The 63,796-nt window shown below is 32.1% G+C and overlaps 10 protein-coding genes and 1 non-coding gene across 17 annotated transcripts; 5 read left to right on the forward strand and 6 right to left on the reverse strand.

The window, feature by feature from the left end:
* Positions 1-639: 639 nt before the first annotated feature.
* On the forward strand, positions 640-4,106 carry LOC127239682 (UDP-glucuronic acid decarboxylase 1-like). Its single transcript, XM_051257941.1, has 7 exons — positions 640-1,473; positions 1,950-2,092; positions 2,171-2,250; positions 2,471-2,554; positions 2,638-2,712; positions 3,406-3,498; positions 3,581-4,106. The coding sequence occupies exons 1-7, from the start codon at positions 827-829 to the stop codon at positions 3,788-3,790; spliced, it is 1,332 nt and encodes a 443-aa protein (XP_051113898.1). The 5' UTR covers positions 640-826; the 3' UTR covers positions 3,791-4,106.
* An 860-nt stretch (positions 4,107-4,966) lies between these two features.
* LOC127239683 (protein SODIUM POTASSIUM ROOT DEFECTIVE 2-like) lies at positions 4,967-6,226 on the forward strand. Its single transcript, XM_051257942.1, has 3 exons — positions 4,967-5,671; positions 5,782-5,857; positions 5,929-6,226. Exons 1-3 carry the CDS (start codon positions 5,099-5,101, stop codon positions 6,132-6,134), a joined length of 855 nt encoding a protein of 284 aa, XP_051113899.1. The 5' UTR covers positions 4,967-5,098; the 3' UTR covers positions 6,135-6,226.
* Positions 6,227-6,698: 472 nt separating this feature from the next.
* On the reverse strand, positions 6,699-6,785 carry TRNAY-GUA (transfer RNA tyrosine (anticodon GUA)). The gene is given in 2 exon segments: positions 6,699-6,734; positions 6,749-6,785. It is a non-coding gene; the product is annotated as a tRNA-Tyr (tRNA).
* Positions 6,786-7,441: 656 nt separating this feature from the next.
* On the reverse strand, positions 7,442-16,382 carry LOC127239536 (uncharacterized). 2 transcript variants are annotated; one of them, XM_051257734.1, is made up of 7 exons: positions 16,269-16,382; positions 15,779-16,048; positions 14,460-14,545; positions 13,843-14,350; positions 12,789-13,765; positions 8,430-8,604; positions 7,442-8,206 (listed from the first exon to the last, which is right to left on the reverse strand). In XM_051257734.1, the coding sequence occupies exons 2-7, from the start codon at positions 15,825-15,827 to the stop codon at positions 7,578-7,580; spliced, it is 2,424 nt and encodes an 807-aa protein (XP_051113691.1). In that variant the 5' UTR covers positions 15,828-16,048; positions 16,269-16,382; the 3' UTR covers positions 7,442-7,577. The 2 variants fall into 2 exon arrangements, with proteins under 2 accessions (XP_051113691.1, XP_051113692.1); XM_051257735.1 differs by lacking the exons at positions 15,779-16,048; positions 16,269-16,382 and adding an exon at positions 15,015-15,199 and having other exon boundaries at positions 7,443-8,206.
* An 8,601-nt stretch (positions 16,383-24,983) lies between these two features.
* On the reverse strand, positions 24,984-26,561 carry LOC127239852 (uncharacterized). The gene is made up of 3 exons (XM_051258194.1): positions 26,243-26,561; positions 25,863-25,968; positions 24,984-25,415 (listed from the first exon to the last, which is right to left on the reverse strand). The coding sequence occupies exons 1-3, from the start codon at positions 26,303-26,305 to the stop codon at positions 25,312-25,314; spliced, it is 273 nt and encodes a 90-aa protein (XP_051114151.1). The 5' UTR covers positions 26,306-26,561; the 3' UTR covers positions 24,984-25,311.
* Positions 26,562-27,067: 506 nt separating this feature from the next.
* Positions 27,068-29,323, forward strand: LOC127239532 (60S ribosomal protein L23a). 2 transcript variants are annotated; one of them, XM_051257727.1, is made up of 4 exons: positions 27,068-27,144; positions 27,279-27,334; positions 28,266-28,632; positions 29,062-29,323. In XM_051257727.1, the coding sequence occupies exons 2-4, from the start codon at positions 27,319-27,321 to the stop codon at positions 29,144-29,146; spliced, it is 468 nt and encodes a 155-aa protein (XP_051113684.1). In that variant the 5' UTR covers positions 27,068-27,144; positions 27,279-27,318; the 3' UTR covers positions 29,147-29,323. The 2 variants fall into 2 exon arrangements, with proteins under 2 accessions (XP_051113684.1, XP_051113683.1); XM_051257726.1 differs by having other exon boundaries at positions 27,098-27,160.
* A 4,105-nt stretch (positions 29,324-33,428) lies between these two features.
* Positions 33,429-37,455, forward strand: LOC127239632 (type IV inositol polyphosphate 5-phosphatase 6-like). 2 transcript variants are annotated; one of them, XM_051257870.1, is made up of 10 exons: positions 33,430-33,689; positions 33,826-33,863; positions 33,965-34,067; positions 34,173-34,215; positions 35,344-35,457; positions 35,618-36,038; positions 36,135-36,310; positions 36,430-36,538; positions 36,740-36,900; positions 37,054-37,455. In XM_051257870.1, the coding sequence occupies exons 1-10, from the start codon at positions 33,677-33,679 to the stop codon at positions 37,193-37,195; spliced, it is 1,320 nt and encodes a 439-aa protein (XP_051113827.1). In that variant the 5' UTR covers positions 33,430-33,676; the 3' UTR covers positions 37,196-37,455. The 2 variants fall into 2 exon arrangements, with proteins under 2 accessions (XP_051113828.1, XP_051113827.1); XM_051257871.1 differs by lacking the exon at positions 34,173-34,215 and having other exon boundaries at positions 33,429-33,689.
* A 249-nt stretch (positions 37,456-37,704) lies between these two features.
* On the reverse strand, positions 37,705-40,805 carry LOC127239633 (ras-related protein RABE1c-like). The gene is made up of 9 exons (XM_051257873.1): positions 40,671-40,805; positions 40,436-40,556; positions 39,646-39,718; positions 39,449-39,549; positions 38,817-38,882; positions 38,540-38,637; positions 38,389-38,451; positions 38,172-38,264; positions 37,705-38,091 (listed from the first exon to the last, which is right to left on the reverse strand). Exons 2-9 carry the CDS (start codon positions 40,506-40,508, stop codon positions 38,014-38,016), a joined length of 645 nt encoding a protein of 214 aa, XP_051113830.1. The 5' UTR covers positions 40,509-40,556; positions 40,671-40,805; the 3' UTR covers positions 37,705-38,013.
* Positions 40,806-41,794: 989 nt separating this feature from the next.
* On the reverse strand, positions 41,795-47,084 carry LOC127239631 (uncharacterized). Of its 3 annotated transcripts, none has more exons than XM_051257869.1 (16): positions 46,558-47,084; positions 45,236-46,469; positions 45,089-45,157; positions 44,919-45,000; positions 44,776-44,835; positions 44,605-44,657; positions 44,357-44,523; positions 44,038-44,206; positions 43,902-43,959; positions 43,738-43,794; positions 43,405-43,659; positions 43,252-43,313; positions 43,100-43,156; positions 42,906-42,999; positions 42,423-42,484; positions 41,795-42,177 (listed from the first exon to the last, which is right to left on the reverse strand). In XM_051257869.1, exons 2-16 carry the CDS (start codon positions 46,291-46,293, stop codon positions 42,150-42,152), a joined length of 2,331 nt encoding a protein of 776 aa, XP_051113826.1. In that variant the 5' UTR covers positions 46,294-46,469; positions 46,558-47,084; the 3' UTR covers positions 41,795-42,149. The 3 variants fall into 3 exon arrangements, with proteins under 3 accessions (XP_051113826.1, XP_051113825.1, XP_051113824.1); XM_051257868.1 differs by having other exon boundaries at positions 42,423-42,563; positions 45,236-46,463; positions 46,558-47,082; XM_051257867.1 differs by having other exon boundaries at positions 42,423-42,563; positions 46,558-47,082.
* A 7,167-nt stretch (positions 47,085-54,251) lies between these two features.
* Positions 54,252-55,870, forward strand: LOC127239971 (actin-depolymerizing factor 1). The gene is made up of 3 exons (XM_051258374.1): positions 54,252-54,415; positions 55,238-55,503; positions 55,584-55,870. Exons 1-3 carry the CDS (start codon positions 54,413-54,415, stop codon positions 55,732-55,734), a joined length of 420 nt encoding a protein of 139 aa, XP_051114331.1. The 5' UTR covers positions 54,252-54,412; the 3' UTR covers positions 55,735-55,870.
* A 1,176-nt stretch (positions 55,871-57,046) lies between these two features.
* On the reverse strand, positions 57,047-60,497 carry LOC127239788 (transcription factor bHLH143-like). 2 transcript variants are annotated; one of them, XM_051258107.1, is made up of 5 exons: positions 60,213-60,497; positions 59,066-59,604; positions 58,842-58,976; positions 57,728-58,748; positions 57,047-57,569 (listed from the first exon to the last, which is right to left on the reverse strand). In XM_051258107.1, exon 4 carries the CDS (start codon positions 58,723-58,725, stop codon positions 57,739-57,741), a length of 987 nt encoding a protein of 328 aa, XP_051114064.1. In that variant the 5' UTR covers positions 58,726-58,748; positions 58,842-58,976; positions 59,066-59,604; positions 60,213-60,497; the 3' UTR covers positions 57,047-57,569; positions 57,728-57,738. The 2 variants fall into 2 exon arrangements, with proteins under 2 accessions (XP_051114064.1, XP_051114063.1); XM_051258106.1 differs by having other exon boundaries at positions 57,047-58,748; positions 60,213-60,496.
* Positions 60,498-63,796: the final 3,299 nt, after the last annotated feature.

Genomic DNA, 63,796 nt, shown 5'->3' on the forward strand with positions numbered 1-63,796 from the left:
ATATATATTAGTGATTAGTGATAATTATATAATAAGAATTTTGAAAAAAAAAATCAAAGTAAATAGATTCATGAAGTTTATTCTATTTTAAATTTAATTTCACTATAATATTCTATTTAAAAATTATTTATTTTATTGAAAATCCTAATAGATACATATTTTAAAAAATAATAATAAAACTATAAAAAAATAGACCCATAATATTTTGAATAAAAGATATATCTTGAATAAGATGGTTTACATTTAAAAAACAATAATAAATGCATTTAATACAATTTTAAAAATATATACTTTATAAAAACTTTATAAAATAATAATAAGTAAATAAATAAAAGAAGAAGAAGAAGTTGGTTTTATCCTTCTGTTATCTAAACCCTTACATGAATTGGGCCAATATTTGGGCTTATAGACAATAGGCCCACCAATTATTCTCAATATTACCCATAAGGCCCAAGATCTTTTTATGGGCCTGAATTGTGGCGATGTGGCCCAACTATTTTTATTGGGCCATATTGGGTGGAAGTCGGGCCCAATAATACATATTGGGCCGACCCAGTTATTACAATGGCTTCCCCCGTCGTTGACGGGAATAATTTGGACACCAAATCAAAGAAGTCCCTTTTATACGTAAGATTGAAGCGTCTTCTCCCATTCGACTTGGATCCAACCGAAGTGCAGGTAGCATTTGCATTTGCAGGTGTGTATATAAATTCGTAGCCAGTGATGGAAATGGAAGCAATCTGCTCAACTATGGCGATCTAGCGTACCGTCTGCGCCTGCAACAATAATTATCGACAGTTACAGTTCCATTGCCACAATTCCAGCCATGAAGCAATTGCACAAGCAGTCCTCCAGTCTGCCCTTCTCCCAATCGTCCAATTACTCTCCGAAATCCGGTAAGCCTCCGCGATCGCTCCCTAGATCCATCAATTACATCCTCCGCGAGCAGCGCCTCCTCTTCATCCTCGTCGGAATTCTCATCGGATCCGCGTTTTTCGTCATCCATCCATCGCTTTCGATTGTGTCGTCCTCCTCCGATCCGCCGCCCCGCGCTTGGGCGGGGAACCGCGAGGAATTAATGGAGTATCGCGATAGCCATCGCGACGATTTGCTGCGGGATTCCGAGAATTTTATCAACGATAAAGTGTACAATAGGTATTCGCATGGGGTTGGGCGGGTGCCTGTGGGGATTTCGAGTAAGAGGAAGAGAATTGTGGTTACAGGCGGTGCTGGATTCGTCGGGAGTCATTTGGTGGATAAATTGATCGACAGAGGGGATGATGTGATCGTGATTGATAATTTCTTTACGGGGAGGAAGGAGAATGTAGTGCATTTGTTTGGGAATCATAGGTTTGAGCTGATCAGGCACGATGTCGTGGAGCCGATTTTGTTGGAGGTAGATCAGATCTACCATTTGGCTTGCCCTGCATCGCCTGTGCATTATAAGTACAATCCTGTCAAGACTATCATATCCTTGTTTGCTTATGTTGTTTATGTCCGCATTTGAAGCCTAATCTTTGCTTAGAACATTCTGTGTTATCTGCTATATGCTTCCTTGTTTTGGTGTGTTGATGTAGACTATTATAGTTGGAGCTTTGTGTTCTTTCGAAAGAAGTTTCTGCTTGTCTTTTTGGTAGTCTTTCAGTGATTTGATGTTTAGGGGATGAAAATTAGGTGCGGAATAATATGATTCGAATAGAAAATAGGTTTTAGTCGATGCAATGTGTGTTTCAAATAGAATGAACATCTATAACTGGTTTTTAAACTTCTTGGTGTTTATATAAACAAACTTATTAATTGGCGGAGTTTAGAAGCAGTGATTTTATTTAAAATGTCGGTGCTTGTGTGGCTATGATTCTTGAAATTATGCGAACGTGTTGTTAATGAAGGGTGAATTTTAATCTATTGATTTGGGATAAGCTGTGGTCCTTGACGTGTGATTAAAAGACAAATGTGATGGGAACACTTAACATGTTGGGGCTTGCGAAAAGAATTGGCGCGAGATTCCTTATTACCAGTACGAGTGAGGTTTATGGTGATCCTCTTGAGCATCCACAAAAGGAGACGTACTGGGGACATGTGAATCCAATTGGTTAGTGGCATTGTTTATTCGCTACATTGATTGTAGTGTCTTGATTGGATGTTACTGATGAGGTAGTTAGTTGATCAGGTGTTCGTAGCTGCTATGACGAAGGGAAAAGAACGGCTGAAACTTTAAGTATGGATTATCATCGTGGTGCTGGTGTTGAGGTAAAATGTTCGCTGAATTGATGCTTCATGAATTTCATGGCTTTGTTCATAGTGCAGAAATTAACATTCGAGATTTTTTTGTCGGATATTTATAGAGAGAAGCATAAAAAAGTTGCTAGGGTTATTTAGATGTGCTGAAAACCATACTTTGTCGAGTCTCATTCAAGATTTAGTTTAGTGGTGACTATATCTATTTAATTATACTTAATTTGTTGCATAGGTGCGCATTGCACGTATCTTTAATACGTATGGACCTCGGATGTGTCTTGATGATGGGCGTGTTGTCAGCAACTTCGTTTCGCAGGTTTGTTTGTCTGTAACTATGTATTTAAATGTCTCGATTTGCAACAAGAATCTTTATTGATTGCATATAAATGTGTTGCGTAGGCCATTCGAAAACAACCAATGACAGTCTATGGGGACGGAAAACAAACTCGAAGCTTCCAATATGTGTCCGACTTGGTATGTGGAAATGAAACGGGCTTTGTTTTTACATATCTATATTGAAAACCATGCTTACGTTATCCTAAAAGATTCTTAGGTCAAATTCAATCCTAATTAAAGTTGATAATGAGTCGATTTGTGTCGAGTTGAATACTTTAAATTGGTCAAATCACTCAACCTAATCCGATTCATTTATTATCGTGTTGAGCTCGTGTTGACCCGTATATTATCGTGTCGGGTTCGTATTGACTCTTATATATAATTATGTCGAAATTCTTAATTCAAATTCAATTATTGTTTGTCGTATTGCTGTGTTAAGTTAATTTATTAGTTTTAGTTTAATGTGTACAATGAATTATGTTAATTATTTAAAATTGAACTTAATTTAAATTAATATAGACTAATTATTAAATTAAAAAATATTTTACATATATAATAAATATATTAATTAATATTAATATATTATAATTGGATTGTCGTGTCGGGTTTGAGTTGAGAGCTTCAACCATAATCCGATACGTTTATTATTGTGTGGGATTGTCGTGTCAGTTTTTGCCAACTCTAATCCTAATGCATGCTATAAAAGCAACATTGGTAGAAATCGTGAAATGTTTCATACATTTGATCTCTGTAGTGTTAAAAACCCGCACTTTGAATCAAATATTTTCTACCCTCACTGCCATAGTAGTTACAAATGCTTCTATACATCAGGTCGACGGTTTAGTGGCTTTGATGGAAGGCGAGCATGTGGGCCCATTCAACTTGGGTAATCCCGGAGAATTCACCATGTTAGAGCTAGCTGAGGTTTGTCCTAGTTAATATTCTTTCCTCGATTTGTTTGTCTATTTGTTGGTTGTTTTCTTATAAATTCTTTGTTAAATTATAGGTTGTTAAAGAAACAATCGATCCGAGTGCAACAATTGAATTCCGACCAAACACAGCTGATGATCCTCACAAGAGAAAACCAGATATCAGCAAAGCAAAAGAACTTCTCAACTGGGAGCCGAAAGTTTCCCTACGGGAGGGACTTCCACGAATGGTGAATGATTTCCGAAACCGCATCTTGAACACGGACGAAGGAAAGGGAAACAAATAAGAGGAGCATAGAGAAGACAGAATGTATAGAGTGGAATTACGGTGCGTATGCTTTACCTCTTCTTCCACGCGTTATACTTCAACATCTTTAAATTAGTTATAGGTCAATCATGATAAGTTTCCTATATCTTTCGATGTTCTGATTTTTTATTAGTTCATTTTTTGTTATGCCGGCTGGGATTTTGCTCGAATCCAATATAGTACCCGGATAGATATGCGGCGTGAATCACTTTGATGTTGTTGAATTTCTGTGATCCCAACTGGATGTTGGTTTTAAGTTTTTACCTTATTAATCTCCTAAGGCGAATCTTTCGATTATTGAACCCTCGTCTATCTTCTTTAGTCGATCGAGCTTACATTCAATGAATTTGCTGTGAACTGTGCTTTTATACACTTCCTATGGATTACTTTAAACTTCATGGACTATGCATCTTCAGAAAAAGCTTTATTCTAGCCATAGTTAGTTTTAGCAAAAGGCTAAAGGTGAAGGAATTTAGGAAAGATGAAGAAAGATGAAATTGGCATCAGATTCTTATATTTTTGGAAAGAGGAATATGAATATGATTCTATTTAACTTTTCTTTTCTACAATTCATAAATTAGTAGAATTTGGTTTGGTTTGGTTTGGTTTGATTTGATTTGATTCTACTAATGAATGAATGTTCTACAAATATGGAGTTGGAATTGGAGTGTGCAAAAATTGTTTTATTCTAATGTCTATGTCTCCTTCATGTATAAATTTAATAATTAAGCTATACATATATAGTACAGTAGTACAGCTAATAAGTTAAATTTGTGTTTATATGAATAGTATAAGTTAATTGTTTCTATTATGTTTTTGTGTTAAAATATTCCAAAATTTGTATGTACTATATGTTAAATTTGAAATAGAAAAATGGGAGTGGACCAGTTTTGTGGCAGATGTTGCTATTGCATTTAACTATTTGTCAGATCAGTATTCAGTCTTTCATTAATTCACTGTCTCCAACATCATTTTTATTATTTTTTTTATTATCTATTGTGTGTTTTTTTTAAATCCAAAAGGGATCTTCTTCTCCTCCTCAAATCAATTAAACCTCACATAGTCAGTCACATTTCTTTCTTTCTGTCTGTTATCTTGAAAACCTTTGGTTGGGTTGGGTTTCTGATTCTCATATTCTGATTCTGATTCTTGACAGCTAAAAACCACTTTCTTGAAACCACCCACCATTGTTATTGTTATTGTTGTTGCTATGGTCTTCACCAATCAATCCATTTCTTCTTCTTCTTCTTCTTCTTCTTCATTGTGACCATAACAATTAGTTGCTGCCATGGAAGTAGAACTCAAAGCAGCTTCATCATCATCATCTTCTTCTTCTTCTTCTTCTTCATTATCATTGGGCTTGTCTCCTCCTCCATGTATAGGTAGTAGTAGTAATAGTGTTAGTAAGATTGATATTGCTCCAAGCAGCAGTCCTGCCATAGACAGATACAATCCCATCATCAGAGACTCTTCAAGAACTACTAATAGAGTTGCCATTGCCATTCCCATTCCCAAAGCACCAGTCATCATCAACACTCCCAAGCTGCCATTGTCATCATCTGATAGATCATCAAAATCCAAATCAAAATTGAAGAACAAGAACAACAGGTCAAGAAACCCTTCTTCCAAGGTTGATGTTGATGAATCCATGATCAATATCCACACACACAAGAACTGCTCCAGCACTGCAGGATCTACCAGGTATTTGTTGAATCAGGATGAAGATCAAGATCAAGACCAAGACCAAGATGCCTTTGCAGAGCCATATTTGCTACCTCAAGACCCTTTCCCTTACCCTTACCCTTACCATTCCTCCATTGATAATAATAGTAACAATAAGGAGGATGCGGAAGAACACCAGGTTCATCAATCAATTCCATCTCTCTCTCTATCTCTCTCTCTCTCTCTCTCTGAAATCTGAAAGTATGTATGTATGTATGTATGCATGTATGTGATTGTGTGTGTGGGCAGGTGGTGGTTCTGAGAGTTTCTTTGCACTGCAGAGGATGTGAGAGGAAAATGAGAAAACATCTCTCCAAAATGGAAGGTAGGTTTAGGTATCATATCATATATCCATTATCATTATTTAAATCGAATTGAACTGAATTGTTGGTGTAGGAGTTCGATCGTTCAACATAGATTTCGCAGCAAAGAAGGTGACAGTGAGTGGGAATGTGACGCCATTGGCTGTCCTCTCAAGCATTTCAAAGGTCAAGACTGCCCAGCTATGGCCATCTTCATCTTCATCTGCATCTGCATCTTTGAGCACCAATTCACCAGGATGGACAACATCCCCTTTCCCTGTTAATTATAGAATAGATTAAGTTTAGATTTATTTTCTTGGGAACCTTGGGGGTTCCATTAATGTGAGGTGCTTGCTTATTTTGATGCTAATATTAGGTTGTGTTTGTTTTTATTTGAGTTTGGATTTTTTTTTTTTTTTTAAAAAAAAATGTTTTTAGTGCCCTTCTTATTTTTTAAAAAATTTTGTTTTAAGTGCCCTTATTTATTTATTTATTTTTTCTGATATATATTAATGAAAAAGAAGTTCCTAAACTGTCAAGTATAGATATTGAATGGAATATTTATTTTATTGGAAGTGAATGTCTTTTTAGGTAAAATTAATTGCTGGATTATTATTATGATTATTAGAAATGCATTTAGGGTTTATATTGAAAGATAAAGACAAAATTTTAGATTGAATAATATGAGAGTGTGTAAGCGTATATGCAAAACTAAAAACGTTGGCAGCCCACTCAAAATAGTTAGCCCAGAATCACATATTAAGTGATCAATAATAACAGGTCTAGGCCCAATTTAATAAAACTAAATTTATAGTAGGCCAGGCCCAATTAATATCAAAGCATTAAATGAAGAAAATTAAAAAATCCGACCTGCCGGATTCGAACCAGCGACCTAAGGATTACAGCAGAACGCACTACAGTCCTCCGCTCTACCAACTGAGCTAAGGTCGGATCACATTTAGGGTCTTTAGAAATTATTATTTATATAACATATATAAGTATTCATTTCATTTGTTTTTTGCATCCATTTTACTTTAATAATATTACATTAATAACCTTATATTAAAATACTAGTTTTCTAAAAATAAAATCATACTAATAAACAACACACACATATTTAAATTTAGCTATATATAATATTTAATCAATATCAACTTTATTTATAAAATTAAAGTATTTCTCTTTTTTTTGCAGGTGGAATAGAAAAGAATTGCAAGAACAATTTTATCAAGTCATCCATATATATATGTGGAACTAATTTGGTTTAGAAATATATGAGGTGCGCAATATCAATATTAATATTAATGTTAATATTCAGGAAGTTCAATTAGAACCCTTAAACGAATCCGATTTAAATATTTGTTGTTCAGGCTCAACTCAAACATGTTGACTTAACTCATTTAGAATTTAAATTAATATTCGAATTTTATAAACAAATATTAATTGAATCACTAACAAACTAAGCCCAACTCATTTAATAGCTCTAAGCTCAACAATTTATTTTTATTTTTTTTCAAAATTATACTATCAGTCCTTTATTTAAGTACTACCAATAAAACAAAGTAGGCACACAATACATCACCACACCACACCACTTCACAAACAAAAAATAAATAAAATCACAAATAAATTCAATAGTACCTAAATCTCAATTAGTTTTTTCAACCACCAAAAGTAGAGACAGATCAGTGTTTATTTGAGATCTCAGCAGTGACAATATTTCATCTAAGCTTAGCTAACCAATTAATCATAATTAATTTGATCCCACAATAGTGACACCAAAAAATCATCTATCATTTCATCTATCAGCAAAATCTCAATTTTTTTACCTGTAATGTCCATTTCTCCTCTATAGTCTGTCCATTGCATCTCCCTATCCATCATTCTTTCTGCTACATTCATGTCTGCGCATTCCTGCTTCGCCATCCTCTCAAACCCGTTCCAAACCGGCCCTTTCTTCCGCACACGAGCTAATCCAGGAGCCGCCACCCATGGGAACCAGTCAATCTGGTGATGGAAGATGTCGAGAAGGGTTAAGTTTATTTGGTGGAACAGCAAGTTCCTTTCAGGTATGGAACCAGAGGTGGTGTTGCTGTATTTCCTCTCGAGATCATTGAAAGTTCTGGGATTCAAAGGGGAGTTGGGAGAATGCCATGTTAGCCTGAGAATGTCAAACCCGGATTCTTGGAGGCCTGAGTGGATTAGAACATCAAGAAGATATGACACTTCCCAGCCTTCCGGGTCGAATGTGTCGCTTCCCTCTGAAAGGATTAATAATAGATGGAAAATGACTTTCTCCAGGGAATGGAGAGCCAATTCCTCAGGACATGTGATTGAATCCATGTTGAGGTGCTGCAGTTGCATCCGGAGCTCTACATGCCAAGACCAAAAAATTAAAAAAATAAAAAATCGCAGAAAGTAAAAGCTAGGATTTTTTTGCATGCTCGTGTAATGCAAAAGGCGCGACTCTTTATAACAAAATCTGTTTTGCAAATTAACTTCGGGAATTCCTAAGACAGGCACAAGTGCAATATATATATATATATGTGTGTGTGTGTGTAGAGAGAGAGAGAGAGAGAGGTGGAAGTTTTATACCATGGAATGCAGCATTTATTCTATTGAAACTTTCCGAGAAAGATGATGCATCTTCGAAAGGGACATTGAGAACGGAAACAGGGCTAGTTCGATCAGCTGCCTCTTTTGAGCATTCAGTAGCAGGTTTGGGAGGCTGTGAAGAAGTAGCTTTTTCAGGTGGTGCCGCCAGTGGTTCCTAAAATATAATAGCTCATAAACATAAGTGTGTGCAAAATCAGTCAAGCAACCAAACTAGAAGTATCCCAGATCACAAGAAAAACAAGACATCACGGCGATGACATGGGAATTGACAAGGCACTTTTCAAATCACCAAAAACTGCATCATTCCGATCAAAAAAAACTGCATCAGAGGTAAATGTTGAACTACTAAGAAAATACCCAGGGTTTGTTCTCTTTCAGATTTTTTCCATTTTTTTCACTATACAATCTTTCAATTGCTTTAAAAAACATCACATCGAATGATCATTTTAATACAAACATCACGTCCAACAACTATTTCATCAGAAAAACATCAAAATCCAAAATACGCATACCAAAAATAAAAAGAACACCAAAGAATGCACCCTTAACATTCGCAATGGAAACAGTTCAATTTTATATGAACTTGTTTTTTCCCTGTTTAAGAAACTATAAAAATAAATGCACTGGATTAAATAAAGCAGACATGATAGATAAGCTATTGATGGTTAAGTTTCTCAAAAAGTTAATTCAGAGATGAAATAAAAACAGGATGTTCCTCTGGACGTATTCAACGGCTCTACAACCATTACTACCAGAATGTGTTTGAAAATAGAATTTGAACAAACATAACAAAGCACAAACTGTCAATAAATCTGATAATCTAGGGCAAAGAAGCAGAGAACTTCAAGCAGAAAGCAACGACCTCTAATTATTCGCAGAGTAGCAACTTTGACAATTATGGGGTTCACTGCATATAGTCATATAACATACACGCAACAGAGAAGTTACATAAAAATTATATCCGCATCCATCATCACAAACACACATGATTCAATAAGTCTGCAGGCAACAAGTTGTCTTATAGATGTATGAAAAATCAAAGAAGCATAATTCTTAAGTAACAACTTCAAGAAAACAATAAGATGCCAAAATAGAGCTTTTCAACACGTGGCCATCAAAATACAAGATATAGAACAATATCCCATATTTGCACAACACGCCACAAAAATGTAGTATTCCAGTCAATAATAAATTACGAAAAACAAAGGATGAACAGTGTGGCAAATGAGAGGACATAACTTTATTACCAGACAATATATGATATTTTACAACATCATTTATTATGAATCAATATTGAATATTCTATACACTAATCCTTATTTGGCACGTGAGAGTTTTGAATTTAGTGCCAACATAGTCATATTGCATTAAACTTCCATTTTTTCTTGATTTCTACCACGTGTCACAGACATAACAAAGGGAATTTATTACCAAGCTCCAACTTAAGATAATTATATAATGAGCTTGTGTAATGGGCCGAGGTGAAGGCAACATTTCACATTATACTCAGAAATTCTTCTCATAAATAGACAAATGGATAAAGAACACAAGCATGGAGTGAGGGTCTAAGCATTGTAGTATCATAGTTTTAAGGTCATCACTATAAAAAGACTTTGGGTTTGTTTACTTTGTGTTTTCGGGTGGCATGGCTTCCCATAAATATTATCAAAAATACAATATATATATACATTAACACAATATATATAATATATATACTTTATTTACTCACAGAAAATCAACAATTCAACAGAAAATATTATTTTTTTATATTACCGACATAATCACTCATACCTAGCATAAAAATTACATTCATCCAAAAATACAATGTGAGCACACCCTTCAATTTTCATTTTTAATTCATTGTTCCTTCTTTTGTGTTAGGGGTGAGTGATTATTAGTTCAAAAAACTAATGTGCTAATACTCCATTAAACTAAGATGATTCGGCTGCACTTTCTTAGTACAATTGTCTATTTTCAACTTGATCGTATCATTACAAACTCGAATTCTCTCTGTTCCCAATAGCATGCTTGTAAGCTTACGTTAACCTCTTATGTGCATTTATTATTTTAAGTTATAATTTTGAATTGCATAAGATACATCTTAATCACTTGTGTTTGGATGTTTTGGGTTTCGATCATTTTCAAGTGAAATTAGTTCTTGGTTGTGATGTTTTAAATGGAAAATGGGTGTGAAATGTAATGTTTTTTTTAAGGGAAATGGTATATTGAATAGTGTAAAAATGAGTTTGAAAACACAAGTAAGCAACCCCATGACTTTTGGAGTACACTCTCTAGATATAACAGGCTAAGGTCGTTGAAAATCCTAAGAAACTTGACACGTTTTGTTTAGTTGAAAAAAAACAAAAAAAGAAAGAAAACTTGAATTGCTACTTATTGGTATATATTCTACGCCTTACTTGAATGAACACAAGTATTTTTAGGGAGTGTTTGTTTGGGGGTTTGGATTTTGAGTTGGGATTTGAATAGTAAAAATTTTGATTGGAGTAGTTGTATAATGTGATATAAATAGGTGTTAAATGTGATATTTTGAATGTAAAATTGATTTTTAGTATAATATAAAAAATAAAAATAGGTGTTTGATTTGATATTATTTTGGCAAAAAAATTGGATGAATAGTAGTTTTTGGGGAAAATCCCCCAAACAAATACACCTTTCGGATAACAAAAGAACTAATACTAATCTAAGAGTTATAGTGAAACTTTTAAATGGTCCAATTCATAATTTTATTGCTATATAATTAGCTAAGTGTACCAAAAGATATATGATACAAAGCCCACTATACTATAGAAGATTTTCACAAACTCCACAAAATGATAAACTCAAGGTTACAAACTCGTTGGCCACAAGGACTGATAGAACTATCCATTGTGGAAGTGATGAAAGGGAATTTGCAATAGGAAATAAGGCCAAAATGCTAAATTATTAGTGTTAAAGTTGAAACGCAACTCAGATTTCACAAGACAAGCTAGTCCAAAAAGTTTCATTAGTTTACATCTTGTTTCTTTAACTTTACTAAATGAGCACATCACTATCATAGAGTCATAACGAAATGAGGTGTTCTACATAACAACGTATAATCTTCCACTCATAAAACTTTATTATGATAATATGAAATTACAAATCCTAATACAAATATATGAGGAGCTACAAAATACCAAATATGTTTTTATCAAAAAGCCAAATAGCATAGGAAAACAAGAATGAAACCTTAGCTCAACATGGAAGTTTTTAACTTCTCATGAAAATATGAGAGTTTTTGACAAATGAAAGTCTCTTATTCAAATAAGGTAGTTTAGAAATCATGCAACATTTACTTAGACCGGTGATTAGTTAAACCAATCACACGTTGAATCAAAACTTCAAGTTTCTCTTTGGCAAATCCAAAATTTGGTCGGCATCTAAAAGCCTGCCACAAAACAATTGTTAAGGACTCGGAAAATTAGAATTGGCTACTTCACATGAAGAATAGAGAAGGCTTATCAAGAAACATGCTCTTGGATCTCCACCATCCAACATTGCATACTAGAATAAACAGAATGATATTTGCTTATTCGAGGTATTGTCCCCTGTGAATTTTTCAAAGAATCGTAGTAGTCAAGAGTACAAACCCGAGTTTCAAAGGATATTTCCTTTTTTGATGTCATGGTAATAAAGATTTTCCAAAGGGACAAAGAAGCTATTACACTTGCTAACACTTATATTCAAACCGTATCCAGTTCCTATAAGCCCAAGTCACATGCAAGGTTCAAGGACGATCTTAATCATCTTAGCATGGAAAATTGTAATTATTATATTTGTGTTGTTGGGTCTTGAAAGAACAATATGGATCAAGTAGAAGCACCATTCGCCTACCATGCAGTATAAATTCATTGTTTGGCAAAAAGTTTATCTTGAATTGCCACTTTGGTTATAGGCTTGTACTTAGTACACCTCCAGTTTCACTAAAGGTTCTTGGCAAAAGAACAATTCATGACAAGTAAACATATAATAAACATTACCAGAAAATCATGCAGCTACTTGTAACAAATTATCAAAAATAAGCACAATATACTCTTCCCAAACCCTCTGTCAACTACCAACACACAAGTCTTCACAATATAATAAGAGAACCTCAACCTTGTGTATGTCATTTGCAAATTTTAGGAAAAATAAAATGTTGATATTCAGTTTCAAAGTACATGCACAGCAAGAACGAATTGAGAAGAAGGCAGAGTGCAGCTGTTTGCCGTTAGATTAAATGAAGGTTCAACCGCAAAATTTTTATGATGTTTAAGCACAAATCACAGATAATATGTTGAGGGTAGTGAAGATTCATACCTGGAGACAGGAATCATCTTCGTCGCAGATGGCAGCTTTGTCTTCATCTCTACCTGAAGACTGCTCAGAATCCAACGGAAAAGATTTAAAAGACAGAGTTGTACTTTCATGTTCAGAGACCACTATGTTTGATCCAGTACTCCCACAGCCATCATCTTTTGCATCAAAATGAAACATGAAGTGATGTCCAGCTATGTTCTTCACATTTGCTTCCATTTGAAGCTCAAACTCAGCTTGCGCTGAAAAGTATAATGTTTCTCTATGCTGACAAGGAACACGCTTTGCACTCCTGGATTTTGTATCGTGAGCATTTTCAGAGAAACACATGTTTCCCTTCTCAGCCTTTCTTCTGCAATATCGTGTGGTCTCACCACACAAAAGATTATTCTTTTCAGCCAATGAATCATGATATGTGCCTTCTCTGTTGCTCCTGCTAGCTACTGGTGGAAGTGAACTTGATCTAGCAGAAGTTTCCTGATTTTTAACTTTCCAGCCATCTATACTTCTGATACGCGAAAGGTCTTCCAACATAACACTTCCCCTATTGCTTCCAAGTTGAGAGTTTAATATACCAAAACTTGGCCTTGCAGTCAAAGGAGTGGGCGCTTTGCTTCCTCCAGGACTAGAAAACAAACCACCTGATGTGCTCTCCCTCAAAACTATTTCCAAGTCTTGATATTTTTCAGTAATTCTCCATTTCTCAGATGGTTTCCTATTTGCCTTCCTGTTTACACCTTCAACTAAACCAGAAGATGGATATCTGCTCCATTTTTTCCGTGACCAGAAGGAATCTCTAGATGGCAATACAAGCATCTCCTGCTCACAGTCAGAATCACTTTCTTGAGCATCAAAAGAACTCTCATCCCCGTCATACCCTTTTAACAATGAAGTTTTTGTATGTGAGGATTTGGCATAAGCATTTCTCAACCTCCTTGTAGTTCTCCTGTTTTTATCTGCAGGCACATCATGTCCGCTTCCTGCACATGAATATTCATTAGCTCCCCAAATATAGGTACATAGACAAATGATCAATCACAAAAGGATCTAAGCATACCTGAAGTCTGCATGTTCTTAAGGTTTGGCTTCAGGAGACATATACCCGATGCACTCATCACTTCCGCATTCTTCTGCTCAAGTTGAAAGTTAGAGGTATGAGCTCTGTGGCGATAATTTGGATCAAGAAGAAGGCCATCTTTACGTTCCAGATGAGAAAACAAACGTTTACACGAAAAATCTCTCTTTGATATTAATATTTTTGCATTGCCTTCATACTTATCAGTGTTTGATGGCTCCAAAACTATAGCATGATTCCTGTGACTGCCTCTAGGATTGTTCTCTTGGATACCAATAGGGCCATTGTTCTGTAGATAGCTGTCAGACAAACCTTTTTGGTTTCTATCAACATGTCCCTGGGTTTGCCACCGGTCTCTACCCATCAATCTAGTGATGAAGCTTGATGATTTTCTCTTGGGTTTCATTCCCTTGTACATTTCTGCCAATAGCTTCACCAGTGGCCTTGCATGGGATCGTCTAGTGGAGCCCTGCCCCACCTCCAACAGAAACTGCATAAAAATTCAACATTAACATCCAACATTAGCGGAACTCCAGCCTCAACATCTAAAGTTACATCAAAATATATGAGTGTTTTCGCAAACGGTTTGTAGAAATAACCCTATGGTCTCTGGTGCTTCCATCACAATAAGAAGATTCCAAAGATAAGCCAGTAGGAGCTTTGTGTTTCAGAAGATGATTAGCTCCTGCAGAAATGTTTGAAACTGAAACATCAAAATCTATTCATATGTAAATTGAAAATGCAGAATAAATTAATACACAGAATCATGTCAGGAATAAAATAAGCATCAGAATCTATGAACTGATTAACATGGAGCTCATTTAAAGAAAAGACTCTTCCCAAGTTCAGCATAAATTGAAAATCTCACACGTCATAGGCTACGAACAAGTCATAATAATTCTTCATGTTCATAACAAATCAATAAGAAAATGTATATTTGGAGAATAACCTAACAAGCTGAGAAAGAAATTTATTAGACACCAACTGTAAAGGACATTGAGGAGTTGGGCTCTCTTAGTACTGGATTATATATGAATGGACTATGGACCATCAATTATTAGCCATCATAAGCGAAGAATGTTAAAGAGGAACAAAATATTGCCGATTCCACGACCAAAAAAAAAAGTTCCTGTTCCATTTATCACCAAACTTACTTTAAGCACAAACTGCATCCGTGATAAGAAATCCCATTTGTTAACTCCACGATTCGACAAAGCAAGAAAATATATGAACACATCAGGAAAAGAAAGAAAATAGTAAAGATTCCTTTTTTTCTTCTTCTCCTTTTTTTCAGTAAGGATTCCTTTTTGCTGCAATGATTCGATGTTGTAAGGTTTTAGGTCACGGAAATATTTACTTTCAAGGAAATTAATGGGATGGGCTGATGGGTTTCTGCCTACGAGGCTACTTCTTAATTTTGTAAAATGGGTTTTGCGATTAGATTAGACCTACGATAAAAGAAAGCTCCGGGCCCGGTGAAAAAGAATTATTAAAGAGAGAGGGGGCTCTTATATCTATTATTTAAAAAATAGAGACATTTTTTTCCTGCTTTCGGGATTAAAAATCTCTTTTAATACATCAGCCAAATCCGTTCACATTGGAGCAAAATATATTAAAAAACTACTAGAAATATATTATAGTTAATTATTCTTAAAAAAAGTAATATAAAAAATCCAAACATACGTAATTTCCAAAGAAAACTTCTGGAATCAGGACACGAAAAAATCAGAGGTCACAGTGAAAAACAACTGAGGTCGCTGTTTTTAATCCCCTAGAAAAAACTGCGGGGTGAAAAGTGGAGGAGGAAAATGCTGGCCAAAAGAGTACAAAACACGCTAGCAATCATCACGTTAACTTCTGAAGAAAACATAAATGGAAGTAAATGTAGATGTTTCGCATGGGATCGTAAAATTCATACCTCCAATGCCTGAAATCCCTTTCGCCTTCCCGCACCGACTTCTCTCCATTTTTAGTGACAAAACTTTCTCAACCAACAGAACAATTGTTTTTCAAAAAAGGTAAAACAAAAGTGCGAAACCTTTTTTTTTTCTTTTATAGAAAATAAAGCGCCGTTTCTCCAGCAACCAAACTCATAATCACGAACAAATCGATCAAATCGAAAGTATCGCGAAGAAACCGCGACGCCATAGAAGCGATCGTCGAATGCAGCTCGATTCAATAATAGCTCCTACAATCATCAACAAAAAAAAAATAAAAAATCAACTCAATCGCATAGTCGCATTTAACGTAATCGAAACGTCTGCTCACGAAAGACACATTCGCACCAAAAACACAAAATCTAAAACCTCTACGAATCACTAACAAAACAAAACAAACAAGCATCGAGAAGGCAAGCTAAAACGAAAATAAATAACCGAACAACCATAATCGTTTCCACAAACTGATACCTCGAAACGACGCAGAGACAGCAGAACGCCATAACAACCGAGCAACCGCCGGCGGAGCAATTCACGATTGAGAGAGAGAGAGAGAGGAGAGATTTGCCGTAATTCGAATTTGAGCAGAACACTGAAATGCAGAGTGGGGGCTGTGGTGGTTTTCTCGGAAGGGGGTGAAAGAGAACGGGGCCCACGGACACGTGGCGGACCCCGGAAAATCCACGTAATTATATAAATTCGAATAAATTATTTTTTGGTCTATTTTTGGCAAAATATCGACGACAGCGTTCCGTATTTTGATGGCAAAAATCCAAAGTGGAGATAAGCTCTGCGACCTGTTTGGTGAAACGCCTTTGGTACAATTAAATGTAGATAATGGGATTGCGTATGCATTATTACAGGCAAACAGGCCCTTATTTTGGATGGTATAATACATTAATGCTACGTAATCTGGATGAGTCAGCATTACTTATTTATATGAATTAAGGATAATTTTAATTTAAGAGACATAGGTTGTATCGACTAGAGGGAGATATGACGTCATTCGTGTGTAATAAAAATTATAAATTTAATTTACTTATATTTTGGGATCACATTTTTGTTTGTTTTGTAAAATAATTGAAAAAAATTATATAAAGTATGAGAAATTGTGTAGATAATACTATAAAAATAATAAATATATATAATATATGAATTTTAAAAAATAATTATGTGTATTTAAAAAATTTATAAATTATAAAATTTTAAATGTGATTAAAATTAAATTATATTGATGGACGAAATTAAAAAAAAAAAAGTAAATAAATACTTATATGGAAGAGAGAGTATTTATTTTCAAATTGAAATACACATGTAATCTTTTGCAAATATTGCATAAAGTAAAAATATTTTTATATGGAAATGTAATAGCATTTTACATGTAATATTATTTAGGGATTAAGAGAATGAATATAATATTATCTTAATTTACTTTAGCTGGTTATTTTGACCGGTAAATCCAAAATTCAAATTTAAATTCAAAGATAAATAAAGGGTAAGTAGTTATATTCTTTTTCTTTTAATTATTATGAAATATAATTCTATATAAAAATATGCTTCTTCCATTATTTCAATCCATCTCTCATGTATTAATGTCATTTTTTTAAAATAATAATTATTATTATTATTATACATTTTATATTTCATAATCTATAATATTTTAATCATGAATAAATTATTTAGTTATTTTAATATTTTTTTTTGTACACTAAAGAAAAAATGGTGCTTATATTATTTTTATTATTTTCGTCTGTTTCACTCAAAAGTATTTTTTTTATTTTAATTAAACTAAATAAATTTTAAGGTTGTATTCTTTTGTGGATTTTACCATAAAATTTTTATTATTCAGATTATTTTTTCCTTAAAAAATATCACATCAAACAATAATTATTCTATTATTATAATACAAATTTATTTTACATTCAAAACATCGTATCAACTTTTATTTATATAGCATCAAACAATTATTCAAATTCAAATTTTTACTATTTAAAAAATTCAAACAGAAAAACTAAAACACACGGACAAACACACCCTAAGTATTCAACACAAAAATTCTAACACCTGACTTAATCTATTAAATATATTTAAAATTGATAAATTAATTAAAAATAAAAATAAATTATCTCTCTGAAACAGAGTAAAAAGGAAAACGAATCACTTGATATATGATAGACGGAGTAATATTTAATATATTCAATAAAAATATATTCAAAGATCCTTTTAAAAATAATATTTAATATATTCAAAGATCCTTTAAAAAAATATATATACACACAACATAAATTATTGAAGTATGCTTCCACCATTTTTTTGGTATATACTTTACATTAATATTATAAAAGATATAATATATATATATATTCACACAAAATATATTATATTTTATATAAATAAAAAATTATAATTTAATTAATTTTTTTATATTATCGATATATTTCACTTAATATTTAAGAAACATATCAAATTAAAATACAAAACAAGTGTTCTATGTACTAAAACTCCGGCACTTCATGTTTATCTGCCACACATGATTCGTCTAATATAACTTATTTTGTCGGGCTTAATTTGCAAGGTATTAAGTCTGACCTGAGGTTTATCCAGTGCGTATTTTCGGATAGCGGCGGCATATTTGCACGTTATAAAATAATAATAATAATAAATAAATAAATAAATAAATAAAATAAAATCTTTATGTATCAATTAAAAATAACGCTGCCATATATGTACATATAGTCACGTGGCATATTTTTACTAAATTAGAATATATGAAATTAAAAACAAAAAAAAAAACAATTAAATTAAAAAGGCGTCGAGGCTGGGGGGATGAACAAAATGAAAGTGGCAAAAAAGGACAAAAGCTTTCCATGATATTAAACATTGTCGAAGGTAGACATGAAATACACCAATTATATACCATATATATATTACATACATAAAGACAACGTTACATGCCATAATGCATGTATGTAAGGATATACATGCACGTGCCGCCGTTCACGTATCTATCTCTATATATTTTCCATGTCATTTAAATGTATATATACTTTTTATTATAAAAAATAATAATAATATAGATATATTTTGTAAAAAAATAAAATTTTATATAATATAAATATTATTTATTTATAATTAATATAAAAAAATTTAACAAAAGAAATAATTTTAAATATAAATAAAAGATTTTAAGTGGATTATAATGATATATGATGTTATATATTACCTAGTTAATTAAATCGATTTATAATTTAATAAATATGCATTAAATTAGTAAAATTTATTAGGGTGTGTTTGTTTGGGGGATTCGATTGGATTTACACTATTCATCCAATTTTTTCCTCCAAAAAAATCAAATCAAACACCTATTTTTCATTTTTTATATTATACTAAAAATTAATTTTACATTCAAAACATCAAATCAACACCTATTTATATCACATTATACAATTATTCAAATTCAAAATTTTTACTATTCAAATCCCAACTCAAAATCCGAACCCTCAAACAAACACACCCTTAAATATAAAAAGGTACTTCTCCTCCGTCTCTTAACAATCTATCAATTTGTTTTTTTTTCTTATTTTGGTTGGGACGGAGGGAGTATAATATAATCAATAAATAATATTTTTTTCGTCTCAATTCAAAGTATCATTGTTGCCATTTTCGTCCGTATATATTTTCTATTTAGAAAAAATAATAATAAGCTAATTCAAAAATACTTGTAATTTTTATCTAAATTACAAACAATACATTATACATACAAGAAAAGTCAACTAACAAAAATGTGAAAATCTCTTACCCACTTCCACTAATAAATAAAATATTATTATATCTTTATTTAATACAAAACTTGAAAGGAGGGAGTAATAATTTAATAAAAAAATATTAAAATAGCAAAACCAAACAAAATCTATATTTTTATAAAAATTAATTATTTTTTCTCAAAGAAATAACGTATACAACTCCAAATAAAAACCCCTGCCATTAATGGCTTGTTAACAAGACACAGCAGAGCTCTTTAGAATTAATTTCCCGAAGAAGACGACGCAGTCCGAAAATCGTGAGAAGGAGCTTTCAATCATGTAATGAAGTTTCTAAAAATGGAATGCCGGGGATTCCGAGGCCTTTCTCCCCCTTTCCTCTTACAGCCACAATCTTTACCTCCTTTCTCCGAACACACTCTAAAACTACTACTTACCATGAAAACCTGCTGAGCTGACGTCACCCGATTTATCACACAGATTTTCGCTTCCTTCTTCTCAGGTAATAATTAATTCCAGAAACCGATGAATAATGTCGTCCTTGGAAGACGAAGACCGAGAAACGTTCGGTTCGGTTACATTCTCTGCAGTGACGTACAATTACAACTGATGTCGTGTTTTGGGAAAGCGAGATTACTGTTGGGCCTTTTCCTTTTTTTCTTTTTTATGTTTAGCCCAGTAAGGAAATGTCGAAAGCCCAGTTAGATTTTAATTGGGCCACGTGTTCCAATATATATATTGTTATTTACTGTACAAATCATAAATACATGATGTGCTTTTTCATAAAAATATTTCGACACACTTTTTAATTCATATTATAAATATAATATATATTTATCTAAAATGTATAAATATATATACTCTGCCTTTTTTAAAAAAAAATTAAACAATTTAATATAAAATATTATTTTTAATATTGCTGACATAATTTTTTTTATACTTCACATAGGAATTATCTCAAACTAGAAATGCAAAACAAGCACACCCTTTCAATAATATTCCATTTGTTTAATCTATATTTTTTTCAAAAAAATTATAGTAGATTAAACAAATAATATTATATCTCAAATCCCGACGTTTTAATGTTCACTTGTCACACATGGTTCGCTTAGTGTAATTTTTCTTGTCGGACTTAGTTTGTAGGATATAATATTTTTTTCGGGGTTTACCCAGTGCACACTTTTGGTAGCAACTGCGAATTTTCATATTACATTTGTATAAAAATTATATAAATATAAAAATATTTTTAATGTTAAATACAATAACACAAACAATAAACATGATCATAAAGGCTGACGGAGGAAATATTTTATTTATCCATAAAGGTGTATAAGATGATTTTGATATTTATGACTTTAAAAATACAAAAAATTAATAGTATTGTCAAAATAATTATGAGTATTCTAGTATTTAGATGTTATTACTTTTATTATAATTAAAAATTAATATTTTTAAGTAAAACGGATAAAAAATAATAATAAAAAAATTGTATTTAAATATACATCGGAGTGAAGAAAATGAAAACGAAACAAATATTACAAGCTAAAAGTAGATGATTGCCAATTCTTAAAAAAAGATAAAATAAAATTGCATAGCCTAGGACGACTAGGACTAGGGTAATGATAGCATAGGGACCAAGGCACGACTCAAGAAAAAAAGACAAAGATCTCTTCAATAGGAAGAATTTATTTATTATATTATATAGATTTTGTTGATTATTTTATTTTATTTTTAATGATTTGAAAGTCTGCAACGGTTATTCGAAAATACGTACCTCAAATATATGATATTTTTATACTCCCTTCGTTCCACATATTATGTCCACGTTGTCATTTCTGTTCGTCCCACATACCATGTCATTTTATCTTAATTTTAATTTATAATTATTTATATTATGAGATAATTATTTTTACTAATACATTTTTAATTATCTATTAATTACATTTTTTCTAAAATACCGTCTCTACGGTGTAGCACTCTGTACGTGGGACGAAGGGAGTATATATTTAAGGTGATGTACAATTAAGGATGATTGCCAAATTTTAAACAAAATAATTGAGGTGAAAAAAACACACACACACACAACATATCTTAAAACAAAAATATTTAAGAAAATAGTCCCGTAAATAATGACACGGTGGTATGGGGTTGGACGTGTGCCATTAAAAGTATTTTTATATTAATTTATATATTTTGTTTATAAAATAAAAAATTAATACTTTTGAATAAAATAAACAAAAATATTAAAACATAGTATTTTGCATTGAAATGTAAAAAGTAAAAAATAGTATATGTAAAAAAAATGAATCATAGTGACGAATACAGTAAAAATAATAATAATAAAAGAATCCATAAGAAAAATAGTTTTATTACACTCAAAGTTAGAGCTGGCAAAAAATGATCTGACACGATCCGACACGAAATAATTGGGTTTTAATCAAATATATCAATCTGATTATGTATATGGGTTGACACAAACCCGACACGATAATAAACGGGTCGGGTTAGAGTTTAGGCTCTCAACTCGAACCCAACACGACAATCCGATTATAATATATTAATATTGATTAATATATTTATTATATATAGAAAATAATCATAATTTAATAATTTTTTTATAAATTAATTTAAACTAAGTTCAATTTAAAATAATTCAATATAATTTACGCTCAAACCAATAAAAACTAACATAACACAATAACAAAAATAAAAAATTATTTAATTTGAATCAAGAAATTAGACTTAATTATATATACGGTTCAACACGAGTCAATCCGAACCCGACACGATAATAAACGAGTTAACACGAACCCGATACGATGATAAACGAGTCGGATTAAAATTGAGTAATTTAACCCATTTAAAATATTCAACTCGACACGAATCGATCATTGTTGGCTTTACGCAGAATTATATCGTAACGAATATTTATAATAATCAAATCAAATTTAGTTGATTGGACACCTCTGTGGGGAGTTGTCCCTGGACTTCACTTGTTGAGCCGTCAACAAAATTTCATACAACTCATAGATATGACAACAAAATATTAAAATACCAAATTTAAGACATTTTAACATAAATGAAATATATTTTTTTTATGCCACATGAATATTTTTCGAGATCATCTATTTTAGTACTAATTTGATAATTCTTTCGTCCCAAACATCTTGCAATATTTACTTTTTGGTATATCTTAAACACTCTGCAACATTTTTAAAATAGAAAATAATTAATTATATTTAATATCTACTTCACATTTTATCCCCTCACATCATTCAAATAAAAAAATAAAATATATATATTTTTCTTCATCACATCATCTAATTTCTAAATTATCATACTTAATACTATCCACCTAAAAATCTGTGCCAAAAGTAAATGTTAAGCACATTATTTGGGACGGAAGAAGTATAATTTAATGCCTTAAATTGCTATGAATTGAGTTATGTATGAGAATTTTGAAAATTTTAAAATAAAAATAAAAATAGAGAAATAAATGAAGGGTGCGATACGTGCGAAGGTATGCCCATGTTGCCACGTGTCGATCACCCATTGCAAGTCCACAGAGATGCATATAAATACACAAACAAACAGTCACATCTCCCAACGTGATAACGCCCACACGCTCCAGTTTAATTTAATTTGTTCCTCCAATAATGTTCTATTATTTCATTAATGCCAAACACACCCACAATCGTTGTCTTCTTTTATTTATTTATTTATTTATTATTTTATTTATTATTATTATTTTTTTAACAGTTGCAAATTAGGTTGGATAAGCTGACTGAAGTGTCAAGAATTTGAATTTATGATCACAAGTTCAATTTTCGCCACTAAATTATCTCTTACGGAACACCAACAATCGATTATATTATTGGTCTGTCTATTCAAATTTGATCAATTCTTTTTAATTAATAAATATTTTTATATTAATAAATACGACAAAACATATATTTTTACTATTAATTCTGCTCAAAATAATTCTGCCCATTAACTTTAACTTTGCCACTACATATATATATATATATGATAATTATTATTGTATTGATTTGGAGAAATTAGCCTAGAACATGTAAAATAGTCATGCTTTTAAAATAGACAGAAAACACATGTTATGCTTGTTGAAGACTTCCGCTTGATTATAAATAATTAATTGCTACGTTTCTTTAACAATTTGAATTTTTAGGTAAGACGATCATTTTGGATTCGACTATATATCAGAGTCTAAATTAAGTCTCGAGTCGAACCACTGTCCCAATTTGTGTGCAAGTTTTGCAGACACTATGCACTTAAGATATTGGTAATTGAAATATTAATTAAAAATATTTTAAAGAATATATTAGTAAATTAATAAAATATTTTTTTTTTAAAATTTTGTTTGAAATAAATTAAATATACAAATAATTATAATATAAAAAGATATAAACTATATCGAAATAAAAAAAAAAATAAAAAATACTCATTTCATTTCGTTCCACATAATTTAGTATTTTGATCGTTCTACATAATTTGTTAAATTTTTATATTTACTGTAATATAGACAATGTAGCAATAATATTTATGATTAGATTTAAATACTAAAAAATTTAAATTTAAATAGTTATATGATGCCATATAAATCGATATTGATAAGATGTTTTGAATTTAAATTTTTTTTTAGTATATATAATATAAAAAATAAAGATAAATATTTAATTTGATTTCTTAAAAAAAAATGATAAATAGTAAATTTTCGGAAAAATTCGTTAACGAACACACACGTAGAGAGTACGATGCAACATAGATACACTCGAGTACCTAGTCCTTTTTCCTCGTATCGCATCCAATCCAATTATATATATATTCAACGCCAGGGGATCATTCAAGAATCATATTGTAATATATACTACTATCTTCTTTCCAAACACCTTTGCAACGTTGTTGTTGTTTTTTTTTTTTTTTTTTTTTTTTTTTTTTTTTTTTATATGTCTCAAACATTTTGCAATATTTTCAAAATAAAAAATAATTCATTATATTTAATATTTATTCCACACTTTATCTCATCCCATCACACAAATAAAAAAATAAAATATATATTTATCTCTCCATCGCATCACTTAATTACTAAATTATTCTAGTTAATACTATCCACCTAAAAACAAATGTTGCACATTGTTTGGGACGGAGGGAGTACTGTATAAATCACTTAGGGTGTGTTTGTTTGGATGATTGGATTGAATTTACACTTTTCATCCAATTTTTTTCTTCCCAAAAACATCAAATCAAACCCCTATTTTTTATTTTTTATATTATACTAAAAATCAATTTTACATTCAAAACATCACATTGACACCTATTTATATCACATCGTACAACTATTCAAATTCAAAATTTTTACTATTCAAATCCCAACTCAAAATCCAAACCCTCGAACAAACACACCCTATAATTAATATATTTATTTATTCACCAATTTATATGAATTAATAATAGACAGAGGTAGTATTAAATGATTATATATAAGAGCCTATATAGGCGACGATAGCGACGGGTGTTGGGTACTGCTGTATCCATTCTCATACATCGCTGTCCTAATTGCCCAACCACCTACCTCCATCGTCATATATATATATATATATATATTATTTATTTATTTAACATCAGATCACAGCTGCTGCATACTCACACTCATACAGTCATACTCCTACTGCTTGATCAATCGATCGATCAGATATTTTTTTAATTAATATATATATATATATAATCTAATCGAATTATTCTGCACTTTTAGTTATCTGCGTTGTTGATGAAGATGATGATATCTTCTTTGCGTAGGCCTCGAAGAACTCCTTGTTCTCTTTCTCCAGCTCCTTCCACACTGCACTACCACTCACTCCTAATTAATTAATTATTTAATTTCATGCACACACAAATACATGTGTATATATATAGAGAGAGAGAGATAGAGAGACAGAGAGAGGGGGAGAGAGAGGATTTTATTTATAAATATATATATAATGTTATTGCATGTGTTTTGATTCAACTAGAACAATATTGTTTAAAGAAAATATTTTGAATTGAATAGGGAGAATTATATTTATTTTTTTAATTATTTTAATCATGTACAATAATAAATTGAAAAATAATAAAGAAAGAAAGGAATAATAAAAACTTGAGTTATTTATGAATTGTTTCGTAAGGAAAATAATATTTATTTATTTACTATATAAATACTTGTTTATATAATAAAAAGTTGGAAAAATATCTAATATAAATAAAAGGTTGCAAGTGTGGGTAGGGTGTAGGGGGTACTGGGGTAGGGTACCTGTAGATGTAATGACTGGGGTGATATTTGCATGTTTGGAAAGGGCTTCCATGCACTCCTCTTTGCTCATCTTGAACACTATGCACTCTTCTATCAGGTGCTGCACCTATATTATATATCATATATATATATAGACAGAGAAAGTGTAATTATGTGTGTGTTCGTGCATATATGAGACAGAGAGAGAGAGAGAGACAAACACTCACTCACACTACACTACACACTCTCCATACATAAACAAATATATATATAGAGAGAGAGAGGTACTGTACCTGCAGGTACGCCCACATATACATATATATATAATATAGAAAGAGAGAGAGAGAGAGAAACATACACTCCACATATCAAAAACCTTGAAATTAGAAAACCAGAATTACCATATGTATATACTGAGCTGAAGAAGACGAAGACGACGACGAAGAAGCAGATTCCGATCCCATGATCTTCTATCTTATATCTATATATATTGAGAGAGAGAGAGAGAGAGAGAGGTAAGTATGGTATCTTCCCTGCACCTTTGAAACTCCTCACACCACTCGATCGATCATCAATCAATCCCAGCCGTCCAATCTAGGGCACCAACAACGAACAGCACAGACTACAACGAGGAAGAAGAAAAAGAAGAAAAATCACAATTGACAGCAGAAATAACAATAATACTCTACTAATATAAAAATTGAAAGCGTAAAACTGCACGACTGTATGTATGTATATATAGAGAGAGAATTAAAGAAGATGAGAGAGAGAGAGAGAGAGAGAGAGAGAGAGAGAGATGAGGTATTCGAGAGGGGAGTCAGCAGTCCCACGTGGGAGACGGCACGCGATTGGTCGGGAGGAGATTAGGCCGGATTTTGCTAAGCGCGCGGCCATCGTCGTTTGTGTTTTAGTGGCCCCGTCACGTGGGCTCACGTGCCCCACTGGGCCCGATCCATTCCACCCCACTATATAAATATATATATTTTTTTATTGTTTTAGGAAAGTGTTATTTGGGCCTGACAAAAGGCCCACGGTCATGTCATTTTCTTGTACTATTATGTGACAGAAATTGGGGTTTTTGTCGTTTTCTTGTTTCGAGGATGTTTGGCGCAATGAAAGCTATACCTCATGATCAAACTGGAATCTCCATCTTTGATGTTCGAAGATCGGACGGCTCAGATTGATGCCCGTTTTGGTTTTGGGCCTCAAATGCGGGCCTTAGGCCCAATTAGTTCTTCACTTTAGAATATGGTGCTCTTTAGAAAACCCTAGATTGGCATTGGCAAGCAAGGAGGCAGCGCAGGTACTCGTCTTCTCAGGTTTTCGCTGTGGCTTTTCGTTTTTGCTGTTTTTTCGCTTGAGTTTGTTTGCAATGGCGCTTGGATTTTTCGTTGGGGGTTATTTTGAGCGATTTTTTATTTTATTTTTTCGTTGCAGGTGAGGTTTTACGGTCGTGTAGGGTTTGCTTCGGTTCGAGATGGCGCCGGCTAAAGGTATGACTTCTAATCTGTACGATTTCGTGAAGAAGCTGTGGTGTTATTGGATTTTTTTTTTTTTTGAAGCATTATTTAAGATTAGTGTCTTTGTTTGTGAGTTTTCTGTGTAGAACTTAAAGGCACACCTGAAACTTGGTTTTTTGGAATTTGATTAATGCTGTGTTGTTGTTGCGAAGGATTATGGATAGAGATCTTCGTGACATTTTGTGTAATAGATTGAGAACCATTGTGTATTTATCATGCTAGTGTTTAGATGTAGCTACTTGGTTATAATTTGGACGTTGAGATAAGGATTTGAACAATGCTGGTTATGTTCAGACACTGTATCTCTTAGTTGTGTTGCATTGTGGCATTCATCACGTCGAGATCGGCTATGTCTATTGATTTATTATCCTACATATATGTTTGCATTCGAGATAATTTTGAATTTGGAATCATATTTATTTCTTGCCTAGCTAGAAATGTATATTATGGCTCTACACTAGGATTCTGTTTTAGTTTAATTGTGTTCCTATTGACATTGATGAGTGTGTTAGTTTGTGTCTTGGATTTGGATATCTTTTATTGGGAAAATAGGTTTTGGATACTTTGTTTTAAATGAAAAAGAGAAATATTTCAGGATGAATAAGATGAACAAAAAAAAAAAAAAAAAAGGTTGAAATCACAAACAAACACAATTATAGTTTTGATTGGTTGTAAATGAAAAGTCATCCATCTTCGAAAAGGCTATTTTCTGTTGCTATGCAACTCAAAGGATATTATCAACGAGTGTTGTATTCAACTAGATGTATATGCCCTATTCCCGACAAAGTAATATGCTTTTTATAAAATAGATTATCATCTGTTTGATGTAGTCGAACGATTTGACATCATCCTGTGATCATACTCTTATTGTCTTTGTTAATTTTACCCTTAATCTTATGTGCAGCTGATCCTGCAAAGAAGTCAGATCCTAAGGCTCAGGCCTTGAAGACAGCAAAGGCTGTGAAATCGGGTGCAACAGCCTTTAAGAAGAAGTCGAAGAAGATCCGCACTAAAGTTACTTTCCATCGACCAAGGACATTGAAGAAGGAGAGAAATCCCAAGTACCCGCGGATCAGTGCACCACCTCGCAACAAACTTGATCATTACCAGATTCTTAAGTATCCTCTCACAACTGAATCTGCCATGAAAAAGATTGAAGACAACAACACCCTTGTTTTCATTGTTGACATTCGCGCTGACAAGAAGAAGATCAAGGATGCCGTTAAGAAAATGTACGACATTCAGACCAAGAAGGTCAACACACTTGTCAGGTATCGGATTATTTCATTACTTCAATTGCTATAACACATGGATACAAAATTTTAATTTTTTTTTAATATGCTTCCAAGTCAAGTTATTTTAAAAATGATCGGATGTACTACTTTACTTCATGCCCCAATTTGTATATGTATCTATATGTCCAATATTCTTGTAATTATTGGTTCCCTCGTCACAAAAATATTATAGCTTTTAAAAAAATGGATTTTGTTGTAATTTTATAATTTTACAATGGCTGTTTCTATACCCAACCTGGACTAGATCCCATTCCTCCATAAACATCATAATATTTTCTACTTTACATAACTTGGAAATGGCGAAGCATATTATCAAATTTGTTTTCCAATCATGTAGTTGAAACCTAATTAGTTCTATGGATATGTTTTATTAGTATCTTGACTGCTACATCATTTATATTTCAGGCCGGATGGCACTAAGAAGGCATATGTTAGGCTGACACCCGACTACGACGCTTTGGACGTTGCAAACAAAATCGGCATCATCTAAGCTATAGGAACTTCAGTTTTCTGTTGGGAATTTTTGTGAAGTTGAATTCTTAATTAAAGTTTTCTGCATTGCAGCTGCTTCATAGAAGTTTTTATAGCATTATTGCTTGACCTCTCCTTACACCAACTTTATGCATGTTTCTTAATATTTCATCTATATATATGATATGTTAGGTTATATGTCGTAAACATAGGATTTAAATTTAATTATCCTCATAAGTAACATGTCTTGTGATTTAGCATCTTACTATTTGTGCTGTCCTATCCCCCTTTTTTTTTTTTTTTTTCACTGAATGACAAAATTTTGCTGAAATTATTTCATACATGTTTGTTCTCTAGAGTGGATATAAATATTTGTGTATATATATATGAATATGTATTTTTTTTATTTTGGTTATATATATATATATTTAATCTTGTCCCATTCTCTATAAATTTTAGTTGACTGCAATAGTAGCCATTACTATATTAATGTGTGTGTCTGTCTGACATATGTTTGCAGGATTAATGTTTGTTTGTGCAGAGGTGGTTAGGCTACACTACCAAACAGGTCACAGGTGTCTTCATTCAACTCTGCCCTTTCAACAACAGCTGCAAATCTACCAAGTTGAATTTTAAGGTACTACATGGCACAATACTATGCTAACAAATATTTTACTGGATATGGTTTCTTATTGCATTACTTTTCTGTTATGGGTTTACTTGTTTTTGTTTTAAAATATAATTAAAAAAATAAAATTAGGTACTTATTTCTGCTACATAAAAGTATTTGAACTTTTTTATGTATTTTTAAGTAGAAAATAATACTTTTTTTTTTGTTTATTTTATTATAAAGATAAAAAGTAACAAAAAAATATGCATTTATATGGAAGGGAGTATTAGATATGTGATTATTATTTTTATTTATTTTTTCTTTTAAATTGAAATTTTGAGTTGGATTTTATGTTTTAATAGAATATATATGTGTATGATGTGGAAGATGTTATTTGTTGTAGATTGAATATTATAATAGTAAAATTTATGTTGAAACTCAGCCTTAAATGTAATGTTTTAAAGTGAGAATAGGAGTTTTGATACAATGTTTTAACTGTCTAATTTGGGGAATATTTTTATTATTTTTTATCATGGAATGAATAGTGTAAGACTTTTATTTACATTTTGAAACTAATAAAAATACGATTTTAAACTATGTATTATGTGTGTGGTATTTTAAATAAATTTTTTACAAAAAAAAAGGAGTTTTAGGTGTCAATGAGAAATATGCATTTAATTAGGAAAAAAATTAATTTATTGGAAAATGACTAGTTTAAGCCCTTTTTCATTTTTCATTTTTTTTCCAATTATAATTTTATGATTTTTATATAAAAATATTTTCTATTCATCAATTTATAGAGTATTTTTTTTTTTTTCATAAAAATATAGTAGATTTTTTTTTTTTAATACATTTATTAAATTTATATCCTATTAATATTATACTTATTTACAAATATATTATAATTGTTTATAAATTCAAATTATCAAAATTTTTTTACTTTATTAACTTATTCATATATTTATCAAAATAATATTAATTTATGTTATAATTAATTACTATAATACTATATTAATTAAATTGCTTGTTCAGCTAATAGAGAGTATACTATTTAATATTTTTATGGATAGAGAGAGAGTATTATTATTTTCTTACAAATGTTATGTCTTTTTTTTTTTTTTTTTTTTTTGTTTTTTGCATGTTAAATTTATACTTTTTAGTTATTTATAAATGTATTATTGAAATTTTAATAAATAACAATTAATTTGTCATTATATTTTTACTATTTTTAATAAATTTCTTGTACTAACTATAACTTATTTTTTTTTTTTATTTAAAATATTATTATTTTTTGTTTCTGTATTGAAATGAATATACATACATAAATTAATTTAAATGGAAAAGACATGGTTACTATTTCCGTGAGTGTGATGAAACCAAATCACACCTGTGGATTACATTTGGTAGGAATACGCACTAATTACTTTTTTTAATTACGTGCTTAGGAGTGATTAAGGAAGTGGTTTAGGTTTTTAATTCCGGCACTTAGCATAGAGCTGCCACGTATTGATAGTGTAGTACATTAATTGCAGATTATATATTAGTTTAGTGTAGATTAAGATTTTCCAGATTTGCTTTGTTCACTTTTTGAGGTTTAAAATAAAATAAAAGTAGAAATTGCATTAATTAGACATGTGTAAGTAGGAAATTAGATTATTGATGATGACCTGTCACACTAAAATATCGGATTTACTGTGTTGCCCGAAAAGAAAACAATTGTGTAGGGTTGACATCTGTGTCTCCACATATGTCATTTATTGGGTAGTATTGTTATTATTATTTATATTTATATTTATATTTTTATATATAAATATTATCCAACTCTGTATGTATGTATGTATACATTGAATGTATCCAGTTCAGTCGCCAGTGCCTTGGTCAATATATATATATATATATGTAAGCCATGGTGCAAATTTGGGGCTTATCTACTCCCGTTCCTCTACTTTTATTTGATTTTTAAAATTATAAAATAATGTCATTAGGGCTACTCGCATTATTATTATTATTATTATTATATTAAGTATTTTATTTTTTTGTTATTTATATAATTCAAAATACTGAAATATTTTTAAAAATATAAGTAATATTCATTTTGTCCCAATTAAAAGTTAATTTTTACGTGTTCCATTTAAAAATTACATACGCATTCCCCTTGACTAAGTGCTAAATAATGAGCTAAAAGAGATTGACTAAATGCAAAATAATGATCTAAAACTGATCAATTTAATTTACGTGACAGACGAATTAAACCATAAGCCAAGGCTGTGTTTATTTTGTGTTTTCAACTATACCGTATCATTATACTCCTAATTTATTATAATAATATATAAATATTTAACAATATTGAATTGTTTTTAACAAATATTTATTTATTACAAATTCAAAAAACCAAAAATACTCTAAAATACAGACAATCGTATCCATAGATTTGTGAGATAATCTTCTTGAATCTCTAAGTGCATTTGTACATACGTATGGATGTAGCCACAGAATCAACAAGATGCAAATTTGCTTCTTTTGATATGATACTGTTATTTTCAGTTTCTCTTAACACAACATTATTGAGGTAAAGAAAAAAAAAAATTAATATATATATATATATATAAATAATAAGGGACAATGTATATATAGATATATATATATATATTTCTATTTTTATACCAAAAAAATATATAATTTGGAGTCCCTATATGGATATACATATAATATAGAGATATATATAGTTAAAATGTTGATTAGATTTGATTAGCACATAAAAAATAAATAGTTTAATGTTTACCTATTTATAAAGTACTTATCTTGAAAATCAGCATCATGTTTGATTGTTATCTCCCGCATGGAGCTGTAAAAAAATTGATACGATACGATAATTTTATATAAAATAGTTGGATTTAGGTTAAGAATTTTGATTTTATCATATATATATACGGATTGATACGAAACCAACATCATAATAAATAGTCGGATTATGATTGAGCCCTTAACTCGAATTCAATTATATAATTCTATTTTTTGATAATGAGCTTACGTATTAATTTAAAGAAAAATCAATTTTAAATAATTCAATATATATATAGTAGAATCGACCAAATCTAACACAATACGACAATCCGAAAAGAAATAATTAGATTTTAATCAAGAATTTCAATCTAATTATATAAAAGTCAACACGATAATAAACGCGTCAATACAAACTCGAATTTATAATAAACGAGTCAGACTAGCTAGAATAAAGTGATAAAATAAAATACTCTCTACGTCTCACTTACCGTGTTCACTTTTACATTGTCTTCTGTCCCATTTATTTTTTCACTTTCTATTTTTGAAAAAGAATTATAGACTTTAATTACATATTATATTTTTTAATTTTAATTAGACTAATGGATTATTTTAGTTTTAATCCAAAATTATTTTGATTATACGATAATTATTTTCATTAATATATTTTTAATTATTTAATAATTAAAATTCTCGTAAATTCTGGCGTCGACAGTAAACGAAACACTGTAGGCTCAAGGGAAGGAATATGTATATATATATATTTTGTGGAATGGCATAGCTTATCATAAAATTACAAAAACCAATGAGAAGCTTCCACGGATTTTTTTAATCCTACAATAATAAATTATTTAATTTTATGATTGCGCTTTCTTCTCTGACTGACTTCCCAAAACCCAACAGACAATACCACACCATAAGTACATATGTTTATATAAATTCGGACACTGCTCCCACGTTTTTCGCTCCTCCCTGTCCTGTCTCCAATCCCCAATCATTTCCAAATCAAATATTCATCAAACGATTTTAATTTCTTTTACATTTACAGATCGGATCGAACCGAATCGAGCAAACTGTGTTTTCGAGAAGATTGATCGATTCAACTGCGCTGCTTTAATTACCCTGCAGATACAGACGTGCTGTGCGTATGTCTGAAACATGAACTCACGAGGTTCGTACATCATCTTACTCTGCTCTTTTTTAAGGTTCAATTCTCGCATATTCATAACCGTATGTTTTGAGTAGTTGATGTTACTGCGTTTCGATTTTGTATTAATTTCCTTTCGCTGTGTGTTCTTACACTGTAGGAACTGAGACAATGAGAGAACAGAAAACCTATCGCAAGGTACGGTAATCTCAGTCAGTATATTGCATATTAGTTTTTAAACAACATATATATATATATTTGTATGTATTCTGAAGTTTGTAATTAACTGACAATTGCAGTCGTCATCATGGCCGAAAGTGGTGGCCAGAAAGTGGTTGAAGATGAACTCTGCTGCATGCCATGGATTTCATCAGTCGGATTATTACAAAACTTCTACCTCAGGTGTGTTTTTATTTATTTATTTTTATTTTAATCGATCACTTTTAAGATTTAAATTTATAATTCTGTATGCACGCTTATCACTTATACTGTTTTAATTTATTACAGAACGAGAAAACGGACGGTCAGGATTGGACGTAAACCAGCTTAGGTAAAAACTTTTCAAAGGCTTAAATAAGCAATCTTAATTATTAATTTTATGGAAATTGTTGAAATTAAAATTTGCAGTGTCTAATTTCGATTTTTCCTTCCAACTTTTGTCAAATAAAATTACTATTATTATTATTACACACTTGACTTTATGCTTCAAACAGGCTTTGATCATATGATTGAAACAATAATAAGTGATTATTGATGGACTCGCTCTGTCTTTTTATACATGAACTATAATGCCTTCTACAAGAAAATACGGAGTGTATTTGATACAAATAAACTATTAACAGAAAATTAAACTTATTTTTCATGATTGTTTGAATAAAAAAAATTAAGAATTGAAAATTAAGTAAAAAGAATTAGAAATGGCAATGGATCATGGCATATCCGGACCTGACCAATTTATTTGGGGACGGATCTAATCAATTGAGTATCGGGTCGGATATGAGTCGTATATTGTGTACTCTTATCGGGTCCGGGTTAGATCTCACCTGGATCCGACCCAGACCACATTAATATTTTAATAGTATATTAATTATATATATACAATAATTTTTAATAACATAAATTATATCAAAAATATTTTTTATTATTTTATTATAATATTTTTGGATAAAATATATAGGTCAAGTGCGGGCCGAGTCCAATTTCAAGTTCAAATTTAAGAATTGTAAAAAATTTCGCACATTTGTTAGATTCATCGGGCCTTGTTGAGATTGTTGGGGTTGGATTCAGATCTGTCGGGTCCGGATATAGCCGAGTCCAATTCGAATTTCGGGTTCAACAATATGTATTCAGGTCAAGTCTTAGGTTCAACTGGATACGACCTATACCTGACCAATTGTCAATATAAAAAATTTATATATGTTATTTCTTAAATCGAATCATATATGTTATTTCCTATATCTTTTTATTTAAATTCTCTATATTACTAAAATAAAAATCAATTCGTTTAATGTTAAATTACCTCGGTGCAATTTTATTCCCTAATATAATTTCTCCATAATTTCAACGTTATAATTAAGGTACTAATGTCCTAAGTTTCAATTAAATAAATAACTATTGATTGGCTTCTCTATATATATATAGTTATATAATGTCTATAATTCTGTCTATCTACCTGCAGGACGTTTGTGGGGACATGGAACGTAGGAGGGAAAACACCAAACAATGATCTAAACCTAAATGATTGGTTAAGGACTGATCATTTTGATTCACCTTCCGACGTATACGTACTCGGGTACATATATATTATGTTTCTTACAAGATATCATACATACATTGAATTATAACATATCATAAATATACTATGACGGTATATAATATATACTACTAACTGCCATATATAAACTTGTCTGTTTTGGACACAACCAATAACACTCCCACTACATCAACCGTAGGTTCCAAGAGATTGTACCGTTGAACGCCGGAAATGTGCTCGGCCCCGGCGACTCCGGCATGGCGCGAAAATGGCTCTCTTTAGTCCATGCAGCTCTGAATCCCGACCCCGATGACGACGAGGCCAGAATAAGCTCCTCCGACGATCTGATCTCTTCCTTGGGAGATAATTTCTCGAGCTTGCGGTCGAGCTCGTGCTCTAGCGAAGAAGAAGGCTTCAACAGTTTGGGTCCTAGCTCTAGCACTAGCACGAGCCCGATCCACGAGCATTTAGCACAACAACATAAGTACCGGTTAGCGGCTAGCAAGCAAATGGTCGGGATCTTCCTATGTGTGTGGGTTCGCCAAGGCTTGTACGGACATATATCACGTACCAAGATCTCGTGCGTCGGGACAGGCCTCATGGGATGCCTCGGAAACAAGGTTTGTTTAGAATGATTTTATGTAATAGCCGTGTTATAAATGTTTATTGCTCGAAAGCGCTATGTCTGAACAAGACCGTTTGATCGAATTTTTCAGGGGTCGGTGTCTATAAGCATGACGCTAGACGAAACAACGTTTTGCTTTGTGTGCACCCACCTGGCGTCGGGAGAGAAAAGAGGCGACGCGGTGAGGAGAAACTCAGATGTTGCGGAAATTTTGAAGAGGACGCGATTCTCGAATTCGTGTAAACCCGAGCAGATTTTGGATCACGAGTAAGTTAGTTAAAAGAGATAAAGCCGTAAACATAAGAATGTAATGGTTACATGATAATAGCTCAGTTGGTTATTGCGCGTTGTTCTAACCATATATGTATGTATGCGTGTGTAAACAGCAACATAATATGGCTGGGGGACTTGAACTACCGGCTGGCGTCCATCTGCTGCAATACATACGAACTGTTAGAACGCCAAGATTGGCAAGCCCTGATGGAGAAAGATCAAGTAAGTAAACACGCACACATATATATATATATATAGTCAAGAAGTTTATGAATATAATTTGATAAATACACACTCTACACTTTTGTTGTCTAAAGGGAGTATGGTAATTGTTATTGTCTTTTATGATTTGACACAATATATCGTGTGCTAATAGATAATACTGATGTTGAGATTTGGTGTGGGCATTGCATTGCATTGCAGCTAAGAGTGGAGCAAAAGGCTGATGGAGGAGTGTTTAAAGGGTGGGAAGAAGGGGACATAAGTTTTGCTCCAACATACAAATATCTCACCAATTCAGACAAATACTACGCCGCCACCAATTCATATCAAGACAAGCCTAGGCCCAGGAGAACGCCTGCCTGGTTAGTACATTCCTTTCATTCTAATTGCCAACCATTAACTAATAAAAACATCCTTTAGAAAGAATCAATCAAACAAATAACCAAATTATGAAGATGATAATGTTATAAAGTATTTATCTCTGTTGAGTTTTATTAATTATTAATCACTAATAGGTGCGATAGGATTCTGTGGAAAGGGGAAGGGATTAAGCAGATGTGCTATGAGAGAAGTGAGACAAGGTTTTCTGACCATAGACCTGTCTACTCCCTCTTTTCTGTCCACCTTGCTCCTCATTCTAATTCAGATTGCCAATAAACAACAAGATCGATTTATTTTCCAAGTTACGCAAAACAAAATACAAACAAACACTACCCCATCAATAATGTTAGAAGCCCAGCCCATGCTTTAAAACTTCTTCTATAATTAGAATTGGGCTTGGGCTTATTGGGCTTTTGGCCCAACCCCATGATGCAAGAACGACTGAGGGAGGGCTGTGCTGCTGTGTTATTTGTAGTGTGGAAAAATCTTTTGTATCTTTAGAAATACAGAGTGAAATGAATGAATGCATTTCCATTTTCATTACTATTTAAATTTTACAAACATTGCCTCCACAATATTCATTATTTTCGCTTAAACCCTGTTTGGTTGCATAGATTGAATTACTTCGAATCTAAAATACTAACTAGAATTCGAAATCAAGAATCAACTTTAATTGCTAATGAATTTCAAAACTCACAAACTGAGAAACAAAAAATGCAAACAATCATGCATCCGTATTCCTAATTCCTAACAAAGCAGAATAGAATATGAATACTCAGTCAAGATGAAACTTCAAGCAATTAGTTCAAAGTAGCGTAGCTAATATTCTGACAAAATCTCATTACAAGAAAAATATTAAATAATAATGGCAATTCAATAAAAAAAACTGTCACTAAACACAAATTCAATCTCATGACATAGCATCATCATCGCCGTCTTCGTTGTTGTCAAAGAATAATAATAATAATAATAATTAGAGGAGGGGTAGTAACCAGCCATACAAGGACCATGGAAAACAAACATGAATGATCTGACCTGACCTGTGGCTGCTGTGCCGAAAATCTAAGGGGAGCGAACCGAACCAATTTTGATGATCAACCACAGCAACTTGATTTTTGAGCAGCTGCTGCTCCGCCATTCTGATCTTGTTGGCTGATCTTTATGGCCTGTGGCTGAAAGACAACGGGGGGCCGTATTCGTAATGGAATTCTATCGACAAATATGTACATGGAATGTCGCTTTATAATTATACCTCTGCCTTTGCGTCGGATTCAGCAAGTCTTTGCTTTATGTCCCTAGCTATTGAGAAGAACACCTCCTCCACGTTCATGTTTGTCTTAGCACTCTGTTTAGAGTAATGGTTAATCCGATTTTAATATATTTTATATACATATGTATTCGACAAAGTTAGTTATACGAAAATAAAACTCAAATGAAGTGTGGATACTAATACAGTATACGATGCTTACAGTTTCAAAGAATTTGATCCCGTATTCATCTGCTAGTGCTTGGCCCTTGGATGTGGGTACAGCCTGCAGAAGTAAGGGTCTGAGTTAGATTACAGTCGAAAGCAAAGCAGGATTAGAGAGAAGTGTGGATGAGAGAGAGAGAGAGAGAAACCCTTTTGCTTTCATCCATATCAGCCTTGTTGCCCACCAAAACCTTGTTGACATTGTCAGATGCATGCTGTTCAATGTTTCTGATCCAATTCCTGATGTCTACAGAAAGGAGTAAAATGAATTCCAACATGAAAATACAATGTAGAATGGGTAGCAACCATAAGAAAATAGAACACTAGTTCATAAAAAACAGAAGAATAAACCAGCAATATAATTAGTTCATCAGGCTGAAAGGAGATATTTAGGAGAAGTAGAGTGGGGTTTTGATGAGTTATTACTGTTGAAAGATGACTCATCAGTGACGTCGTAAACCAGCAATATACCCATTGCTCCACGGTAGTATGCTGCAAAATAATTAGTTCATCAGACACAAATCTTATAAAATCCAAGAACAAGGGGAAAATGTACATTTTGGAAAGGATCTAAAAGCCTCATAGAGAAAAGACTTATTGAACAAGCAAAATCATCCCTACGAAAACTAGCATCTCTCTGGAAATCAGAACCAAATTCTTTTCTTAGAGACTACATTTGAAAAGGCCAGCATATATTGTACCACTACTATCTGGTTTGATCCTTAATTATTTACTAGCATGACAAATTACACATTTATCGAACCAGCACATATAAGTCCTCAGTTAACAGAGCAGCTAATCAATAGTCCTTGAGGACTCACAAACACAAAAACAATGGAAAATATATGTGTCAGTTTTTATTATAAATACATGGGCAGCAAGTGGCACTTCATATATCTAAGTGTGATATATCATTTGCAAAGATGTCTCAAAAACATAAAAGTAGGTCCTGTTTCCAGAAGAAACCAGTTGCAGCTGAAATCAACCACTAGTTTAGCTTATGCTCAAGAAAAAAAAAAAGAAAAAAAAAAGGAGGCAAAGAATCCCAGCATCAATACCAGTAGTGATGGTCCGGAATCTTTCCTGGCCAGCAGTATCCCAAATCTGCAGTTTTATTCTTTTACCATCAAGCTCTATAGTCCTTATCTTGAAATCAATCCTGCATGAACAAAAAATCAGAAAAGGGAAAGAAGTTTGCTGAAAGCCTGACTGAAGAAGAAGCTTTATATATATCGACAGATAGATCTAAACCAACCCAATGGTAGTGATGAAACTGGTGGTAAAAGATCCATCGGAAAATCGTAAAAGAAGGCAACTCTTACCCACACCTGTAGAGATGAAACATGATATTATAAGGAATCTCTATGGCAAATAAAAATATACAGCACCTAGTTATGAATATATCCATTATTTAAGGTAAACGAGCGAAATCAATCAACATTCAGTAGGACAGATTCTGAGGTAACAAATCTACCAATCCTAAAACAAATTCAAAACCAAAGATTCTTCAAAAACTACTAACAGATTTTATATATTTTTCGATTCTTTTAGAGCTAGCTTCGAGTAACTGACTCAAACACTAGTCAAATGTATAAAATATCAGAGATCTCCTGCAAATAGAGAATTCAAGTATTGTCTGATCCCAGCGTTCAGTAATTTTTTAAGTTTAAAAATGTGAAATCATTAGTGCCTACATACTTGTAACGTAATATTGATTCAGCAATACCTACGCAGTCAAACAGTGATTCTTATACTGTTAGAACATACACTGCATTTGCGTCTCCAACAATATCAACACAGATAAGAGATTTTTTGCTTTTATCAGTGAATCCTAAGGCATAAAATTTTCACTCTCATCACGGCAAATCACCGTCGAGTGAACAATGGATCCTCAAAATCTACATAACCGAAAAACTATTAAAACTACGAGAATATCCAAAACCAATACATTTCCTACATCTAAAGGCATACAAACAAAGCACTAACCATGAAATCTATCAAACAAAAACAATTGGAGGATCCAGAACGGAGTGAGAAACACGCACCGCTGTCGCCAATCAAGAGGAGCTTGATGAGACAATCGTAATCGGCTCGGGCTCTGGCGGGTGGGGCAGCCATGTGTTTGCTTCAATATATCAATCAATATTCGTTTCCCCAAACCAAACCCTAGCAGGACACAATGAATGGATCAATTCATTCAATCAATCAATCACATTTTCGATAAAGCACACGAAAATTAGGAAGGAAATCGAAATTTGAAAACTGGAAGAGAGCGATTACCAGATCGTAGGGAAGAGTGAAAAAAGGGATCTGGCGAAATGATGATAGACGGACGGACGATGAATGAAGAGAAAAAAGAGGAGGGAGGGAAACGTCCCTGCGACGTCAGCTGCGGTCGGCCGTTGAATTCTTCATTTTCCATTTTCTTTATTTATTTATTTACATAATAATATGCTTTTTATTATTTTAAATAATATTACTATCTTATTAACAAAATTAAAGAAAATCGAAATTGTCACTTGTAAATATACATATTTAAGATTAAATATTCGATTTGATGATGGTAAAAGCATTTGTATGTGTTTTGATATACATAACACGGATGATAAAAATAATAACAGTTGAAATGCAACATCAATGCAAGTGGGCCAACCCACGGCTGCCGGCCCAATAAAAGATCCGGCCCAAACTTAATCCAAATTTTAGATATTAATTCTTTTTTACGTCCCACCCCTTTCTATTTTTATAAATTTTACTAATTTTTTAAACATATTTAACAAATATAAATGGACTACTCAAAACCCATGTATTTCTATCTCTTTTTAATTAACAAATATTTTTATCTACCTTTAAAACTCTCATTTTTTTATAAAAACTAATTTATAATAATGATAAATAAATATATATATTTATATTCATTTTGATTATATAAAATTTTATCGTATATATTTTATTCAGATATAATTTTAAAAATATTTAAAATACCAACAACACTACACATATAAAAAATAATAAATCTACACTACCTAAAATACCTTATCACTAACAAAAAGGGTCATCTTTCCAGGGAGATAGTATTTTTTTAATATAATACAATTAAAAAACTAATATTTATTAAAGAAAAGATAATAATAATTGAATATTTATAATTTAAATTTTCGGTACCAAAAATTATTTTGTTTATTGGTGCAAGATCTTTTACAAAGTAACTAGTGAAAGAGCTTTGACGGCATGAATTTTTTAAAACTAAAATTTTGTTGATTTCTAGAAAATTTTGAAAAAAAATAAAATTCCTGTGTATTTCTTTATCTCAATTTTTTCAAATCTTACTATTTAAAATATATGTATATACAATTTTTTTCTCTCATAAAATATCACATCATATATTATTTAAATACAAAATCTAAATCAAATTTTATCAAACCAAAACTAAGGGAAAAAACAGAGAGTACAAAGTAGAACAGCAACAGCAAGCGCAATTGATAAGTTGATATGACATTAGGCAGGAGTAGGACTCCATTGCAATTGCACTATTACAAGTCTCTTTATTTTCAAAAACAGGACAAATTGAGTTAGTACAGGCAGATGAGCTCAAGATTATGCATTACCATTGAGAGAATCAAACTGTGCATCAAACTATGTCCTGATGATTGCTCATGAATCTGCATCTGCTTCACTTTAAGTTTTTTCAATCTGCCGTCGTCGTCTTTGTAGCTTGTTGTACATCCTTTTCCAGCAATGATGTCCCTTTAAATATGGTTATCTGGAAGTATCTATACTTGAGCATCTGCTTCCAAAAATATACATACATACATGTTAGCCCACAACCAGTTGCTAATAATTCGCTCGCTGAATCAATCTACTGTGTAGTCAGTCCTTCTATTGACATGATATTCTTTAAATACCGAAAACTTGTAAAGAACCTCAGAATCAAGATTCAAAATACTGTCTAAATGGTTCGGCCAGGATAGTGAGAAACTAATTAATAACTAACTTGAGAAGACAAGTTTGGAAAGTTTAAGAAGAACTTACTTGCTCGTGGCTTGTCTTCCTGAAGCCGAGCTTATTTGTCCACATGGGTTCGGCTTCCTCGGCTGCAGGGAGTACCAGGTGTTTAATACTCATGCTAGACAGAAGCCTCTCAATGCAGGAAAACAGTGCTTGAAAATAGCCCTACAATACATTTACCACAAGATGTAATTTGGACCAAAAAGATAGGTAAAATATTGGATATTTGATACTTATTATTGTGAGAGGAAAAATATAAATATATACTATTTGATACTCCCTCCAGTCATCTTAAGTTATGCCCATTTGATCGGGCACAAACTTAAAGAGATACGAGTAAAAAGAGAAAAAATTTCTTTTATAGTAAAAAAAAAATAAAAATAGAAGAATTGGTATTCTTTACTATAAAAAAAACAAAAATATGTTTTAGATGACGGAGGAAGTATAATGTTTGTAACAAGTTACTCAGAAATTCCAAAAGTATATAGTAACTGAATAGAGCCTTACTTTTCCTTGATTTTCTCTATTAGTTGCCACTAGAGGAAGTTCAGCAACTTCTTGTCCAAATATTCTGAGAAGAGCAGCTGATACAACAACAGACCTGACGCAAACAAACATAAATAACATTTAGCATGTATATATATATATATGTATATGAATCTTTATACACACGACAGAAGATGGATGGAATTTTTACTCACTTAACAATTAAAACTGCACAGTACATTCCGCTGAAGTCTTGACCAGATATGTTCTTTCTGCAGGTAACTTAAAACCACATTTAGAATCTACTACAACAGCCATTAACTTACGCTACCGTAGCAACAAAAATAAAGGAAGATAGATAACTAACCCATGCACCATAATTGGGATGAGATCTCGACCAGATTTGGCAACAATAGGATCAAAGCACTCCTACACCCAGATATCAAAATCAAAATTAAAACTGCACCTGAAATTGGAAGGTGGGACATACATTTTGAAAAAAAAAAAAAAAGAAGCTTACACGGAAAATTGCTGCAGCTCGCGAGAGTAGAAATGAATGTTCGGGAGCACATTCCTTCCCGCTCAAAATGCACCACCGAATCTCATTCTTAAGACCATCGGGAAAATGCTCAGGAGCTATCATTGTTTGCTTCTTATATAATGCAGCTGACACTGCAGCAGGAATTGACTCGGGCACACTACAGGCCATATTCTGAAGTGTTTCAGAAATTTTATAGCAGCTATCACAACAAAACCATTTATCCTCAGGAAGTTCCTGCAGTAATTTAAGAAAATGTCAATAGCAAATTGATCAGCAATTCATCTAGAATTAATCGAACAATCGTGGACTTACTTTCAGATCAGACATTCCAGTCTCACGCAGACAACCGACATGATATTCCTTCTCACACTAGACAATCATACAAGAGAGATCAAAATATATAGAACTCAGAAATCACATGCATGCATTGACAGAAAACAAATAAAAGATTTAGTAGGGTTGACAAAGATGTATACTTGATCACATATAATCACAGTTCGATCATCAAATTTAACTGCACTGAAGTCTTGTGACCTGCCAAACACAAGAAACGAAACTAATTGATAGAGAAGGTGCTGAGAAATAAAGCTAAATGCAAGTGATGTAACAGACCTGCAGATGACACAACCACCAGATTCAAATTCTGGTGCTTTAACGACTCTTCTTAACCTAAGGATAATAGGTCTCGACTCTCCAGATGCTCTTCTACAAGGACTAATTTTGTCGCCACAGGATGGACAGTGCAAATCATCCGTGGGAAGACATAGCGGATCGACGCAAGCTGCAAATGTATCCATGTGAAAATCAATCACAATGAAGTGAAACAAATCCGTAAGTTGTGTAGATAACTTTGATTAAGCTAGAAAATAGGGGCATTGAATATGGATTGTTCCCAAAAGAGTTTCCAATAATGAAAGTAAGGAAAAGTCACCTGCATGAAATGCTCGTGAGCATCCATTGCATGTTTTCAGGTCACCTTCATCTCCACATATAGAGCATACATCATCATTGCCGCATGAGGTAAGATTGCGGCCTTTTGCCAACATCAAGGCTACATCGTGAAGTGTCAATCCACTAGATGTATGAATATGGCGATAGCTGCAAAAGGGACCAAGTTATAATGCTGAGAGAAAGACAGAAGATGCAGTAACCTACAGATCCCTCAAAAAAGCTACTCACGGTTGACGTTTCACAGCCCATCCAGCATGAGCCTCAAATTGCGAAGGACTTATCTGTTTGGAAAAAATATAAAATTAAAAGAACCCAAAAAGACAAAAAAAAAAAGTAGCATCACTCAAAAAGCAGAGACAGATTTGCTGAGTACTTCAAAGTGCAGGTAACTAAACATACCTCTGTATTACAACAACTACAGACTATGCCATTCCCTTGCTTGTAGCCACCAAGAATCCTCTATGAATACAAACATATGCCAATGTTAGGGAAAGGAAACTCACAAACCAACAAAAGCACGCATGAACACAACGATAAACAACCTTTCCCTTAGAGTAATAAGCCAAACTAGTTCCATCAGGCAGCCCATTTGGCATAAAAAGCAATTTATGCAAATCATTGTCCCTGCCATACATTAGCAAATTCATATCTCCAACAGTCCCCCAAGATAAAAATAATAAAACATATGATTGACAAAAAATAAGAAACTTGCCTTTTCTTTGTACCGCCTTCTGAGGTCTTCTTTTGATCCCACAATGAGCTAGATACACTGTGCCTTAGCCTGCACAGGAATTCAGATTGAGAAAACTGGATAAAGATGAATTCAATTGAAAGAGAGGGGGAGCAAACCAAAATATACTTCTTGATGGGACGCTTCAGCTCTGCTGACACCTCTACATTGCTTTGTTGGTTGAGGGAAGGTACATGAAGAAGCTTTTTAGCAGGGTAGTTATCCGGTATTATTTTCTTCGACATCATCAGCTCCCTGTTAGGAATACAAGCCATGTTTAAATCCATCTTCGCATTCTTATGAGCCAAAGATCCTTTCTCAAATCCATTCTTGTACAAGGTCTTCAAGGCAGCAGATACATCACTGTCAAAATCCTCCTTCCGTTTTCTGAACTTAAAAGTTAATTTCCTAATACCAGTAGGCCTTATATGCTTTGGAATTTCAAGCACCACACAGGATGTGGGAACCGATTCCAATTTGACATCACCATGCTCTTCCTTTCCGGAACTCCCTTCAGAAAACGAAGTTCCACAGCAAGGAGATGTAACCTCTCCGCAGCGAACATTAACTTTGTCGAGCACATGATTTGGGGACTTATTTGGATTTAAAACTTCAGAGCACACATCACCATTAGAGGACTCCTTCACGTCACCAGCCGGACATGGCTCTGTGCCAAACTCATTTATTGCATTACTGCTACTATGATATATCACTAGATTACCATCACAAGGTTCTGAGGGATCATTACCAGTACAGGTTTCCATTACCATTTCACTAACATTCTTAACGATGTCGGTTTCAAATGCTTCAGTTTTGAGGCTCTCAGCAGAGGGCTCTTGCTCTGCAGTATTGATCACTGCCTGCGCATGAGGTTGAGGTTGTGACCCAACACAATCCCCACGGACATCATTCAGTTGAACTTCTGGGGAAAGTTCCTGTTCAGTAACCATCACAACATCTTTCGCATGACTTTCAAGAGAAGGATGCAGTTCAGTAGGTGTCAATATTTCTACCATACGCTTGTCAGTGAAACACTCCATATCTAGTTCCGCGTGATTTGCCCCTTCCCCAACAACAGCAGCAACACAACACCCTACTTCATCATCATTACACGATTCTGTAGCTATCTCCTTCGCACATGGCTCTATACCTTCTGTAAAATGCAGGCCAGACATCAAATCAGTCATCAATCCGCTGCCAATTTTCTTCAGACTATGCGAAAAAATCCAACCAAGCTACACGTTACTCTCGCAATCACCAAATCCACCAGCAGCAGCTTCTCAAAAACAAAATCAACACTACCGCGTCGAAGAAAGTAAGATGTACATCCAGCTTTACACAAGAATCGGCAGAATTTCTGAATCTGATACAAAAATTTACGCTCCGTCACGCAATTACGTAATTTAATTTGTCGAAGAGAAAATTACATAATATGAAAAATAACCACCCACCAAAGGTTAGCATGCGATAACTAACTCCCAGGCCTCTTTCCAAGACTCCAATTTCAATTCGTAAACCGAATTCAACCGCACAATAACTAATCCAACCTACCTCACCAATCCACTGAAAACCAAACACCACTTTCCCTTCCCCTCTTCCATCAAAAAATAAAATAAAAAATCCTACAGATCTAACACATACATACTGAACACACTTTCTTCAAAATTACCGTACAGCAACACCCCCACAACAACAGATCTAAACTGGGGATAAAACAAGGAATAAAAAGGAGAACACCTAGGGTTTAGTGTAGTGATAATCAATTTTCTCAGAAATTGGCCTCAAACAGGACGTAAATGTCGAGTTGGCGGTACAAACTGCTCTGCCTCCACTCCAAATTTGATTGTTTTGGTTCACATTGAGAGCATTTCTTGTGTTGTAAGTTAGAGCGAACAAAAGTCGTTTTGGATATTTGGAAGGAACGAGAAGGCGGTGAATGCGAAACCACAGATAAGGGCGAAAATGATAGATGGGTGAGGGGTTTCAGGTTTGTATTCCTTTATTATTATTTTTTATAATAAATAATAAATAATGTCTTTTTTATTTTAGCCCTTTTAAATGGTCAAGTCGTTACTCCCGGTATATTTGCGCCACGTGGCGCGGAAATCATCAGAGTCACTCTTCCTTTCTTTGACGTGTCTGAGCTTCTCTCCGGTGAGACTCTCTCCTGTGTCCAATTATATCCGAGTGTAGAGAATGGATTCCTGCCGTTGGATCAACGATGAATTCAACGGCTTAGATTATTTGTATTTATTTCTGTAACGTGATGGAAATAATATAAATTGTTTTCTTAACTTTTTAAATTAAAATTAATATTATTCGTTATATACTTTATTAATAAAAATATATTGATTTTTGTTAACATATTAATTAAAATATTATTAAAAAATTATTAAAATTATTTTTTTTATTTCAAATTAATGTTAAATCAGAAACCAAACAAACTCATCAAGTATTTTTTTTATCTTTTCTTTTTACTATTTTTATTTGTTACCATTCAAATTACTTTTTTTACTAATTTTAATTATCTTTGAAAAAATCTACGAGTATATCCATTTTTTTTTTATCTTACAAATATACTATTATAAATATAATTACTTTATATACTTTATCCGTCTCGTAACAAAGTATTCATTTTTTTATTTTAGTCCGTCTTATACCAAGTATTCATTTTTATTTTTAGTAATTGTATTATCTATCTTAACACTACAAATACCCTTACAATTTACAATATATTACACAAATGTCATTACTTTTATACCACACGTACTAATAAGGTTATTTTAGTCATTTTGATATTATTCTTATTATATCCCAATATAATATTAATATTTCTAAAACTACGTACAAAAAGCAAATAGATATTTCTTTATGGAATGAGAGGAGTATTAAATCAATGAAAAAATGTCAAAAAAAATCAGAATACTTCCACTTATTAATAAAATATTATTACTTTTTAATTTACTATGAAATTTCAAATAACCGATTTGATCTTGGCAGGGGAGTATTAATTTTTTAAGGATAAAATTGTGTGTTATTTTTAGGAAAAAGAACACATTTACGAATTTTAAATTATATACTCCCTCCGTCCAGCTATAATGTATACATATTTTTATTTTGGGACGTCCAATTAAAAAGTAAACATTTTATTAAATACCTTATTTCCTCTACATTCATAACAGTTACCGGATCTCAGGAATCCTGAAGCACCACCACGAACGTTACCGCTTTTTTTCCACAAATACCCTTACTTTACATCACATCGTTACTTTTACACCAAAAGGCAAGGGCAAAAATATCGTTACACTACTTTTAACTACCCACTATAATTAAAATACTATTATTTCTTAAACACCGCGTCAAAAGTAATTGTATACTTTATTAGTGGACGTAGGGAATATTAATTTTTATTATTTTTATATTTCATATAATTTGTATTGATAAATGTATCTATTTTTAATAAATTTATCGATCTCAAACACATTCAACTAATAATAATCAATTTAATTAAATTTCTAACCACATGTATAAGATCCATCCAAATCACTTTATTTTGATGTATTTTTTATTAACAAATATTTTTATCTAATAAATAGGTTATTAATGGGGAACTGAGGGAATATTTATTAAAGTAGAGTCATAAATTATGGACAAATAAAATTATTTACTATAAATCAATTATATAAGAAACATACAAAATAATTATCCAAAATGGATTACAATTTATCTGAATTTATTTTATTTTATTTTACTGAATAAAATAATTTATTTTTATTCTCCAAATTAAGACTTTGTTTATATTATATATTTTTACTTATTTGATACTATTATTTATTTTTTAAAAAAAAGTCATATCAATTTTTATTTTTTTTGACAAAATATCATATCGAATATCAAATCGTTAAAGTTTTTATTTTAAACTTCCAAAATTCCAAATTTTTTCTAAAATCTCTATCTAAACAAAGCCTAAGAACGTGTTTGTATGTGAGTTTTAATTTGTGGGGTTTAAAATTTTTAATATTAAAAAATTAAATTTAAATAGTTATTGATGTAATATAAATAAAAATTAATGTAATATTATAAATATAAAAATATAAAATTATAATATAATATAAAAAATAGAAATAATTATTTGATGCTGAAAAGAATTTGAATAGTGGTAACTTCACAAAAGAACACATCGTATATTTATCGTTGAATTTCGTTATTCGCTTAGAATTATAGCATCTGTTTATATATATGTACATTATGATAAATAAATTTTATTATTAATAATTGGAGAAAGAGAATAGAAAAATGTGATGTCAATTCGTGTTTTTGAGTCATGTTCGTGTTGGGTTCAGTCATGGGGATAACAAAAAAACTGTTAATCCGAATCCGATCTGAACCCAAAATCTGACTTGAAATTCTAGACCCGAACACGACACAAATTCCTTCAAGTCGGATTCAGGTTGACCTGAATTAGTTTCAGGTCACCCGAAACCTGAACAAATCGGATACGAAACAAACCCGAAAACTTAAAAAAATAAATAAATAAATAAATTGACCTAAAAAAATCATTTTTATTTTTTTTATATTTAAAATAATATAAATATTATAAATTAAAATAATAATAATAAAAATTTCATGTTAACCCGAAACACGAAACCCAAAATCTAGCATGATTTTTATATTTGAGGTTATCAGGTCAATCCGAAACACGACCAGAACACGACACAAATTATTTTCGTTTCGAGTTCAAATTAACCCAATTTTTTTCAAATCCAAAATACCAAAACCCGAACCTGAAAATTTTTAGGTCGAACGGGTTCGATTTTTCGGATCGGGTTTACTTTGACATCCGTAACAACAATAGTAACCATAACTCATCAGGGTCGTGCGGCTATATGGACCATTGGTCCAGGAGTTCATAAGTAGTGTGGGCATCCATAGCCTTGCCCATGTGATGATGGAGATGGACTAGCTTTGACAAACGGCCTATATAAATCCGAGCAGTCCCACGGAGCGAGCACCGCATCGCCAAAATCTCTCTCAATCACGCGGAACAGAACATGTCGGGTAGAGCTAACCGTCACCAGCGCCGCCCATCGCAAGGCATTTTTGTCATTCCGGATAACCTTTCCGATCCTCTCTCCGATGACATCTCTCCGTCGCCGCCGGCCGCTCAACGTCCGCACCAGCCGCAGGGGCGAAGCAACGGCGGAGGAGTTCGCTTGCCGCCGCAGGCACCGGCGAAACCGGCGGAAGAAATGCCGAGTTCACATCGTGCGATCAAAGGATGAGTTATGCACATCGAGCTTCCTGCAGCGAGTACGGAATAATATCAGTAGGTATCTTATTTAACTGTTGTGCTTTCAATAAGATATTTGTAGAGAGAAATTAGAGAAAATGCTGCAGTGAAAGCCGAAATGTGCTCCGTTTTAATTTCCTGCTTTAATCTTCTGGAAATCTGCAAAAACTCTTTGTTTGTTCGGTTGTTCCTCTGTTCAACAAATGTGCTTCTTCTCCATCCGTCGCCGTACATCTCTTCTCTGATTATCTCATCACAATTTCAGAAACTTTAGTAATTAATCTTTCAATACATCGAGCAAAGCATGCGCGAATCTGCCTGATTTAACTTCACAATGTTCCTCTGTCAAAGTAGATCAAGCATTGGAATGATTATTGGAATTCATCTTACTAGAACAAATTAATTCCGTACAGATATCTCCTCAACCATGGAGTCTATGTCTATCTACTCTATTATTAAGCCGTAGATTTAAGAACACAGTAAAGTACACGGAGACACTACTGTAGAGCCTTGGTCCACGTTTTTCATAAGAAAACAAAAGTTAGAAAACACAAACAGCAACAAATTTCTTCCTTAAGTTTGTTGAATCGGTGCTGACCATTCCATTCCATTCAAAATTCCGCCATTAATGTCGTGTAGCGCAATTGCAATTAAAGCTGGGTGACATTAAATTGAGTGTAAATCCTGAAAAGGCGTGGATAATTGTTGATGGTGACAACTTGACCTAATAAAGTAGTGAAGGTGGTGCTCCTACAGCAAAAATATCAAAGGCGGTGGTTGTTTACACCGCCACGTGTGACAATTTTGGCACCAAAAGTTATGCTGCAGATCTGCAACCTTTTCCCAATATTTTTTTTAATCATATATTCGTGACCGTAGTTGTTGTTGTAACCATATGTTCTATCTAACAATTTATATAAATTTTATTCAATCGTAACTACTTTTTTCTCCTTATTTTTAAGGCCCTCTCTCCAAAAAGATTTTTGATATTGTTCATCAATAATAAATATTTCTCAAACATTCTTTTTTTTTTAAATAAAATAAAATTATATAAACTATGTAATTATGATTATTACTTTTTTCTTTTCAAAACTAAAAAAAAAAAAAAGAGAACAGTTATCTAAACGAGCCTAATTTTCTACTCCTATTTTAGAGTCAAATTTTTGTAATGTCTAAATTTAAAGAGGAATTTCCGTACTAATCAATTGAATTATTAACATGGTGGTATCTATTTCAATTGCGACAAATGCCACCAACCATCAGTGTCTAGACATTATTGCTGCTACGGCCTACAGGTCATTATGTACGTCCCAAATAAATACTCCTTGTTTCCAATAATTAAGGGTGTATTTACAAATTTGGAGTTATTAGAATAATTATTTGGTTTGTGTTATAAACAATTATGAACTGTAATATTTGAAATGTATAATTATTTTAAATATAATTTAAGTAATAAAAATTGATCTAAACCCTACAAAATACTTCATCCGTTAGGTATAAAAATAAATTCATTTGAGTTTGGTTACAACTTTTAATGTATGGTATACTTTTTTTAATCATAAAAAAAATAATAGGAAAAATAATAAAAAGTTGTACTCCTTTCATCTTTTCAATTTATAGACATTTTTTTTTTTGTAAATTAAAGAGAAGATGTTTAAGAGATAATTTTTTTTAGATTTATTTTACTATAACAGACAAATATATATATTTTTTCATGACAGATGTAGTACAAGTTAAAAAGTGTCCGAACTTTTATTCAATGGTTTTTTTTTTTTTTTCTTCTTTAAGTTTTTTGTTGTGGAATTTTTCATGTCCCACGATTGAAAATGTGATAAAAAGTAGAAGCATTGACTTCTATAAATTGATCTATTTGATTCCTATTTTATAATTTTTAAATCTAAATTAAAGTATTTAGTTATCTTAATTTTAATATATAATTATTTTTACTATACTAACAATTATTTTTATTGATACACTTTTTAATTACTTACTAATCATATTTTACCTAAATTTCCGTGTCTACGGTAACACACCCAAATTACCTAGGACAGAGAGAGTATTTTAGTGGATTGTCCACTTTTTGGATCATGGATGTAGGTCTGTTATAAAATCGAACCACGTTAAATTCTCGTGTCTTGTTATTTTATTTTTCTCTCTCTTCTCTTCCCTTGTGTGTTTCCAACCGTCTGGATTTAGTATTTTATAAGATTTATTTGATTGTAATTTAAATTTTTATATGAACAATTTTTTGATATGATATTGTGTTTGATCAAATAATATATTTTAATTTAAATAATATTGAATTGAATTTGAAATATTAAAAAAGACAAATTTATTTTTATACTAAATTATATTAATATTGTTATATATATAATATTATATTTAATACTAGTTTTTATTTACAATGTTATATTAAAATATACTATTTTTAAAGCAATATTTTTCAATATAATATTTATACTACTATTTGACTTTATATAAGTGTAAAAATATGGTAAATGTATATGACTTTACAAAGAATATATATTTTTAATGACGTAGAAATTTACAATAACTATTTATCATTTGCTCGAATAAACTCCGATTGAATATAATACTTCTCTCGTTTCACATACTATGTCCATGTTGCCGTTTTTGTCCGTTTCATATTCTATATCATTTTTTTTTAAATGATTACACACTTTAATCTCATTTTTAATTTTTTAATTTTTTTTAAAAAATTTTTAATTAAACTAATTAGTTATTTTAATCTAAATTTATAATTATTTATATTATAAGATAATTATTTTAACTAATACATTTTAAATTATCTATTAATTATATTTTTTTTAAAATACTGTATGTAGAGTGGAGCATGAGAAATAAGAGTAATATGCAAATTATGCTCTACAACTTTTCAAAGGATACATTTAACCTAGCCTCATATTGTCAGCCCTCAATTTGGAAATTCGGCATGTGACGTACTTGAGTATATAGCTACAATTAAAACTTAATAGTAAAATTTAATCCCAATTTTTAAAATGACTCGGTTTGTTCGCTTATTTTAACATACTTTTGTATTATAAAATTTATAATATTAAAATAAAATAAGCCTTTGTTTACATAATATTTTTTAAAATATGACATTATTTTAGAAAATTATATTAAATCTTTTTTTTATATTATTATTATTTACAAAATCTCAAAATTCTAGGGATGCTTGATACAAGAATTGATGGCAAAAGATAAAAATAAATGTATTTTTTTTTGTTTGTTTGTTACTGAAAATTTTAAATTGATAAATAATTTGAGTGTGTTTTGTTTTTGTGAAATAATCTGTGATATATTTTAGGTATAAAAATTTGTGAAAATAATATAAAAATAATAAATATTTATTAAAACGATGAATTTAGCTTTAATTTTAATATTCATTAATTATCATTTTTATCAACATACGTTTATATTAAATTAAATAATTATTTAAATTCAATAAATTTGCTATTTAAAAATTAAATAAAAAATTCAAACCCTAAAGAGACCCTTGCGACCGAACAATAGGTGGTAAGCGATAACGAATAATTTATGTGGCGTGGGATCGACGTGGGAAAGAGAATCGCCAAAGCGGGGCCCACCCGACCGACCTAAATAAAAATAAATAATTAAATATTTTTTATAAATAAATAAAAATAGGTATTATTTAATTTGACTTCGCTACGTAAAAGCATTAGTATATTCGAATTTGGCAAGCCGTCAACAGCCACATACTTGTAGCTCGGCTGAGCCGCCGTACTCATTACACGAGCCGTAACAAAGTCGGCTACGAGCCAGCCAGCCAGCCAGCTAGGCTTATGCGGTGTCACGCAACTGCTTGTATACCGCGGGTGGTTTTCACGCGCCGTAAAACCTACCGCAGCCAATAAATACCAAATCGGCGGCTCCGTCTTCCATTATCTTCTTCCTAGCTCCGTTTTCGTGTTAAGCTTTAGAATCATCTCCCTCTTTCGTTGTTTCATTTTCTGAGATTTTCAGCTGCAAAGATGGTGAGTTTTTCGGCTGCGTGAATTTTCTGATTCGCTGCTCTTTGTTTGTTTGTTGTTCTTTTTTATTTCAATTTTGGGGAATTTTAGAGTTTTTTTGGTTGTGGATTTGATTTTGGTTTGGAATGAGTTTGTGTTCGTTGGTTGTGGTAGCGACAAGATTTATTATGTGCTGATGATCTTCGGAATGGCTGGAAACTTATTTTGATCCATTTTGTAGTGAATTTTTTAGTTAGGGTTGACGGTTGCGATGATTGAGCTTTAACACGCGATGATTTTAGTTTGATGATCATTTTGTGATAAACTGATGTGAATATTGCTAAAAGAATTTGTTGAAGTTGAAGTAGCCTCAATGAGAGAAATCGGTGATGTTCATGTCTTAGAATTTAAATGAGTATATATCAGATTTAATTAGTTTGGCTTCGATCGTAGAATTCTGTAATAAGAATAGGAGGAGTCATGGTAAGGTTGATTCACTAGTTTCATTTGATTGGGCATCAACATTGTGGATACAGTTCCTGCAAATCAGTGAGGAAAATGGATGAATTTGTTGACTGAAGTAATATCTGTGTTCTATTTGGTTAAGTTTGGGTTCGAATTTAATCTATTTGGATTTGATGTGCTGATATTTTGAACGAGAAGTATGTGTAATATGTGATATCTTATTAAAGCCCCACATATTTGCCAAAACACGGTTGAAAACACAAACAAACACACCCTTAATGTTGCTCGATTGATCTTTGATTTTAGACTGCCAAGTTGTGTGTATACAGAGTTTTTCGCTCGCTCTACTTGTAAACGATATGTATCTGTCAAAATTTGTAGGCAAATGCAGCATCGGGAATGGCTGTGCACGATGATTGCAAATTGAAGTTCATGGAGCTGAAAGCAAAAAGGACACATAGATTCATCATTTATAAGATCGAGGAAAAACAGAAGGAGGTGGTTGTAGAAAAAGTCGGTGACCCGACTCAAAACTATGAGGACTTTACGGCATGTCTCCCTGCTAATGAATGTCGCTATGCTGTTTTTGATTTCGATTTTGTGACTGCAGAGAATTGCCAGAAGAGCAAAATCTTCTTTATAGCATGGTATTATCTCTCATTCATACCTATTACATGTTCATAAATCATAATCATATATATATATTTATGTATCTTTGTCATGGTAGGTCTCCGGACACTTCACGAATTAGAAACAAGATGATCTACGCTAGCTCCAAGGATCGATTTAAGAGGGAGCTAGATGGTATTCAAGTTGAACTACAAGCGACCGACCCAACTGAAATGGGGCTCGATGTTATCAAGAGCCGTGCTAACTAGGTAAGAGGATTCGATTTTACCCCTTTCAAGAAATTAAGAATGACTGTTTTGCTTCGATTGAATGTTAAAATCGATTTTTATGTTTAGTTGTGACAAAGCATTTCTATACTGTTATATTTAAATTATGTGCCTGTTACATGGAGTTTCTTTATGCTAAATATGATCTATTTTCTTGCCAGTTTCAGTTGTAGTTTGATGTTGACCTACAAATTGATGCCTAACAAAAATATGCTAAATTGGAGCCTATAGATTAATGCACCTTTGTTATATTAAGCTTTTAGGTGAGATTGTTGTTTGAATTGAACTTGGAGTTAAACTTGTTCTGTTATCTCATGGTAATATTCTTGCAGTTGACTTAAATTTGCTTTGTAATAAGCTTATGATACTGTTGGAAATGCATCGTTAGTATTGTGTACTCTTTCTTGGCCGCTCTGCTTTTGTGAAAACATTTTAGGCTTAACCTATAGAAGTTTTTAGGTTGGGAAAATTTTAAGAATAATAGAAAATTTGATATTTGATGTGATAGTTTTGTGAAAAATAATTGTTGATTAGTAACGTTTGAATTTAGTATTTGATGTATGTTGTGTGAGAAAGAAAAAATTGTCTTTTGGATTTATAATTAATTTTGTCTAATTCACAAGCATTGGCTCATAACATAGGTGCAATTTATTTAGGGGTGGACACGGTTGTATATTTGATTAACCAAAAATATTTGCAAATTATTTGATTGAAGAAAATCGAAATCGGAACAAAATAATAAAATATCAAATATACATTGTTACTGAAAATTGATGATGAATTAAATTAACCAATATCATGGTTTGGATATTTTGTCCACATTTAAATTTATTTATTTGCATTTATGAAACCAATGTCCCTTTGATTTATTATTTATTTTTCATATACCTCTATGTACATTCAAAAATTGCAGACTGTTTGAATAGATGCTTAGCTTTTATTTTTAGTAAATTTAATTTAAATTCCTAATATCCTATAAAACTCGTTTAAATTATTGTAAATAAATAAATATTTACCTACACGGTAGGTAAGAAGGGTGTAATTAGTAGATAATTAAAAATGTATTAATGAAAATAATTATTATATAATATAAATAATTATAAATTAAGATTAAAATAACTAATTAATTTAATTAAAATTAAAAAAATATATATAAAAAATTTAAAATGAGATTGAAGTGTGTAATCATATTTTAAAAAAAAAAAAAAAAAAGAGAAAAAGGAAAGTGACTGAACGGCAACGGTGGGAGTATAATATAAAATAAAAATATTAAAAATAAAATAGACCCATAAGATACAGAAAAGAAACCTTAAGGCAAAATCACCACCACACTAAAGTTACACAACATTTCAATAAAAACAAACAAACAAACAGCAACAACCTCAATAACTAGCTAAGGTTGTTCATACTTCTTCTTACACAAAACTACCACTACGTAATAAACCAGCAAACATAAAAGCCACCCAAGATCAAGATCATCCAAACGACGTCGTAATCCAGCAAGACTCCTGTAGAAGTAGAACAACAGCGACAACAAAGAAGATAGAAAACAGACAGGCTGTCTGTCACAAGACAACCAACCAAACAAACAAACAAACAATGAAGCCCACACAATAAAGAGCTGCTGAGCTCCCAAAGCCACAAGATCGCGGCAACCTCACCGACGTCATATCGTGCGTACACGCACACACACACACACACAACTCTTTTTTCGTCGCCGGGACCCTACCAAACTATCATCAATCAAAAGTCTCGTAAATACCACACGTCTTAAAGCAATCGAATCCATCAATCGCCCGCTTTGGGAAAGCATTGTCCTGACAAAGACAATGCAAGAACTATTCAAACACCAAACGCAAACTACTCGTCTCCAATCCAATCATTGAAGACAAGACTTCGACGCTTCGATGTCCCCGATCCCTATCATTCTATAAAGTACACGAAACAACTTATTCAGACAATACCTCATCCATACCTTAAACGGCGTCAAACCGGATCGACCCCCAAAGCCTTGGCCTTCAAAGACCTTAAATAGTTTATCGCCTCGTCGATAACGTCAATCGCTATTTTCCCTTTAGCGCTAGGAATTATGCTCTGTAAAATGCTCACAGTCTCGCGTATCTTCTCCTTCCTCGATCTTTTCCCGCCAGACGACGAAGAATTTGACCTGTCTCCGCAGCTGGACTGGGCATCGTTATCGTATTCCAACGACAACCACACCGGAGTTTTTCTCAAAGGGCTCGTATGTCGATCGTTTGATGTCGCAGGATACTCTCCATTGTTAAGCTTCGATCTTTTTGTAGGCCCAGAGAAACTATCGACTTCTTCGCCGAATTCCTCAACCAAACCGTGCACGTAATTATCAGTCATCGAGCTGGGGGAATGGCCGGTGCTCGTTTCCTCGTCGTCCTCCGAAACATCACTGTCGGAACAAAGCAGGGCATTCAGTTCCTCGGTGTCTTCATGCATTTCGTCTTCCGAACGATTTCGTCGATCTTCTTCGTCTACTTTCCCGTCAGCCAGCAACGGAGATAAAGGATGAATGCTATCCCGGGGATGATTTTTCGAAGGTTTCGGAGACCAAGAAGGTTCGAGTTGAGCGGGAATCTTGACAACTCCATAGGTACATATCAAGGCTGTTTTATCGCCGGATTGATCAAATACAATAAACCTCTTCTGAGCTGGCAGATCGACCGTTTTAGGACTTATCGGTTGTCCAATATCGAATGGGCTCATGGAAGAATTCGACTCCGGGAAATAGGGCATTCGGTTAAGCCAGTTTTGTGGATCATTCGATATATTTGCCCTAAATTGATGGAATCCGGATATCGGAAACGAACCGGTGTTCTTCAGAAATGTATCCTCGACAAGGTAAGGATTCCCGAAACTGGGACAAGCATTTGGATCGCCCGTGTCGAAAGGAAACCCAAATAAGTCAAGATTTTGATGATGAAACCCGAATCCGGAGTCCATTTCTGTTTAAGCTCGAGAATGACCTGTCAGAAAAAAAAAAACAAAAACTCCATAAAACCGAATTAATGATAAAACTTCATTACAACATAAGATATCAGATGGAATAATAACCATACCTAAGAATTGATTGCTTCGTTGTATCTTTGCGCGCAACACAGAAACTAGAAAGGAAATCAATTTAAATTGAAACCACGGGAAATGAAACAAACAAACTACGTCACGGGTTTAAGAAGATGGCGAAAATACTCTGCCTGAAATACACAAACGGAAAACATGATTAGTAATTCTCTAAACATAAAATGTGCAAACAATTAAAAAAGTCAATTCGAAGGCAGCTGACCTGGCAATCTTGGAGGGGTTGAAAGCATGCTATAACTCTAACTATTATGGTGGCACAACCATCGATTCCATTCTCGTGTTTCAAAGCTCGAAATCGTGTTTGGCTAGCTGCTTGGCACACCATAACTACTCTTCCTGAACTCTGATATATATAACTAAACACCCGACTTTTTCACAAGAAACCTCACAAGCCGAAAGGTCAAAAACACACAATTGCAATCCGAGGAATTTAGGAAAAATGCAATCAGAAACTTGAGGGGTTTACGGAGATTGTTTAAAACTTTAGCTTATCCAGCGAACATAGCAAGGAACAACGACGAAACGAGTGGATCCCATGGAAGAAGAGAGGTGCTGATAGGTGTTATAGGAAAGCTATAAAGAGGATGATTATGGATATAACACGACTTTTGAATCGAGCTTTTACAGAATCACATGGCAGTATAGGTTGAGAGGGATGACTTTACGGAAAACATCGACAGATAGACTGTACCACCGCATACTGATTGATTGCCACTTTTATCGTCTTCTTCGAAAGGCTTCCTGCGAATGAACGAGATGCAAAGAGTCAAGAACACCTCCAAAACACAACCCTAAAGAATACTAAATCCAATTTTAAAGCTTAATTTGAATGTCTTCAAGCCAAGAAAAGGTTAAAGGATTACTCTAAAAAGGAATCCTAAATCCAATTTTACAGCCTAATTTGAATGTCTTCAAACAAAGATTAGTCTAAATTAGATGCAACCATTAATGGATTAAGATTGCAGTCACAGGCAATATAATCCACCATTTTCTCAGCAATGAAACAGATACAATTACCAGAAAGATTCATAGAGCAGAGCATATGTGTCTGTAACAAAATTTTTACATGATTCGACTGAGTGCTGAAATTCTTCAAAACAATTAAATCATTGACACAGAACATTTTTGTAATAAATCGGAAAGAAGAAGAAGAAGAAGGAGAAGAGAGCAGAAAAAACTGGGAGTGCAACTTCAAGTTGGAATGCATCTAAAGCCATAAATCACAGAGAATAATACAGATCTAAGCATAAAATCAAACCGCGAGATCTCAAGAGCTACCAGAGAAGCAAACAGCAAAAGCAATCCACATAAAAACAAACGGAGACGAAGTTGATAATTATAATACTCACAATACATGAAAGATGAGCCGAAGCAGAAAGCCAGAAACAAACCCTAAGCCAATTAGGAATTCTTCCTGCGGAGGAGAGAGAGAGAGAGAGAGAGAGAGAGAGAAAGGGGATTAATATAAAATGCGAGTGGCGGAAAGACAACCCCCTCCAAGTGCTTGCTATATAGAGAGAGAGAGAGAGAAGAAAAAAGGGGATGGATGGGAATGGATGGAGATTCGTCACGCCGAGGGAGGGGAGGGGACAGTCCAGTGGGATTGATTACAATAAATCGAAAATCTTTTGGTTTTGGTTTGGTGCGGCGAGCGTGTGAGCAATCACCCACCCAACCCAATTGGGGGTTCCTTTGCGTGCGTGCACTCTGTGGGAACTGGGCCCCTCCGCCCGCCCGCAATTGTGGATGATGATGCTGATGAAGACGAAGGACAACTGAACAATTGATTCCTTCCGCCTTCAATGCCAATGGCAATGGCCGATCTTGTTCTTTTCACTGTAATTTAGGGTTGGTTATGTTTTTTAATATCTTTTTTTTTGGGTATATTGCTGTATCTCTTTTTGTGTTTTTTTTTTTTTTAGTAAAATAGTGGTTAAATAAACAAACTCAATTTTTGTCAATAAAATAAACATCTTTTCAATAATAACAACAAAATTTTATAGTTTTAAGGGGGAAAAAAAATGGCAAAAATAAATATACACTTTTTTTTAATAAACAGACTGATTTAGCTGAGATTTGATAGTACAATGGAATTAGAATACGCTGTTAAGTGATATTATGATCAAAATCATACTGAAAATATATAAAATATAAAATATAAATCAACAATATAAAGGTTATATTAAGATTAATACGTAAATGTAAGCACAATATTATATATCTCCAACATTTATTACCATTGATCTACAGATATAATCAATTTTCATATATCACATTTATAAAATATGATTGTTAGATTAGTGTAATGTATATTGAATGAATGTACGTTTTTATATTGGCTAGAAAATCGTATGAAAAATATAAATATAATATTTTTAATAGAACTGTTGATTTATTTATCTTTAAATATATACTCACTATGTCCCTGTCAAGATGATTCATTTGCTTAAGGACATGGTATTTTAGGTAGGAGAGATTAGTAAATTATTAATAATAAGTCATGATATTATTTTATTATTTTTATATGAGTAGTGTTGTTGGCATTTTAAATATTTTTAGCATTATATATCAATAAAATATATACAATATGGATATCATTTGTTGAGAATAAAATTTTATATAATACAAATAAATAAAAATAATAATTTATTTATTTATAATTAACTTAAAACTAATTTTATTAAAAATAAGAAATTTTAAATATAGATAAAAATATTTATTTATTGAGGAGAGAGATAGAAATAAATGGGTTTTAAGTGGATCCTATGCTTAAAAGGTTAGAAATTTAATTAAATTGATTTATATTTGTTAAATATGTTTAAGATGAATAAATTTACCAAAAATAGAAATGGATCATCTTTAATGGGACGGACAAAAAAAAAAAAGGGTCATCTGTGGCGCGGGATGGAGGGAGCACAATATATATTACTGTAAACTGTTTTTTTGTCTTGTAACTGGACCTCATTATCATTTTAGTCCCGTAAGTAGAGTCTATTGCAAATTAGTTTCATAAGTGGAAAATTTTCGTTATTTTAGTCCTCCGGTGCTGAAGATGTCCGCGTGGCTCGCCGGAGGTGACGTATCCGCCAGGTGTCCTGCCAGGTCAGCGACACCTGGCGGACACGTAGATTTATTTATTTATTTTTAATTGTTTTAATTTTTTTAAAAAATTGGAGTAAATAAAAAAATCAAATAAAATTAAAAATAAGTTTTTTAAAAAATTTTAAAAAATGAAAAAAAGAATAAAACGACACCTGGCGGACACGTCACCTCCGCCGGAGGACTAAAACAACGAAAAGTTTTTACTTATGGAACTAATTTGCGACAAACTCTACTTACGGGACTAAAATGATAAAAGGGTAAGTTACAGAACTAAAAAAACAGTTTATCTTATATATTTTATTCGTATTAATATGTATATATATTGTATTTTTTGTAATATCCATTTAGAATCATACCATGAGAAAAAAATTGAATAAACACGTCCATATTATGAATTGAATGCTTGTAAAATAAAATTAGAGTGATTTAGTTATAAATATAAAATAAAACGTGACAGTTATTGAATACCCAAATATATATATATATATATATACACATATTTTATGTATATTAGTTGTTGGTAGTTAAAATACATCTCACATCGCTTCAATTATTCGTCTTTTTATATTCCAATAAATAATAATACGTTCAGCAAGTAAGGCATTATTATACTTCAAACAGAGCCTAGTAATTTAAATTCATATGTAAAAATAATATTAATAAATGTAGCGAAAAACACCTATTTTAAAAAAAAGAAAAAAATGAAGGGCAATGATGCAAAGGCAAAAGAGGGATCAACGGATGGTATCCTATGCTTCATATGAAGACCAAATCATAGCTTCTTGACCATTCAAACCCTCAATCATAAATTCCAAATAAAATAAATTAATAAGATACCACCAACTTTAGTATAATCAATTTTATTAATAAAAAAACGATCTTTAAATACTTTTATGGAATCATTCATTATATGTGTGTTTTGCAGCAATGGTCGAAAGCCACCATGCATTCTACTAATTATAAATATTACCGTCGAATTTTTTAAATAAAATATTAAATTTTAACAACTATTTTTAAAGACGAGGTGAAAATTAAATCACTAAAGAAGACAAACAAACAACAAAACAAAATGGAAAGAGAGTGTAGTTTAGACTAAAATCCCTTGCCATATATATAAAATAAATAAATTAGATTAATGAATTGGAGAACCTAATTTGATGTAATCCTCATAACTAATCCCAAAAGAGACAAATGATTCCTTCCCCTGTCATACAAAATTTCTCTGAAATTATGATATTGCAGTAGGTGTTGGTAGATAATGATAGTCAAAATTATGTTATTTTGACCACAATATGTTCACCAAATACTATTATTATTATTATTATTATTATTATTATTATTATTATTATTATTAGTCAGTATATTAACATAGAAGACTTCGATTTTCATGCTAATTGAATGAAATCAACACATATGTGCTAACGCAATAACAATATATAATAATACAATATATATATATATAACACATATTCCAATGCCATATAATATAATTTTAAGTAACATTTCAGCAAAATAAGAATATTTATATAAAAATACAAAATATGAATTACATACATACTTCTATATAACATATCATTTTATTGTACTATATAAAAATTATTCACCTTCAATCAACACTCTATTCGCAAAATTACTAATACATTTAGCGAATTAACTTAAAATGATATTCCCTATTTATTCTCACGATTTTTTTTTTATTACTAATTTTGGCAAAACCAACAAATCAATATTTAATTATGACCCTCAATTCTAACACTTATTTACAACAAATATCAATGAGTTTATTACATTATCTATCTTTATATACTTCATTTTTTTTTATCTAAATTTT

The sequence above is a fragment of the Andrographis paniculata genome, unplaced genomic scaffold, assembly GCF_009805555.1.
Source record: "Andrographis paniculata isolate CXL003 unplaced genomic scaffold, ASM980555v1 Contig78END, whole genome shotgun sequence".
NCBI classification, from domain to species: domain Eukaryota; kingdom Viridiplantae; phylum Streptophyta; class Magnoliopsida; order Lamiales; family Acanthaceae; genus Andrographis; species Andrographis paniculata.

Bases quoted from the DNA above. Each gene is read 5' to 3' on its own strand.
- LOC127239682 (XM_051257941.1), top strand. From the start codon at position 827: ATGAAGCAATTGCACAAGCAGTCCTCCAGTCTGCCCTTCTCCCAATCG. The intron at 1,474-1,949 runs CTTGTTTGCTTA...TGATTAAAAGAC, and splicing joins CCTGTCAAGACTATCATATC to AAATGTGATGGGAACACTTA. The intron at 2,251-2,470 runs GTAAAATGTTCG...TTTGTTGCATAG, and splicing joins ATCGTGGTGCTGGTGTTGAG to GTGCGCATTGCACGTATCTT.
- LOC127239683 (XM_051257942.1), top strand. From the start codon at position 5,099: ATGGAAGTAGAACTCAAAGCAGCTTCATCATCATCATCTTCTTCTTCT. The intron at 5,672-5,781 runs GTTCATCAATCA...GTGTGTGGGCAG, and splicing joins AGGATGCGGAAGAACACCAG to GTGGTGGTTCTGAGAGTTTC. The intron at 5,858-5,928 runs GTAGGTTTAGGT...TTGTTGGTGTAG, and splicing joins ACATCTCTCCAAAATGGAAG to GAGTTCGATCGTTCAACATA.
- LOC127239536 (XM_051257734.1), bottom strand. From the start codon at position 15,827: ATGGAGAGAAGTCGGTGCGGGAAGGCGAAAGGGATTTCAGGCATTGGA. The intron at 14,351-14,459 runs GTTATTTCTACA...ATTTTTATGCAG, and splicing joins GAAGCACCAGAGACCATAGG to TTTCTGTTGGAGGTGGGGCA. The intron at 8,207-8,429 runs GTATAAAACTTC...CTTGGCATGTAG, and splicing joins AATAAATGCTGCATTCCATG to AGCTCCGGATGCAACTGCAG.
- LOC127239852 (XM_051258194.1), bottom strand. From the start codon at position 26,305: ATGGGATCGGAATCTGCTTCTTCGTCGTCGTCTTCGTCTTCTTCAGCT. The intron at 25,969-26,242 runs GTAATTCTGGTT...TATATAATATAG, and splicing joins CAGCTCAGTATATACATATG to GTGCAGCACCTGATAGAAGA. The intron at 25,416-25,862 runs GTACCCTACCCC...GTGGTAGTGCAG, and splicing joins CCCAGTCATTACATCTACAG to TGTGGAAGGAGCTGGAGAAA.
- LOC127239532 (XM_051257727.1), top strand. The intron at 28,633-29,061 runs GTATCGGATTAT...TTTATATTTCAG, and splicing joins AAGGTCAACACACTTGTCAG to GCCGGATGGCACTAAGAAGG.
- LOC127239632 (XM_051257870.1), top strand. The intron at 35,458-35,617 runs GTACATATATAT...CATCAACCGTAG, and splicing joins TCCGACGTATACGTACTCGG to GTTCCAAGAGATTGTACCGT. The intron at 36,901-37,053 runs GTTAGTACATTC...AATCACTAATAG, and splicing joins CCCAGGAGAACGCCTGCCTG to GTGCGATAGGATTCTGTGGA.
- LOC127239633 (XM_051257873.1), bottom strand. From the start codon at position 40,508: ATGGCTGCCCCACCCGCCAGAGCCCGAGCCGATTACGATTGTCTCATC. The intron at 39,719-40,435 runs GTGCGTGTTTCT...TCATCTCTACAG, and splicing joins CCTCTTGATTGGCGACAGCG to GTGTGGGTAAGAGTTGCCTT. The intron at 38,092-38,171 runs GTATAATTATAA...GTTGTCTTTCAG, and splicing joins AATCCGACGCAAAGGCAGAG to CCACAGGCCATAAAGATCAG.
- LOC127239631 (XM_051257868.1), bottom strand. From the start codon at position 46,293: ATGACTGATTTGATGTCTGGCCTGCATTTTACAGAAGGTATAGAGCCA. The intron at 44,524-44,604 runs GTGAGTAGCTTT...TCCCTTTTGCAG, and splicing joins TGGGCTGTGAAACGTCAACC to CTATCGCCATATTCATACAT. The intron at 42,178-42,422 runs GTAAGTTCTTCT...TTTTGGAAGCAG, and splicing joins GGAAGACAAGCCACGAGCAA to ATGCTCAAGTATAGATACTT.
- LOC127239971 (XM_051258374.1), top strand. The intron at 55,504-55,583 runs GTATTATCTCTC...TTGTCATGGTAG, and splicing joins AAAATCTTCTTTATAGCATG to GTCTCCGGACACTTCACGAA.
- LOC127239788 (XM_051258107.1), bottom strand. From the start codon at position 58,725: ATGGACTCCGGATTCGGGTTTCATCATCAAAATCTTGACTTATTTGGG.